Source organism: Quercus suber, unplaced genomic scaffold (genome assembly GCF_002906115.3).
Source record: "Quercus suber isolate HL8 unplaced genomic scaffold, Cork oak 2.0 scaffold_219, whole genome shotgun sequence".
NCBI lineage: Eukaryota > Viridiplantae > Streptophyta > Magnoliopsida > Fagales > Fagaceae > Quercus > Quercus suber.
The window spans coordinates 658,075-721,542 of NW_027069677.1; the positions used below are offsets into that span (position 1 = coordinate 658,075).

At 36.2% G+C, this 63,468-nt stretch overlaps 3 protein-coding genes and 2 pseudogenes across 4 annotated transcripts; 1 reads left to right on the forward strand and 4 right to left on the reverse strand.

The window, feature by feature from the left end:
- Positions 1 to 733: 733 nt before the first annotated feature.
- Positions 734 to 9,487, reverse strand: LOC111998391 (RHOMBOID-like protein 12, mitochondrial). Of its 2 annotated transcripts, XR_002881457.2 has the most exons (10): positions 8,932 to 9,487; positions 6,889 to 7,009; positions 6,475 to 6,594; positions 5,004 to 5,114; positions 4,464 to 4,508; positions 2,688 to 2,792; positions 2,560 to 2,601; positions 1,863 to 1,993; positions 1,172 to 1,237; positions 734 to 1,024 (listed from the first exon to the last, which is right to left on the reverse strand). XR_002881457.2 is itself a non-coding variant. In XM_024030487.2 (9 exons), exons 1-8 carry the CDS (start codon positions 9,327 to 9,329, stop codon positions 1,904 to 1,906), a joined length of 1,032 nt encoding a protein of 343 aa, XP_023886255.1. In that variant the 5' UTR covers positions 9,330 to 9,486; the 3' UTR covers positions 734 to 1,024; positions 1,863 to 1,903. The 2 variants fall into 2 exon arrangements, 1 of the variants encoding a protein (XP_023886255.1); XM_024030487.2 differs by lacking the exon at positions 1,172 to 1,237 and having other exon boundaries at positions 8,932 to 9,486.
- A 28,104-nt stretch (positions 9,488 to 37,591) lies between these two features.
- Positions 37,592 to 41,157, reverse strand: LOC111998388 (RHOMBOID-like protein 12, mitochondrial). The gene is made up of 6 exons (XM_065779843.1): positions 41,152 to 41,157; positions 40,945 to 41,055; positions 40,387 to 40,431; positions 38,627 to 38,731; positions 38,499 to 38,540; positions 37,592 to 37,991 (listed from the first exon to the last, which is right to left on the reverse strand). Exons 1-6 carry the CDS (start codon positions 41,155 to 41,157, stop codon positions 37,902 to 37,904), a joined length of 399 nt encoding a protein of 132 aa, XP_065635915.1. The 3' UTR covers positions 37,592 to 37,901.
- A 704-nt stretch (positions 41,158 to 41,861) lies between these two features.
- On the forward strand, positions 41,862 to 42,611 carry LOC136070218 (cytochrome P450 78A5-like; annotated as a pseudogene).
- Positions 42,612 to 45,247: 2,636 nt separating this feature from the next.
- On the reverse strand, positions 45,248 to 46,245 carry LOC111998393 (cytochrome P450 78A5-like; annotated as a pseudogene).
- Positions 46,246 to 49,728: 3,483 nt separating this feature from the next.
- LOC136070224 (uncharacterized) lies at positions 49,729 to 50,586 on the reverse strand. The gene is made up of 2 exons (XM_065779844.1): positions 50,322 to 50,586; positions 49,729 to 50,198 (listed from the first exon to the last, which is right to left on the reverse strand). The coding sequence occupies exons 1-2, from the start codon at positions 50,584 to 50,586 to the stop codon at positions 49,729 to 49,731; spliced, it is 735 nt and encodes a 244-aa protein (XP_065635916.1).
- Positions 50,587 to 63,468: the final 12,882 nt, after the last annotated feature.

A 63,468-nucleotide genomic window follows, 5' to 3' on the forward strand; every position in this document is an offset into this window, starting at 1 on the left:
AAGAATCTTATTGAAAGTTACTAGTGCTCAGTCCGGTCCTTATATGATCACTTGGATTAGGATAGAACCCAAGTTACTATCAATATATATCTTTATTCATTGCTAGTCAAAACTAAAAAAATTCAAGACAAGAATCTTGTAATTCAAGCCAACAGAAACATCCAAGTTCAATAATTTGTATCATATTTTTCAGTAATTTATCCTAAATATTAAGTAAAAAACAAAACCAAGTTATGGTGACTTGGATTACCATGAAACTTCCACAAAACTCGTATGTAAATTAGTTCTTTTCTTTTTTGAAAATTTTAAAGTGGCCGTTTGGATTAACTTTTAACTTTCAACTTACTTGTTTATATAACTTGTTAAAATCTCAAAATTTTCAGGTGCAACTGTACTTTTGCTTGCTTTCAACAAATTAGCAAAAAGTCAATCCAAATGTTCAGTAAATAATTTATTATGGTTTTAAAAACCAGACTGGTAAAAAATCGGATTTGCCTCAGGTTTCGAGTTTAACCAGATTTTGACCAGTTATTGGAGTTTTTAGGACTGGATTGGTGGCTGGTTCCTGGTTCAACTGGTCAGACCGGCTGGTCCGGTCCAGTTTTTAAAACCATGCTTTAAGACTAGAGACAGTCCAACTGAAATTAAGGGAAGGAAACAAATAGCTGCTGGACCAGGGGAAGAAGTCTCAGATAGTTTGCATGAATCTCAGGAATTATTTACCAAAAAAAAAAAAAAAAAGGAATCTCAGGAATTCAAACTATGAAGCTGCACTGTCATACAATGCATGCCTTGATTATAACTGGTCTGACTCATGGATTTCCCAAAGACCCTCTTGTTTTAGGTCCATTAGTTTAAACTGAATGAAGCATTTGTTCAGGTAGCAACAACCTTGATATCAAGATGATTTAAGCACACTAGATACCAGTAAACATATCCAAACCAGAATGTGATCTCTTTTTGGTGCAGCAAATCACAAGTGAACCAAGGATGAAAAACTTGTCATGTGATCCTCAAGTTTGACCTGCATAATTTGTGGGAAAAATCATATCACCATCTGATAAACAGTTTTGCAAAAATGACGGTCTCTCTGAACTTTGTGATAAGCATAACAAATAAGATGAATCCCTATTTTGATCTTGAGTAATTTTATTTTTGTGGACTAACATACCATAATTAGCAATCATAATTAGCCCTTGACTTATTGATGAAATCCTATATTTTGCCCTTGAGTAACCTGATTCACCCAAAAAAAAAAAAAAAAGATTAATTGGGTGATTTAAGGGCAATATAGAGAGTTCATCATGTCTGGAAGGACTATCATTTCTACAAAACTTTGGTGAAATTTTCTCAGTTAAAAACGATATCCTCTAATTGTGATGACCAAAAACAAAGGGTTAAGGTTCATTATTACCCATCAAAAAAGAATCCACTAACGTTCCACAACCTATGTACTCAATGTCTAACAGTGATACCCCCAAACAGTCCAACCAAGGAATCATACCACAAATAATTAAGTCCAATGAGCAAAACTCATTCACTTGTAATTAAAGCTGGGAGAAAAAAGAAGAAGAAGAAGAAGAAGAAGAAGAAAGAACTGAAAATCAGTGACGCTGCTTAAAATTTTATCCTTTGAACCATAAAAGGAAAAAATGAATAAAATTTCCTAATACCAATCCTGAACCTCACTAGCTTAAGAAGCAGTCCCATTTTCAGCAGTTCTAACCTACCACATTACAATTGAGTGTTGGGAGTTCAACCCAAAAGAAAGAAGACATGGATATAACTTTGGATCGGTCAATGAGTAGGAATTCAGCACAATAAAGAGGAAAACCAACTAGAACGGCAATTAATACACATACTGGAATCGGAGGTTTGTACTCTAGTAGAATCACTGAAAGATTTAGAACCGTCCTTTCCGAATTCGTGCCCAGGCTATGGCAGCAACTGCAGCACCCCCCAAATGTGCGGATCCTGAGATATGACTATCTCCCTGCAATAAAAAATAATAGAAATTAACCAATTGACAGAACTGTTGGTTTGATGTGCTGCAATAGGGGCTGTCATATATTTGATCAAGTGAGGTCTAAATCGCTTACATAGGTAAAAAAGGTGCTCAACCAGCTAATTTAGTCCAGGTCATGATGCGATTCCAGGCGGGGGTTGGGTATCTCATTTGGGGAAAGCAAAATTTATTAAGAAAAGGTTATAGGAAAGTAACAATAGAAAACATCAAGTGCTGTCAAAGAGATATCCATTGAGTGATGATTATAACATCCCTTGTATCTATTGAATGGCATATCCTGAGATTTTCTTAGAACCCCCCCTACCCCGTGAAAAATAAAAAATAAAAGCAGGTCACACAGTATATAAATCCTGAACTTAAGTCACTTTGTACGTCATTCAGAAAATGTGCTGATAATTTTACTGTCAGTACTCCCATACAATCATGACTATACACTTAACCTGCTTCCAATCAAAAGAATCTCCTAAAGATTTAGTCGTGTCAAGAACGGTAGATGAAAAGAAGTAACAGACCAAAGGAGAAATCCAACGTACCTCTAATATTCTCAACACATCTTTTCCAATTAGAAAGATCCCCTAAATGGAAATTAATCAAAAGCCTTTTGTAAGGATTTTCAGAATAAGCATCATACAATCATATTGAAAAACCTGAAAGAGCTTACCAGTAAGAAGGCAGGGACTGGTATGATGAAGTCGAAGTATAGGGTAGCTTTTGGAAAGAGGAATATATTAAGCAGCATGATAGCATTCACAGCCCCACTTGCCCCCTAAAAAACACAAGCAGACTCAATGATCATATGAATGTCATGTTTCAAGTTTCAACAAATGCACCAACATGAAATTAAGAAACTATCCTACATTCCTTCAGCATTTTCTAGAAAATCAGACCACTGAGACATTTTCTCACAAGGCTATACATGCAAACAATCAACATAATGAAGTCTAGCTATTGGTCCATGTAAAGAGATCCTTTTCACCGATACAGTTACGAATGAATTCCACACATTATTGACATTTCAATAAGAAAACAGTAGAACTTTTTCTTTGATTGGGAACGGTACAGACCCTATGGATCTTGAACCCATAGTTGTCAAAATGTGAATCATATCGTGAATCATTTTTTCATTTTTATGTATTGTGTATTGTAAGATACACAAACACTGTTCAACCTTTTATAGAGAATTTTTGGAAAAAATTATAAATATACATATGTAAATGTATTTAATATAAAATTGGAACATATGCAACTAATGACTACTTTACTTATCACTTATGCTATAAATGTTTTCATAACACTTCTATAGGAAATATAAAAAACTAAAAAAAAAAAAAACCTAGTTGCTTCTTTCCTTTACCATAAAAAGTTTCTAAAACTATTTCCTAAACAAATGCCCCCAGGGCATCCGGTAACACAATCCTACATAAATACACAAGTCAAAAAAAAAAAAAAAAAATCCTCATCATTGCGTAATCAAATTCATCTCCATGGCTCAAGTCACTGTTATTATTGACTTCATCATCTTCAAAAATCATCTCATCATTGATATTATCTCGGGGGAGTTGGAGGACCAAGGACAAGAAGGCCTTAAAGTGGGAAAATGTGTGTACTAAAATTTTTAGGGAAAAAGAGGGGGGAAAAAAAAAAACTCGAGTGAGGTTTTTGTATTGTGTTAAAGTAGTAGTAGCACAATAATTTTATTTAAAAACAAAGTAGAACAGCATTTGGGCCCAAGTCAAAGACCAAAATTTTAGTAAAAAAACCCAAGTTAAACCACATGTCCATATATTGTCCAATACATACAATCCAATTCATATGACCTATGTATCATATGATTCATGAACACTTCCGAAACGCCCTTTCAATACGGAAATTTTTGTATATGATATCATATGTATCGTGTACCGTATGATACTAACAACTATGCTTAAATCCACAAGAAAATAGTCAAACTAATGAAGCAAGTTGTTATCAAAGAAAGGTAAACTCCTATATTTGGGAGTAATAGAGAAGTGATTTTATTGTCCTGAATATAAATAAGGTATTAGACTTTTTTGCCTTAAAAAACCTATTGAAAGAGAACTATTGAGAGTTCAGCAAAAAAAAAAAAAAAAAAAAAACTATTGAGAGGGAAAACTAGACTACTACAAAATATTTAAGGAAAATGTATAAAAATAAAAGTAAGATCAATCCATTGTTTCATACACAAGAAGCAAAGGAAACACAAGTGTTATAGAAAATACTGCAAAAAGTTTAATATAGCTATGTAAAACATCATGGAACATTTGTAGGGATGAGATGTCAGCAGACGTCATTTCTCACCAAATGCATTCAGATATAGTTGGTTAATCATACCCAGTCATATGCATTCATTTAGTGGCCAATTTTGACTAGAAAAGTTAAAGATTGCAGTTGAAAAAAAAGGTTGCCAAAAGCATACCAATCCTGGTGTCTTTGATGGGTCCCTGTACCACAGTTGCTGGCCCTGCAGCAGCATTTACAATTTTTTCAAAGAATTGCCATATTCAAAGAAATTTTGTCTATGCTCAATATTTAATTTCCAATAAAAAATGACACACTTTCCATTGGTAGAGCAACCATGTATTATAATCAATCTAAACTGCTTAGAACAAATATGTTTTTTCTTTCCTTCTTCTTCTTCTTATTCCCCCAGCCCCCATCTTTTTCTCCTGATAAACAACTGAATTTATTTAAGCAGCACAATATAAAACAGCCCATAGTCCTAAAGAAACGCTGGAAAAGAATCCAGTGTGCAGATCATATGCATAATTTACTTTTCAGTTAAAATATATTTGCATAAGAGCAAAAGATTCATCAAATAAAAGCTTAGACATTAATTAAAAATATTTAATATAGGGGTGCTCAGTGAGAATTATTTTTATTTAGGTCATTTTATAGCACCTCCATCACTTCTTAAATCACTTTCTCCCATTAAAAATTCTGGACATTACCATTGTACCTTGGATGATGAGGCCAAAAACGCTTTGTGCATCAAGTAAAAAATTGAACCACCAAGTGCCCCAGCTATATACAACTTAAGCAAAAATTCAGGTCCGAAAGTTCTTCCAATCTGCCAATGCGAAAAATTAGCACAGCAGAATTGAAATATATGGCAAAATGAATTATTTGATGGAGTTATGCTATTGAAATTTTATAAGTGGAAAAAGGTCATTTCATTTTTATGATTAAAATAGTGTCTGATCTCCCAACCAACTCCAACTATCATGTTAAGAAAGAAAGCATTCTTGAAAGTGATTTTTTAAGGATATTTTCGTTCAATAATATTACTCTTGAAAGTGAGATAAAACCTATAAACTATCAACATATCATATAGTAGTAATCATCTGGTTAGGTTTCTACATTTCCTACTGGGAAACTTAAGACATTCCAAGAAAATCAAATCAGTTTAGTGGGTTTTACATGACAATTCAACCAAAAAGTTGGTAGCGCATATCATTCATTGAAATCTTAAAATCCCCTCCCTCAACAAGCACATAAATTTATTTCAATGCTAGTAGAAACACGAAGAACTCAATTTCCATTGAATGACCAATTGCCCTCAATTTCCTTTCTGGATTTAAAATTTGTGTTAAGTTTTTGAATTTTTGTATTCTTATATGAGGCTTCAAGGCTTTGTCTACCTCCTATGTTCTATGAGTTTTTTTATTGTCTTTGATAAAATTTGCTTTGATCATCAGAAACAAATGCTAAGCTAATTATATGCTGAATGAAATCTAACACTACTGTCAAAACCGTCAAACTCTTTGACAAAGGTTAGAATATTTTTTTATATTTTAAATCAATTTGATGACTAGATTCTTTCATAAACTACAAGTTTTTCCTTATAAAGAAAGGCAAAAACCATAAATTTTATAATACACTGTAGAATATATTCTGGATTGCGTCATATTTAATAAACATGAATGACATTGATAAGGTTAAAACCTACATTTGGTACTGAGGGCTTGACATATCATCCTGGATTATCTATTAAATATGTCTATCTTTTGTTAAGGAATGAATTTTTAGTAGATCACACACACACACACACACAACTAAATTTGGTAACAAGAAGCTTGTCACATCATCCTGGATTATCTACCAAAGAGCCACCAAAATGCATGGAGTACAGGAATCTGGCACACTTACCCAAAAAAGATAAGATGCGAATATAGGCAATCACATTTTATTAAAGCAAAAACTATTTCTAGCGTGTGAGATTCCCATGCATCCCCAAATACAAAGCTGCAATTAAATACGTTCAGAATCTTGCTGCCATATGCAAAAAGTGACTGGGTCTTTACCCTCCAACTAAATGGTATATTTTGTTTCTATTATATTAATAAATTAAAACCTGTTAGTAAAAAGAACACCAAATGAAATTAAGATAAAAGTAATGCTAATCAAAATACTAAGGCAAGTAACCTTACACTCATCCCGAAGAAGTATAGTCCGATCATGTTAGAACCAATATGCTCAAGATCTCTATGACTAAATGCAGAAGTTATCAATGTGTGCAATCGACCGCTTTTAAAATTGTCCAATGATATCTGCTCAGAGAAATCAATAAGTCATGAGCTTAGGATGTTATCGAATTAAATTGAACAATTGTTAGATTTAAAGATAGGTCATTTTCAAGGGTCCTCCAACAGCATGCCACCTGGATCCTTTGTTCCGAAGTCTTTATCAACAGTACTTAGCCAGTAGAACTATACTAGGAAATCCCTGATATTTGTTTCTAGCACCAACCAGTTCTGAGACAACATGCCGCACCAAGCAAGAGTATGGCAAACAAAATCTAAGTAGGCATCATCTAGTAGCATATAGTTTAAAATCTGACTCACCATAAAGTTATCCCTCATAAAGTTACTATCTGCAACCCGCCATAACATATAAACAGCAACATTGGCTATAATCAAGCCATAAACCATGCCATCAGCCGTTAGTCCTTGGAACCATGATCTCCTGCCAACAGGAGAAGATAAATTATAAACTTACAGATATACAAGACTTACAAAACAGTTAAGTTACTAGTTATATTAGAGCAGAGGTATGGTTCTCTCAGTCAGTCAGTCCCCATATCTTTGGTTAGAGGCCTAGTAATATAGCAAATCATTGTTCCATCTGTTGTATATGGCCAAAATAATTTGAATAGGCCAATTGTATGCGGGCGGGAGCTCGATAGGCCATCACTTGAGTTTGGACTGTAGGCCATCCATGCTCTCCTCTAAGCTCACACCCCACAATTGAGCTCCCCCCCTTGTCCATTCACCTTCCAAGCATGGACACTGTGCACTTAAAAGTAAAAGTGCATTATTCATAGCGTTTTCTTGTATCTTCTTTTGTTCACAGAAAAAAGAGTTCAGGTTTGGATGTTTCCCATTGTTAGGCCTTTTGGAAATCTTTGTTCACAGAGATCAGTTTTCTGGAAATAGGCTACCAAACATGTTTGAATGAAAAGAAGTATTTTATATTTAAAGCTAGAAAACCACTTAAAAAAAAAAATTCCCCAAACAGGGCCTAACGGGTCCATACTATATATCCCATTTTCATGTTCTGAACTCAATAGTTGATACTTTGATCAAAGCAAATCTTGTAATCTTCATGATGCAAAAAGGACTTCCTGAACATAAAAAATATTTTCTAAAAGAAAGAATAGATACACTCCCACAATAATTTCATGTTATGCATTACCATGATTAAAATAAGCAGTTGTTAAAGTATTTAGGCTTCCCAAGGAAGTTGCTGCTAATTGCTCAAGAAATGACCAATGTTAATGTTTTATGTAATTTATCACCCTACACAATGAAAAATACTTCTATAACAAAATATTTCAAACTTCCAGGAGAGCAAGATCAAGTTGAGGAGAAAGAGGGTTCTTTTCAAAATCAAGCAGTTTGTGATAAAATCCAGAAAACATGTCAACTAATCAACTTTCATCCATACTGAAACAAACAAGTCATTGCAGCGTTGAATCCCTAAAGACTGAGAGTAGTTTCAATGATCTACAGTCTTTTCATGTCAAATAGTGACAATACATCCACTGGAAGAACACATGAACATTATGTCAAGAACAAGAACATTAAAACAATCAAAAAATTATTTTGAGATAAAGACTGAAAGAGGAGTATTCTCCATAACAATATTGATTGAGTAGTTTTACTATGATTCTGTAATTGTTCTCTTAACACAATATTCCCTGTAGCTGCCCAGTGCTTCTTGTTTCATAGGATTTGTGTGTAAAACAATTTCATTCTCCTAACCCAAGACTTAGTAACTCTTTTAAGATATTTACCGTCATTTTTATTAATGTAGTTCTGGGGGTTGAAGGTAAGTGGGTTTCTTACAAAATTTTCCCTAACACACCAAAAATTAGTGACAAGATATCAACATAAATGGTGCTAGTTAATCTCAGGAACAAAAGGATAATGGCAAATGAAAATATATAGATACAACACAATAAACAACGTGCATTGTTAACACTTTTTGTATTGGGGGTTCACAAATTAGCAAATGAATAATATATTTACATTTGAAATTAATTCATCCAATACAAATATTACTTTGTAAATTCAAATTGGTAAAAATTACAGGTTCTTTTTTTCCGAATAGAAACAGCAATGGAGTGTATCACCCAATATAGAAATTCTGTACAGCCATTTACATCAATCAACATATGACACGTATACACAAGTACACAACTTTACTCTCACAAGTCAAATCAAGCATATAAGCAGAAGCAATTCCAAGACTCTTTAGGCCTTTTAGCACATGAAATTATTCTGAGAAGAAAATTCCAAGTCTTTTTCATTTTCGCATTTCTTCACAATGTTAAAAAGCAATAAAAAATAGACCCTATAGACTATAACACAAAGCAAGCACATTACCAGCCACGCCTATGGGAATCAAAACTTGGATTGAACCTAAAGTTCTGCCTTTGAAATTGAGCTCTGAGAAATGAGACCCTGCAATCTACAAGACTCTTGCTTGTTGAGACCCTCAAGAGGGTATTTGGGAAGAACTGCTTTGCAATCATAGGATTTGAGAAAAACCCATGAATTGTTTTCCCAGAAAAACTGTGCCAGGATGAATGAGAGTGGACCTGGTGGTGAAGTGGGTGAGAGAGAAAAGAGCCGAGAGACTGGTTTTGGGGTTTGGTGAGAGAAGAGAAGGGTTTGGAATTGTAAGAGTAATGAGAGTGAAGGAGTGAAGAGGAAGTTGAGGTGTTTGAGAGTTTCTTTGGAAGGTTTGAGGAGGCACGTTTGAGAGACAATAGCCTCTGCATTTTTCCTTTTTTGGGTTTAAAAAATTGCTAATGATATGGTGTTTTTGTTTTTGTTTTAACAGTTCTTTCCTTGTAGACTTGGCAAAGAAATAAAAGAACGGTGATTTTTTTTTTTTGGAACTTGGAAGGAAGGGGTAAAGCAGTGATTTTCATTTTCGTACTTGAAGTTTTTTTTTTAAGAAAGACTCAGAGTAACACACACACACACACAATGGAGTGGGAACCAAGGTTTAATATAAAAACATCAGTTGGAGAGAAGTGCACTGAACAATGATAGAACGCTCTCTCTCCCTCTCTAGAGAAGAACAAGAGGAGTTAGCACGTAGCAATAAAAAAATCAAAAAGGTTAGTCATGCAGGCTACCAAGAAGGCCTGGAGTCCACTCCATCAACGCCTAGTCAAGGTTACAGCCCTTGGAACCAAGCAGCTTCGTTCAAAGATAAACTGGTAGGCGAGATACCAGGAGCTTTCACGCAGGCTTTTAGTTTCGAAGACCTTACGGATGATGATTTGGAGTCGGATGATGAGGTTGAAGGTCTCCGTGAAGGACTATTAGCAGTGAGATTTTCCAAGGATCTCAAGCAACGGATGCGCACGCCGTGGGCTAAAGCTCTCATTGTGAAGGTGTATGGCCGGTCTGTTGGTTTCAATTTTCTCCATAATAGACTCTTGTCTTTGTGGAAACCAGCGGGTAGATTAGATTGCGTGGGCTTAGGGAATGGTTTCTTTCTCACACGGTTCTATCTGAGAGAAGATTTTGAAACTGTTTTGAAAAGGGGACCGTGGTTTGTTGGTGAGCATTTTCTGTCCATTAGGCCATGGATGCCGAATTTTCGTCCGGCGACGGCCAACGTCTCTTCCATTGCCGTTTGGATAAGACTAAACGAATTGCCGATTGAATATTATAACGCAGAAGCCTTGCTCCAAATCGGTAAGACGATAGGCAATGTTATAAGGGTGGATACTCATACGGCCTCTGAAACAAGAGGGAGATTTGCTCGGCTTTGCGTCCAAGTTGATGTGAACAAACCACTAGCCACTGCCATTTTGATCGGTAAGGTTGAACAACCTATCTGCTATGAAGGTATCCATAAGTTGTGCTTTGTTTGTGGTAGGATGGGGCATAAACAGGAGTACTGCCCACAAGTTATCCGGCAAGATTTGCCTCTAAAGAAGGCGGAGACGGTGGCAGAAGAGGAGCGTGATGTTGGTCCATGCAATGAACGTGTTGCAGATATGGACAAGGTTGTACAGGGACCCACTGAGAGCATGCTAGCAAATGAGCAGAGGGAAGGTACAGATGGGAGGTACGGGCCGTGGGTAGTGGTTACGCGCAAAAAGATTGGGACAAAGATTCAAAGGAGTGGTGGTACCTCTATGGTACAAAGTAGTGGCCAACCGCAGCAGCCTCAAAGAAGGAGTGAGCCAGTCTCGAAGATGAGTTTTGCTCCTCGCCAGCTTGATTCCAGGAGTGACACGGCAAAGGAGGCTAAACGCATGCTTAATGGGCCTGCTGTAGACAGCGTTATTCAACGCATTGTGAATGAGCCCAATCGGCGAGCCCAGGGAAGTTTTGAGAGCAGCAAATATTTCAAGGAGGTGGTCCATTCAAAAACTCAGTTTGGTTTGGGCTTAAGTAAGCCCAGCCCGAGTCATAAGGCCTCAGTGAAGGGTAAGAAAGCCCTTGCACGGCTAAGGGCTTCCCAGACTAAGGTAGAGAGCGCCGTTGCTTGTCCTCTGTCACAGCAACGAAGGGAAGTGGAGTGTCCTGTCATGGCAAGTGCTAGCTGCAGCAACCTTGGTGGTCAACGACGGGAGTGCTCTGCTCAGTTTCAATTTACTACCGGCCAACAATCTGAGGTGGGCCAATCTCTTCGAGGGCATGTCAGGTGTGACTCCGGTGATGGCAAGCCAGATCGGTGCATGGAGATGGATCAACGGAGAGCCCAAGAATCCATGGAAGTGGAGTGTGCCGCTGATGGAGGTGAGAGGGAAGATGGGCGAGGCAGTTTTGTTGGACCCAGCGTGGACTATGGTGGAAAACCCATGGAGGCGTTGGAGGAGCAAACCCACTGCACAGGTAGTTCAAGAACCTTAATTGATGGATGTGCTCAAGCTACAAGTGGGTTCACAGGAGATGGAGGTGGGACTACTTCAGCTCAAGATGATCATGTCACTGGGCGAGGGACAGATGAGGGATATGCTGAGGCAGAGCGGATGGAATTCGAGGGTGAAGGCGAAGCCACTGCCATTTGTTGATAAGTGGTTCTTCCTCAATCATCTTTTCCTTATGAATATAATAAGTTGGAATTGCAGGGGTGCTTCAAAGCCCTCTTTTCTGAAGCATGTTAGTACGTTGGTCCACAACCATAATCCAGCTATAATGGTTGTAATGGAAACTCGAATTGGGGGTGAAAGGGCAAAGCAGATCACTGATAGAATGCCTTTTGATGGAGCTTATCACACGGAGACTATTGGTTATGCTGGTGGTCTTTGGATGCTCTGGAATTCGGATAGAGTGGAAGTCACACCTCTGTCAAGTACTGAGCAGGAGATTCATGCAGTAGTTAAGGTACGTAATACAAATTCTAGCTGGATGTTTACTGCTGTGTATGCTAGTCCTAGGACTGCTGAAAGACATATTCTGTGGAATAATTTAGCAAATGTCTCTGATCTTCATAACATGGCCTGGGTAGTAGCGGGTGATTTTAATGAACCGCTTATAGGGGAGGATAAATTTGGGGGTAGAGCAGTAAGTGTCAATAGGTCTCTGCTATTTAAAGAATGCCTGGATAAGTGTAGTATGATAGACATTGGGTTCTCTGGTCCCAGATTCACTTGGACTAACAGAAGGGATCTCCGGGGCCTAATTCAAGAAAGGATAGATAGATTTTTTGTTAATCCTAGCTGGTGCTTGTTATATCCGGAAGCGAAAGTGGTGCACCTTACTAGGTGTCATTCTGACCACTGTCCAGTTTTATTGGAGATGCAGCCAGGAGTTGGTGGGGGGAGAAATAGACCTTTTAAGTTCCAATCTTGTTGGCTGTCTGACCCCTCTTTTCCTTCCATTGTGTCACGGTCTTGGAGTCAATCTGAAGTGCTAGTGGATGCCATTAGTAAGTTCACTGATGAAGCTACAAGGTGGAATAGGATGCAATTTGGAAACGTCTTTTATAGGAAGAAAAATATTATGGCTAGGATTAATGGTATCCAGCGAGCCCTAGCAAATAGGCCTTCAACTTTTCTCATCAATCTTGAAAATGAGCTGCTTAAAGAGTTGGAGGTTGTGCTTAGTCAGGAAGAGGAGATATGGGCCTTAAAGTCTCGGGTCAATTGGTTGGTTCAAGGGGATAGAAACACTAATTTTTATCATGTCTCTACATTGGTGAGGAGGAAAAGGAACCAAATTTTGGCGATTAAGGACTCAGTTGGTGAGTGGCTTCTGGAGGAAAGGGCTATTAAGGAGCACTTTAGGAATGGGTTTGAGGCTATTTACACCTCTTCTTTTTCCTATGATACCCGAGCTGCCCCTTCTTTTTCCCGGTGGCAGGTTAGTCTCTCTGAAGGGGAGAATCAAAGCATTGGGGGGGCTGTTTCGGAAGATGAAATTAAAGCGGCGTTGTGGTCTTTGAAAGCTTTTAAATCTCCGGGTCCGGATGGTTTGCATGCCGGATTCTTCCATAGGTTTTGGTTGATTGTGGGTAGCTCGGTGGTTAGTGTAGTGAAGAAGGTGTTTTTGGAGAGGAAAGTTCCGGAATATCTCAACAAAACTCACATTGCTCTCATCCCAAAAATCCAAGGGCCGGAAACAATTTCTAACTATAGGCCGATTAGCCTATGCAATACCGTGTACAAAATCATTACTAAGATCATTGTTGCTCGAATAAGGCCTCATTTGGACAAGCTTATTTCCCCCCTTCAGGCAGCTTTTGTTCCCGGAAGGAAAGGAGTTGATAATGCAATCATTGTTCAAGAAGTTATTCATTCTTTGAGTAAGAAAAAAGGGAAAGTGGGTTATATGGCCTTGAAAATCGATCTTGAGAAAGCTTATGATAAGCTTGAGTGGAGTTTCATTAGGCAAGTCCTCATTAGAGCAAATTTTCCGGCTGATTTGGTTGCCATAATTATGAGTTGCATCTCCACCGTTTCTACATCCATTTTGTTTAATGGTGAAGCCTTGGAGCCAATATACCCATCAAGAGGGATAAGACAAGGAGACCCTCTATCGCCGTATTTGTTTATTCTTTGTATGGAGTATTTGGGTCAACTTATTGTGGAAAAATGCGATGCTAAGCTTTGGCAGCCCGTTAAGGCGTCTGGTAGTGGGCCGGCGTTCTCACACTTATTTTTTGCGGATGATTTGGTATTGTTTGCAAGGGCTGATGGCAACAATTGCTCTACCATTAGAGATGTTTTGGATGAGTTTTGCAGCATATCTGGGCAAACAATTAGTGAGGCGAAGTCTAGAGTTTATTTCTCGCCTAATGTGGATAGGGATACTAGGGAATCTTTAAGTGATATCCTCGGCTTTGCTTCTACTCCTTCTCTTGGTAAGTACCTTGGGATTCCTATTAGGCATTCGAGATCCTCTTCCCATGAGTACAATTTTGTTTTGGATAGGGTGAAACAAAAACTTGCAGGATGGAAGGCAAATATGCTTTCTTTTGCTGGTCGTGCTATCCTTATTCAGGCCTCTTCTGCGGCTATACCATCCTATATTATGCAGTGTGCTAAGCTTCCGGGTAGAATCTTGGATGGGATTGATCGGGTTAATAGAAATTTCCTATGGGGAACCACGGAGACCGCCAAAAAGATTCATTGGGTGGGGTGGCAAAAGGTTACTAGAACAAAAGAGGAAGGAGGGATTGGGCTGCAGGCAGCAAAAGGTCGAAATACAGCTCTTCTTGCCAAGCTTAATTGGCGGTTGCACACGGAAAGAGAAGCTTTGTGGTCCCAAGTCCTTTGGCATAAGTACCATAACAATAGAAGGCTCAATGCTAGCAATCCGGATAGATTACCTTGCTCCCAGGTCTGGACAGCCATGAAAAGAGGTAGGGAGACTTTTAAAAAGGGTAGTTTGATGATGATCAGCAGGGATAGTAATATTAGTTTTTGGCGGGGCAATTGGCTGAGCAAAGGACCTCTTCGGAATTTGATTCAAGGGCCTCTAACTCAAGGTTCATCCCATTTGGAAGTTAAGGATGTTCTAACTGATACGGGGTGGAATTGGAGCAAAGTTCCTTTTGAGTTGCCTTTGGATGTAAAATCTTTGATCCAGGCCATACCTACACCTTTCACTAGTAGAGGAAGGGAGAGAATCTCTTGGATGGGCAATCCGAGAGGCACCTTTGATCTAAGGAGTGCATACTCTATTGCCATGGGAACAGAAGCTGATCTGGTTTTGCGTGATGTTGGGTGGATTTGGAAGTTGAACACTTTGCCCCGCATAAAGACATTCTTGTGGATGTGTGCTCATGGAAGTATAGGGGTTAAGGCTTGCCTTATGAGAAGAAGAGTGGTTGAGGAGGATTCTTGCCCAAGCTGCCAAAGGGCCTCGGAAACCATATTACATGCTCTTAGGGATTGCCATCAGGTTATAGAAGTTTGGAGACAGCTGGGAATTAAAAGGACTGATCGAGTTTTTTGGACTAGCAACTTACAAGAGTGGATCAAGATCAATAGTAAAGATAGGGCTAGATGTTTTCAAGGTAATCCTCCTTGGAATATTTTATTTCCAATAGCAGTTTGGAACTTATGGAAGAGTCGTAACATGTTTATTTTCAAGAGGAAGAGCCAAAACCCGAATCTTCCTAAGGATATTGTGAACCAAGCTGTGGAGTTTATGTGCTATGTAGCTTCTCCTAGGAACCCAACCCGTGTTGTGATTAGGAGCATCAGATGGGAGAAGCCAGCAAGGGGATGGAAGAAATTGAACACTGATGGTTCGGTATTGGGTAGTCTTGGTCCAGCAGGCTGTGGTGGTGTTGTTAGAGATGATCATGGAAATTGGATAGCGGGTTTCACAAGACATATAGGAACTACTAATTGTTTTGCAGCTGAACTTTGGGGATTAAGGGATGGTCTTAGATTGTGCCTCTCTCTTAATACTCCTTGCCTTGTTGTAGAGTTGGACGCTAAAGCAGTGGTTGATGTCCTAAGGAATTATAACTATGATAACACTATTATATCTCCTATAATGGATGATTGTAGGCAGTTGGTATCTTGTTTCCAGCAAATTCAGATCAAGCATTGTTACCGGCAAGCTAACCGATGTGCAGACTTGTTGGCCAAAATGGGAGTGGAGCAGGAGATAGATTTACTTAATTTTTTGAGTCCGCCTGTGGATGTTGTGCAAATTCTCCAAGAGGATAGGGACGGGTTGCTTGTTAATAGGACCTGTCATGAGTCTGTAGCTTCTCTTTGAGTTTTAATGTATCGTCTATTTACCAAAAAAAAAAAAAAAAAAGGTTTAATATCATTCAACTCACCAACATACAAACGTCAATAACTCTTGTGTGATGGCTTTAAACCATATAGGAACACGCACACGCACATGAGCGATGATTTTTGTACTCGAAGTAAGGACTAAGTAGTGATTTTATTTTAATTAAAAAAAAGGGTTAAGTACTCAGTATTGATTTTTGTTATTTTGTACATCTACCAAAAGATCCAAAACAAAACAAAAGTAAATTGTATTTGTCCCCAAAGTGGCACACACCAACACAAGTTTTGTGATAGATGGAGTAGTTTGAAAAGGAGGAAATGATTTTTTTTGGGATTGGAAAAATGATATATTTCTCACATGTCACTTTTAAGTTAGTTGTATTTTCTTTTAAACAAAAGTTATCTGTATTTTATTTATTTGTAATCTAGAAAATATCATTTTATCAATCCAATGTTACTTTTAGTATCTTTAACTCAGATTAAATTAATTCTTAAAAAAATCACATTAAACTCGTGAAATAAATTTATTTATTTTTGTATAGTCCATAAAATAAATGATTTATTTTAAACACATCACACATCACACACCTCGCATATTAACTATTTAGCTTGTTTCAATATTTCAAAAGAAAACTTGTCTTTGGTAGTACTTTCATATATATATATATATATATAAAAAGAGAGTGTGGGGGGACGAGAATTCGAAATAGGTAAAATAGGTAAGCAAGGTTTTTTCCGAGGAGCTAAAATCCATAAAATGATTTGGGGCGAGACTCCCACAACTTGAAAAGAGATTGGGGTAAATTGCTTGGTGAAGATTCTGAGGACATACTTCGAACATCGGGAGGACGAGCACTAGCTGTATGAGGGGGCACAAAACCGAGCCACCAAAAGGAATGAAAAAGAAAAGAGAGAGAGAGAGAGTGATCACTTATCTTTGTAATATCTTCCTCGGAACAGACCTGAGGACCAACACTTGTAATTTTCCTGCATTTGTTTTCAAAGGAACAGCAATGAGAAAAACATCATATCTTTCTTAATCTTACGACATAAGCCTTCTTGATTCTTGTATTAGGTATTCAAACATAGACTAGACTTCCCATTTCTAAATAAATTAATTGTGTTCGCAAGTAGTAAAACAAGTTTCCAACCCCATAAGTTTGTTCTTTCGTTCTCTGCCCTCCACAGAGAGAATCCCAAATTTCTATTATTATATGTTTTCTATTTGTTTAATCATGTAAATGGGCACATAGGCTCCTTGTTATTAAAATTATTTCATTTAAATGTCTTTTGATTGTCGTGCCACATTTTACTTTATTAACATAAATATAAAAGTATAAAGAATAAAACAAAACATTTTAAAGAATAGTGAAATAGACCATTTTGAAATATGAAGTAAATATTGAGGATTAAAAGTATAGTTTAGCTAAGGAAAAAAAATTCTTACCCCTATACTACATATTATAGTTAGTAAAAATTTTACCTTGTATTATTTCTAAATCTTAAAGTGCTTTTCAGTCTAGTAAAGCAATTACTGATAATATTCTAGTTGTCTTTGAGACATTGCACCATATGAAAAACCAAAAATCCAAGAAGAGGGGCTTTATGGCTATGAAGTTAGACATGAGTAAGGTGTATGACCGGGTGGAGTGGATTTATTTGGTAAAAATTATGGAGAAGTTGGGTTTTTGTGAGAAATGGGTGTCTCTTGTTCTGGAGTGTATTAGCACTATGTCTTATTCAATATTGGTGAATAGAGAGCCAAGGGGAGATATTAGACCTTCAAGGGGTCTAAGGCAGGGGGACCCTTTGTCTCCATATCTTTTTCTGTTATGCTCAGAAGGATTGAATAGGATGCTTCAAAAGGCAGCATCTGATGATGGTATAAGGCGCTTCTCTTTATGTAAGAGGGGGTAAAAAATCTCACATTTATTTTTTGCAGATGATAGCCTGTTGTTTTGCAGTGCCTCTTTGTCAGATTTACAGGTCATTCAAAATATTCTATCTTTCTATGAGAAAGCATCAGGCCAAAAGTTGAATCGGGAGAAGACAACCATTTTCTTCAGTAAAGCAGTAAGTGAAGACACCAAGACCCAAATTTCCAATTATTTGGAGGTACCTGAGGTAGAAGAATATGAAAAGTACCTTGGCTTACCGGCCGTGTGGGGGGGGAAGAAGAAAAAAAGCCTCAACTATATAAAAGAGAGAGTATGGAGCAAATTCCAAGGGTGGAAAGAGAGGCTTTTGTCCCAAGCGGGTAGAGAAATTTTGCTCAAAGCGGTGGTGCAAGCAATTCCCACTTTTGCGATGAGTTGTTTCAAACTACCTAGGGGTCTTTGTGATGAAATTGAAGCTTTAATCCGGAAATTCTTTTGGGGACAAAAGGGAGTGCAAAGAAAAATTCATTGGAAAAAATGGGAAGTTTTATGTAAGCCTAAATACGAAGGTGGGATGGGATTCAAAGACTTGGGAAAATTTAACGATGCAATGTTGGCAAAACAGGTTTGGAGACTACTAAAAGACCAAAACTCCCTATTTTTTCGGGTTTTCAAAGCAAAATGCTTTCCAAAGGGGTCGATCTTTGAAGCTCAAGTGGCAGGAGGGTCATATGCCTGGTAGAGTATTCTTAAAGCCAGGAAGGTGATTTCGAGGGTATGAGATGGAGGATAGGGGATGGAAAAATCATAAATATTTATAATGACAACTAGTTGCCTGGGAAGGGCTTGGCCAAAATGGTATCTCCACATGTGCCTACATTGGAAGGTACACAAGTTGTTGCTCTCATCAACCTGGACACAAGGACCTGGAATCAGAACATGTTACAACAACATTTTTTAAGTTTTGAGGCTGACTATAAAAACCATACCACTGTGTTGGACAGTACAAAACGATTGTCTAATATGGCCGGCTTGTGGTAGTGGGGAGTATTCAGTTAAAACGAGTTATAAGCTCCTGTGTGAAGAAGAATACTCTAGTGCTGCATCGAGTTCAGACAGGTCGGAGCAGGATCTTTTCTGGAAACGCATTTGGAGATTACGTGTCCCAAATAAAATAAAATTGTTTCTTTGGCGAGTATGTTCAAATGCTTTGCCAACAAAGGAAATTTTGAAGAGGAGGAAGATTCTAGACGATGTCAAATGCAATGCTTGCCTCTCGGCCTAGGAGACCACATTTCACGTTATCTAGAGTTGCGAGCTGATACATCAAATTTGGACCCCCTGTTTCGGCTGGGTCCAAACAGAGCACCCTAGAATTCAAGATGTGCAGGAGCTTATTCATTTGGTTGGGCAGCAGACTGAAAGTCTTGGGCTGTTTGTAGTTATGGCATGGTTTATTTGGAACCACAGAAATCGGCTGAGACTAAATGAGAAGGGCTTGGCGACTAATAGAATTTTACAGCAGCTAAGGAGTACCTCTTGGACTTTCAGCTGAAACTTCCAAGGACCGCACCTAAACCATCCAAGGCGAGTATAAGATGGAGACCTCCGTTGGGTGAGCTATATAAAACAAATTATGACAGGGCTGTGTTCAGTGAGTTAGGCGAGGTAGGTATCAGAGTGGTAGTTCGAGATGCAAAAGGGGAGGTTATTGCGGCCCTTGCTTAAAAAATCACCTATCTGGGGTCAGTGGTGATGTTAGAAGCCTTAGCTGCAAGAAGGGCTGTAAAATTTATTGTGGAGTTGGGCATCTCTTTGTCTGAATTTGAGGGGGACTTGGAGGTGCTGTACAAGGCATTGCGAACAGTGGATTGGAGCCACCCGTCCATTGGCTAGATTATTAAAGACACTTTGTCTATCGTGGGTTTGCTTAGAACCTTTTCTTTCTCTCATACTAGGCAACAGGGAAACTGTGTTGCCCATGGTGTGGCTAAGAGAGTAATTGTTTCTTTTCCTTTACTAGTGTGAATAAAGCATGTTCCATCTGACATAGAACAACTTTTTATTTTAGATTATGCAACTACTTAATAAAAGCAATCGGTGTTGATTCTCAAAAAAAAAAAAAAATAGTTAGTAAAATATGACATCACAAAACAGTTAGTAAAATATGAATGCTATACTGTACATTATATGTATGTATGTATCTTTTTTAAGAAAATGCATCATCTATCTTATAAAATAAAAAAATAATAAAAAAACTTTTGAAAATTCATAGCTTTTATAATTAAACATATAAAACACATATTAAACTTTTCTGTATTTTGCTTCTAAAAAAATATTTCAACTTGATTTATTTTCAATACATTTACTAATAGTATTTATTATAATTAAGAGAATTGAAAAGGTTAGTTACGTTTTCTCAAAAAAAAAAAAGAATACGTTAGTTACATATTTTATGAACTCTTTAAAAACTCCTACTATTTGTGTAATATAATTCAAACCCAAAATTTAACAAGGATATAAAAGTAATTCAACAAGAATTCCAATATTAACTCTTCCTTTCTCTTTTAATTTTTTTCACTCACACTTGTTAAATAATTTTTATATCCTAATTTTCCTCATTATTTGGAATAACATTAGATAAATATTAACTCTGTTTTAGAGAGTGTAAATTAATTTTTTTCTATTCTCTTAATAAAAGGGGGAGTAAAATTTTCATTTTATTCTCTTAATAAATTTTGTATTTTTGCATTTCTTTTTATTTTACATTTTTTTAAATAATTTCGAAATGTATAAATAAATGATTAGAATTTAGCTCCAAATTGGTTTAGAGCAATATTCTCCAACCTACTATGTAGCGATTGAAGATGTCATCTATGTGTAATTTTTGTCACTTGACATTTTAAATAAATTGTGTGACTTGATTAAATAATACACATGAATAATCTTATAAACCATTGATCGAGAATGGGTTTTGATGAAAAAAATGACCTACCCTCGCATGACTTACCCCTGCGCCCCTTGATTGAGAATGGGTTTTGCTCACCCCACCCATCTTGTCTTATCCTGTCTCGTTTAGAATGTTTATATATATATATATATATACATATATTTTCAAGTATTATCTTCAAAACACTTGTGTCTACTTCTCTCTTAGTGCTCTCTTTGTCGTCATTTTTATTTTCATATTTAGACAAGATTTCTCTCCAAATTAGTTTGGAGAAAAATCCTTCAAACTTCTCATATATCTTTTATTTGATGTAAATTTTGAAAATCTAACAATTGGATTGCATATTCTCTATGTTCTTAACGTAAATGTTAAATTTCATTCAAATCGAATGTTATTTACTATTTGATCAATAAACTCATTTTTTATGCATATTTTTAGATCACAAAACATAAATGTACACAATTGATTGATAACATAACTATTGATATTTGTTTTTTTTTTTTTTTGGTTAAAATTTTGCAAGCATGGAGGATATAATAAGAACATGCAATCTAACGGTTAGATTTTCAAAATTCACATCTAATAAAAACATAAAAAAAGAGTTTGAATGGTTTCTCTCTAAAATAGTCTGAAGAGAAACATTTTCCTTCATCTTTATCTCATTAATATCAAAGCAATCTCATTAGTATTAGTAAAACATCTCCAACCAGTCCCAAATCCAACATGACCCGCTACTAAGACACATGAGTTTTCCCCACCCCAAAGAAGAAACTGGGTAAAGGTAGGGCATACATGATTTGACCTCACCCCACCCATTACCATCCCTAGTTGGAAGAAGATAAGTTTGAACTAGTTTTGACTTTGAGTCAAACTTTTTCCTTAAAAAGAAGGGAGAGCTTGTTATTCCAGCACAAATAGCCTAGACAATGTCGTTAACTTTAAGCAGTTGTGAATTGCATTCTCCAGCCTCATCGGTCATCACCTTGGGCCTCAACGCCTTTACTTGACTACTTGGCACCAATGGCCCTGAAGGGTCAAGTTCAAGTTCTAACTAGAGCCACCCTTTATCACCTTACTTCAACTCCAAAACCACCACCAACTTTCCCAACACTAAAATCTCATTCATTTTCATCAACCACCTCAATTGCTTCTTAGTGACACCTTGTTTGATAAAAAAGGAGGTTAGAAAATCCAAAAAAAATGTGACGGAAAAATAGGCCAATGAAAACCCATACAAATTCAATTTTGGCACACTTTGCACACAAGTTTTGACAGAAAAATAGGCTAAACTTATAGTGAGCATATCAAAACAGTTCAAGGCAACCATCCAAAATAGCATATTAGCCACAATATATATATATATATATATAGAGAGAGAGAGAGAGAGAGAGAGAGAGTCACCTTGGGTTGCTGGCTGCAAAACATTCAGTGAGTGTGAGAGGTCTAGGTGATTTTCTTCAAACTCTGGTAAAGAAAACAAATGTCACAAAAAAGAAATGCAACATAGTTCAGAGATGATTTTTTTTTTTTAATGGGAGTGAAAGTTTGTGTGTTTGTGTGAGAGAGAGATGAACAGACCTTTGGAACTTGAAACAAGCAAAAGCTTGTTACTTTGGTTGCTTTGGCCAATAATCTAAATGCGGACGCCCTAAAAAAGGGGAAAAAAGCTTGTTTAGGGGTTTTTTTCCTTGTTTCTTTTGGTTTATTGCACATGGGGTCCTTGGCGATGTGACTCTTATGTGCTTGTGTCTCTAAGGTGGGGTGTGTGTATGTGAGTCCCTTTTCTTATTTTTATTTTAGGAGTCGTCACCAACCATTGGTCTTGTATTATGTATGATTGGTCACCTTGAGGTCTAATTCATTTTAGGTTACCTAATTAACTAAACTAAATTTTAAGGGTTTATTAATTAAGTCAAACAAAAAGTCTCGAACCAAAGATCATGGATTCGTAAGTTTGGTTACGTGTGGGGAAGGTGTTAGGTACCTCACAATGCCTATCAAAAAATAGTACCTCATTTTAATTTATTTCAAATGTTGCCTTTTTGTGAAGAAATAGAATACTTGGCATTTTGAATTTTTTTTTTTTAAATTTTTGCAAACAATATACATATATGTGTACATGTCAGTAAATATTTACCATATAGCTAACTTGTGAATATCAACTCCAATGAATATTTACAAACAAAGCATGTGAGGTATATACATAGATAGCATGTGAATACTAGCTATTATAAATAAACAAACTGCAAAAAAGAAAAAAAAAAAAGAGGGAGTTGGAAGAGTAGCACCTTGTTGTCATTCACAATTTTCTCATTTTTATCGTGCAAAAAAGATGACAAATAAAACACATTAGTGCCAAAGAAAATGACAGGGTTAATGTAAGCTTGATTGGTGCCTATGGGTTCAAGGGAATTGAACCATTGGCACAAATCCTTAACAACACTATTATAAGGAAAAAGTTTAAAAATATAACGTTAATCCTATTTTTATTTTTGAAATGAAAGTTTGGAAAAAAAAAAACATATTTTTTGAAGAAAGATTTTGTTTTGAAAAGAGGAAGTTTAGAAAAAGGAACTTTTATCATTTTTTGAAAGAAAGAAGAAAAGAAATTAAAAAAAGAAAAAGAAAACCTCATTTTCGGATTTTTTTTTTTAAAAAAAGGAGAAGATATTTATTTTTTAGAAAGAACATTTTTAACAGAAAGAAAAAATTTTAGGGTCAAAATATAAATGACCAGAGTAATGGCGACATGTGGCACAATATTTAACTACTAAAGTAATGACATATGTCAAAAGTCAACAGTAAATACTACAATACTCTAGACGATACTTGGACAAGGGGGCAACTGATGATGAACTAAAAATCGAACCATCTCCAATTCATCTATAAGAGTTGTCCAGAGCCAGAAAGGGGAGCCCAACATAAAGAAGGTCGTCCATCGTCAGGAAGTCATCCATGGGCATGAGGGTCGTCCATCAGGGAAGCACCTGGACGACCCCTCAACACTTAGAAAATTTTCAGAATGGATTTATGTACAAAAGCTTGTAATTCGAACCATGTTCTACTATTTTGAAGTGTGAGCAAAATCTTTGCTCATCGCTATAACTTCCCACTAAGTACTTAACTTCCAATGGCAGTTGTAGAAGATAGATTGAACATTCTAACTTCTATAGCGATTGTGAAAATTAAGTTTGAACCTTCTAACTTCCACACACGTTGAGGAAGTTACTAAACAAATAATCACTCCAAAACTCACTATATAAGGACTCATCCACATCAAATGAAGGTAAGTTTCCATTACTCCTAAAGTTGGAATTCTTGAGTTCTAGAAAGAAAAACCAACTTAAGCATCAAAAGGTTTTTGGCCGGTTCACCTCGGTCACCTTTGATCTTGTGTCTTTTCTTTTTAGGCCTTTAAGATAACTCCAAGTCCATTGAAGTTCGGAGGATTCAGCTTACTAATTTTTTGTGCATCATCAGTTTTGGAAAAATTTTTGGGTCAAAATATAAATTTGGAAAAGTTTTGGGGGTCAAAATACAATTTCAAAAAAATTTTGTGGTCAAAACATAATTTTGGAATATTTTTGGGTAAAAATATAATTTTAGAAAATTTTTGGGATTAAAATATAAATTTGGAAATTTTTAGGGACAAAACATAATTTTAGAAAATTTTTGGGGTTAAAATGAAATTTTGGAAATGTTTTTGAATCAAAATGCAATTTTGGAAAAGTGAATAAAACTTTTTTTATTTTGAGAAATCATTTCCTTAGAAAAGCATATTAAAGGAATTTGTTTACCAAGCATATTTATCTATGGCAACATTATTGATGAGAAAAGTAAAGAGCAACAATAACAAAAGTGCTATAAATTTAAAGACAAGTAAAATAAAGTGATGGAAATTGACAAATAAAGTGCTGAAATTTAAATGATATTAAAAATAAAGTGATGAAATTTAAATGACGTTAAAGTAAAGAGCTTGAAAAATAAAGTGTTGAAATATAAAGCCTTGTTTGGATGCCCACTACCTCCTCACTCCTCACTCCTCACTCATCACTCATCACTCATCACTCAACACTTATCACTTAAAATACCTAAACTTCCTTAAGGTGGCATGTTTGTCACTCATCACTCAACTTCTAATAACTCAAAAAAGTACACTTTCTATGGGACCCAGTACCTAAGCACCACATCAGGCTCACGGTTAGCCTACCCGCCTCACACACATTTTACACCTAATTTCATTTTGATTTTCCCCTTCAGCCCTGTTACTCTCCCAAAACCAGAGACGAACCTAGTGAAGGAAACCAAAAAGCTCGGACCTGTGGCGCCAATCATTGTCACCTAGCACTGCCTACCTTGTGCACATCGTCACCCAGCGCCGCTTGATCTCCTCTGACGTGTAGCGGTGGTGCCAATCTCCTCCATTGTGACCTAGCAGCGCCGATCATAATCATGGAAACGTGACCCATCGTGACCCAGTTAAGGTAACGGTGCTACTTTCAAAGCTTAATTTGTCACGCATTTCCTTTTTCTTTCTATCTGTAATGCATTGTATGGATCTTGGATTTTGGATTTCGGATTTCCTTAAGGGGCTTATGAAATTTCCAGTTGATGTTGATTGAATTCAAGTGAGTTTTGTTAGAAATATGTTTAATAGATTTCTAAGTCTAATTTTATTGGGTTTTGTTAGTTTGTGTTTGGTTATCAATCTGGGTTCCCAATTACATGAAACATGAAAAAATCTTTAATTAGAGGTTACCATTGAATTATTTGAAGAAGAAAAAAAATTTGATTTAATAACATGATTATTCGAAGAAGAAAAAAAACATGATTATTTGATTTATTACACATTACAGCAACATTAAGGGTGTTTATTTATTTATTTATTTAATTTTATTTTTTATTTAATATGTTGTGCAAAGCTATCTATCTACCCACACCGACAAATGGATCGTATATCATATATGTCCAAATTGGAATGATTATTTTGCTTAAAGATTTTACTAGATTAAGTTTTACTTATTGAATTGTTAAGGCTAGAACTTGTAATTTAGTGTCATTGTCTCCTTGTTATAATTATTGAATTGAGAGAGAGAGAATCTTCCCCCTTTGTTTCATTCACAATTTGTCGCTAAGATAAGTTGTGAAAGAAATTATGGTCCTAAAGACACAGAAGAATTAAGTCTGTGTACTGGTCTAATGCTTTTTTTTTTTTCCCTAAACTTTCATCATGCAATGCAATAGATCTTTTTCAGTATCACACATCAAGCACATAGGATATCAGCATCTGGATGAAGTAGATATAATATTTACGTTTTCCAAATCAAACTAAAAAATAGTTTAATGGAAATTGGATTTATTACAAGGAATGTAATAATGGGATTGACATCTAATAGTGCGAGCTTTCTCTCTATATTAAACTGTAAAGTTGTTATTTACAACTATGTGTTTTGTTAGCTTTTTTTTCCGTACCAAATTTGATTGTAATTTTGTTCAATCTTTTGTACCCTGTATTTATTGTGGGATTTGATTGTAAGGGTTGTGTGATAGAGAGAGAGAGTGTGAAGACTTAAGTAATTGAAGACTGAAGAGTTTTCGCGCGTAGCTTGCGACTAAGCATCCCGCAAAGTGACTCATATGCCTTGCACATGCTGGAATGTGAAGAGTCATGCCAAGATGGAGACAGCTATGTCTTGCAAGTATCTCGCGAGTAAGGTCTTCCCGCAAGACATTCTGTTCTGCCAGCTTGTCCATTATAATACACACTTTCTGTGCCTACACTATATATACCCACATTACCCACAAATGTTGAGGAGTGCTTCTGAGAGAAAACCCTAGCTAAACACCTTGAGTGTTAAAGATTGTTATACCCACAATCCTCTACACATTTGCTTGTGGAATTTCTTCAACTCCTACCTCTCCATTTCTATACCATTGAGAGGTTGATAGCCCAAATATTTACCACACCCTTTCAGAGTGTCAAGTGAAGTTTTGGTGTTGCTGAAAAGTATTGGAAGAAGCCAAGGATGGTAGATGCAACATGGAGCTTGTTGTGGGATTCGGAGAACTAGGCAAGACATGGTTCCAAGAAGCCTTGTTGGAGTAGGAGCTTGAAGGGCTTAGGTACATCGGGTAGATTAGGCTTGGAGGGTCTCTTGCTAACCCATGTATCCTAACTGATTGTCTAGAGGATCGATTTCTGCTTGGAGGGTGGCGAAGAGGTTTTTTGCTGAGTTCTTTGGTTTTTTCTTCAATAACACATTAACGTGTTATCTTGTGTTTGCATCTTTCTTCCCTACTATTTTACTTTCCATTTTACTGCTGTGATGCTTTGATTATGGATTAGAGTAGCTTATTTGTTTATCCGCTCGCTTTTACACTATTTCGCACTTAGTATTAAGTTAGTGTAAAATTAATCGAGTCGTAACTTTAATTTGAGGGTCTAAACAGCTCTTGTGTTTTCATTACATTTTCGAGCTTTCATAAACTATTTAGATTCATCTGATAGTACGTCATGATTATATATATATATATATTTAATTATCTTTCCTATAAGGTTACTTGCATATTGAATTCTTGGTAGCTAAAACTTAAGTGTAGCAGTAAATCAAAAATAATTTGGGAAGTGCTCAACTTGGAGAAGTATTTATATAAGGGGCATGGTAGCTATTAATATCCATTACGTGGGGTTTGTCATTCTAGGTTCTAAATTGGCTTTCCATTAACTGTTGGGGTGATGCAAACAATGTCTTTTGCCACCAGTTATGAATCCACTTCTAATGGGCATATGTGCGATATGGATCGGTGTGTACTAAGGAACTCCCTATCTCTCCATAATTTTGGTAGGAGGTTTTATGGATGTCAACATTGGTTGCCGGTTAGTATTATATCAATTTAGTGTTGTAACAGATTTCCCTTGTCATCTTCTTACTATCTTTGCTGACCATCATATATATGCCTTGAATTTTGAATGTAGGACTCCGATTAGGCATGTAAGTTCTTTAAATGGTTGGACAAGAACACATGCCCACGTGGCTTGTGTGGGAAAGGTTTACTAGGCTAGCAAATGAGGTAGCGGCTGTAAAAAACGAGAGGGACGTGGCTCATGCAACGGAAGCGAAAGCACGGGAGTGGGAAAGGATACCAAAGCGCAAGGCTGAAAAATCTAAGCTTGCACTCCAGATTGCTGAAGACAATGTCTACAAGTATAGGTTGGCTATAATTCTGTCCTGGACTATAGTTAGGGTTTATTTTGTATTCTCTACCGTTTTTGGGGGCCATGGCCATACGCAATCGTGTCTGCCATGATTTATTTTTAGTCACGTGTGTTATGCTTTAAACTGATTACATGCCCTGGTTTGTGTTGCTATATATTTTACTGGGTGTTGGACAGTGTACTACTTTATGCATTTCATAGCATGCAGTTAAGTAAACACCCAAATTTCCTTATAGTAGTGGCAATAGTTTGTGATGTCTGATGGTCCAAATATATTTGTTATAGTAATGACAATATCTGCGAACACATATTGTGGAAACTAGTAGACCATGTATTCATCGCTTTTGGGTCAATGAAATGCAATTATGTTAACCTGCTCCAAAATATGCTAATAATTATAACAACTAATATATTTGAATTACGTTACATAATTATGCCGAGAATATATTACAACCTGTGTATCTGCACGTTGTCATGTCATTCTGAAATAGCACAGTAATGTTACAAGTTTAACTAAGTTCTACATCCGCTTACATAAACGGTAATTGCTTGACATAAGGTACCAAAACAATTACGTTGCAAAATTATAGCATCTACATTGTACAAAGTAAATGGTCAATTGCCATAGGCAACATAATCTTCCCATATTGCGTCAATGATATCATCCCTGATAGGGATGAATCCCAAGGCAGACAGATCCAATTTACAAAGTTAATAATAAGCAACTGTGTTACCAAGAGAGACGGTTTGGATAGCCTAACAACCAAAGAATTGGTAGACGGAATCATGTCTTGAATGGAAGGCAAAGAAATAGACTGGCTCTTTAAAGTGGATGGACTTGACGCATGATGATGCTGGAAATCGTCAGTAAATCGCATAGTCCTCACGTGCTCGAGACAACACCTGCGAAAACAAGAAACAAAGAAGACCTTGTAGAGAGTACCAGTGTGGTATCGGCCAAATACCCTCTGAAGGTCGAGTTAGAGAACTTTTCACAATTTTAGAGTGCCAGAGTTTGGAGAAATTATGCTTACCTTGGTTTATGAAGGATTGGGGGTTTTTATAGTAGTGTAGAGTTAACATTCGTTCCTTGGCGGAAATGGTCTTTCCTTGTAGGGAAGATCCTCCTTAATGCGCGCATTTTGCGGGATCATTTCCTTATAGGAATCATCTCAATTAGGATTAACTATGGAGCGCAAGATGTTTCTTTACATACTCATGCATGGAGGCCAAGCAGGCCCTATTAGACCCGTCAGAGGTTTCTTTATCCCCATTAGCTTCCTCTCGTCAGCTTCCCATGTCATTTAGACGCTCTAGTCGTCCCATACAGGTGTCATGATCTTAAGGTGGAGTCGTCGGTCTTGAGGTGGCGTTGTCTACGCCTTCGAGTGCCTAGGAAAGGCTGACGAGTTGATTGAGGCCGTCGGCCCCATCTTATGTAGACGAGTTTATCATCCTTTTAGAATTATCCTCATCAATGCAGACGGGTGGCAAAGCCACATGGCACCTACGCGGCCTAAGTAGTCTCCAAGGAACCTAATATGGAAATGTCTTGCATTCTACGTTCAACCATAATCGGAGGAATCTTTACAAGGAAAGAATCCCACAATATATGAACACTGAAAATGATATTCTTTATAAGAAAATACCATCTCCATCAAGAAACTAAGGTCAGCTCTACACTACTATAAAAACCCAAATCCCTCATAAATCAAGGTACAAATAATGATACCCTAGCTCTAGCACTCTAGAGTGATAGAAAATTCTCTTTTCTAACTTAACATTTGGAGGGTCTTTGGCCTGTACCACACTGGTACTCTCTACAAGATTTTTCTCTTTATTTGTGTTGTGCAGGTTATCAAGGGCATTGAGGACTATTCAGCTTACTGACGATTTTCAGCATCATTAGTTGGTGCCGTTTGTGGGAACGAGGTAGAAGCCATATTGCCCCTTCCCAGACAAAGAGTTGTATGGTACTCACACGCTCAATGGCAACCACCAACAACCAAGAAAGTGAACCGCGGGCCGCTGTCCTTGAAAGACAAGTGCAGACCTTAACTGTGGCTGTGGAACGCCTTACTAAGCAAAACCACGACCTAGAAGAACAGCTGCGCCAAAGGGACGCTTGGCCCCATAATCAGGAAGAGGAACAGGAGGGTGACAGTCTCCAGCACACCATTGATAGGAGGAATAGAGAAGGACCAGAAGGAAACAACGCCTTGAGCGAACCATCTGTCACAGATTCCACATATCATCGCAGAGATGTAGATGATGAAGGAGAGGATGACCTTCATGATGAATGCCCTCAAGGGACGGGTGTCGAATGACCTCGATGAACTAGTCCACAGGACGAATTCACCCTTCACAGCACCCGTCACTTCTTTCCCCTTGTGAAGTTCCAGATGCCACAGATAGAACCCTACGACGGGTCTAAGGATCCCTTCGATCACTTGGAGTCATTCAAAACCTTCAAGCACTTACAAGGGGTCTCAAACGAGATCATATGTTGAGCATTCCCAACTACGTTGAAAGGACCCGCAAGGGTATGGTTTAGCAGATTGACGCCTAACTCCATCAGCACCTTCAAGAAGTTGGGCGCACTTCATCGGGGGTCGCAGGTACAAAAGATCCACTACATGCCTGATGAGCATCAAGTAGTGCGAGGACGAGACGCTAAGGTCCTACATAACACGATTCAACAAAGAAGCCCTTTTAATAGATGAAGCAGATGACAAAATACTAGTTGCTGTGTTTACCAATGGCTTGCGGAAAGGAAAGTTTATGTTCTCCTTATACAAAAAGGGCCCAAAAACCATGTCAGACGTGCTTTACCGAGCAACCAAGTACATGAATGTGGAAGATGCATTGCTGGCTCGAGAGGAAAAGCCAAAAAAGAGGGACATACAAGAAGATGCGCGGCAAGAGAGAGGACAAAAGATGACTAGAACAGGAGACTGACGGGAAGATAGGCGCTCCAAGCCACCCTCTAGGAGGTTTTCAAATTTCAGCCTGCTGATTGCCCCGATCAATCAGGTTCTGATGCAGATCAAGGATGATACAATCTTGACATTGCCGGGCAAGTTAAAGGGAGATCCAACTAAAAGGTCTAGAGACAAGTATTGCCATTTTCATTTAAGTATACAAGACAATTGAAACTTCACTTTTTGGGGTATAATTATCCATTAACCAATTTACAGTAAATAAGTTTTCAACAAAAAAAATTATAAAGGAGTCCTAAACTTCAACCCATAAATGACAATTACAATTTTTCTTTTTTGTAAAGTGGGTAAATACTAATGCACGCTACTTAGTGAACTTGTGGGCCCATAAATTTAGAAAAAACACATCCTTCTGGAAGTTTGCTTGGATTTCTGAGGACATACTGCTCTTTCAAAAATTTAGTCAACTGTTTACTTTTTATTTTTGCTAAATTCATTTTTTAGGTTTTTATTAGATATAATAAAGTTATCTTAGTTCTTGCTAATAGTTTTAAAGAGAATCAGGAGGTTATTGTTTTTTTTTTTTCTAATTATTTTTTTATCTTTATAAACGGTCAATCTTTATTTAAGAAGAGGAAAATGAGGAGTAGTCTACCTTATAGATAGCTACAAGAGCTTTAGGGAGACTAAAATTATTAAAGTAAAAGGACTCTAAAGAAATGAGAGACAATTTAGCTACAACGTATGTGTTGAATTACAATAGCTTTCGACCCAACTAGAACTACAGCTAAGTAAACTATCCTTAAAACATAAAATGTTACTAATGACTTGGAAATTTGCTTGGATTCCTAAGGACATGTTGCTCTTTTAATAATTTAGTCAAGTTTTTTATTTTTTATTTTTGTTAAAATCTTTTTTTTAGGTTTTTTATCAAACGTAATGGAGTTGTCTTAGCTTTTGCTAGTACTTGAGAATGAGAAGTCTATTGTTTTTATTTATTTATAGACGGTCAGTCTTTATTTAAGAAGAGAAAAAGAAGGAGCAATCTACATTACAAATAGCTACAAGAGCTTCAAGGAGACTGAGATTATTAAAGCAAAAGGACTCTAGAGAAGCAAGAGACAATTTAGCAACAACGTGTGCTACTAAATTACAATATCTTTTGACCCAACTAGAACTCCACCTATGTAAACTATCCTTAAAACAAAAAATGTTACTAATTACAAAGTTAATAGACCAATTAGATGGTAAACTTGGATTGGTGAGTGAATCAGAGCAGCTTTTTGCATCTTCCTTTATTATCACATGGTCCCATCTCTCTAAAAAATCGCAAGTTGCATGGCCCAAAAGATGACTGTAGCTTCCACTTGTATTGGTGAGCAAAGGAGGTTATTGTTTGGCTTGAAGAATGACCCTCCTTTCTCTTTTTCATTGTAAATCGAGATATTGAATAAATATATACAATATCATCTTTCACTCAAAAAAAAAAAAAATCACTTTATTTTTTTCAAGTGCAACCTTAATTTAACTAATTTAAAAAAAAAAAAAACGTACTTTAACAAAGTTTTAGTAGACAAGTTCTCAACAAAAACTAATTCCAAACTTTTTACTATAATATGGAAGAGTCTTAAATTTCAAAAATTAGAAGCCAGGTTTGGGGAGACATGAAAAAACTATGAGAGTGTTCTCTTTCTTTCCCAATTCTGGCCTTATATGAGTAATTTATATTCAGACTAAATTATTTGAAACAACAGAAAAAGTAAATGATCATCTTCATCTCCAAGTTCATACCATTTTGATATATACTTGTCTAAGACTATAATTGAATACTTGACTTCACCATGAGATTGGATAAATTAGAAGTTAATCTTGTAATCAAATACTTGGCTGCTGAGATAAAATAAACCAATATTGAGGACCTTTGTTCTTTTCCTCTTACAATTAAAGCTACTTGAACTTAAGACTAATTTAACAAAAATCTTACTCAACATCACCAAAATATTTTGATCGAGTTTGAACTCATCTCATTGACGACCCTACACTCTTCAACAGGAATTTTATTGAAAGTTACTATTACTCAGCCTGGTACTTCTATGATCACTTGGATTAGGATAGAACCCAAGTTACCATCAATTTATATCTTTATTCATTGCCAGTCAAAACTAAAAAATTCAAGCCAAGAATCTTGTAATTCAAGCCAACAGAAACATCCTGAGTTCAATAATTTGTATCATATTTTTCAGTAATTTATCCTAAATATTAAGTAAAAAACAAAACCAAGTTATGGTGACTTGGATTACCATGAAACTTCCACAAAATTTGAATGTAATTAGTTCTTTTCTTTTTTGAAAATTTTAAAGTGGCCGTTTGGATTAACTTTTTAACTTTCAACTTACTTGTTTATATAACTTGTTAAAATCTCAAAATTTTCGGGTGCAATTGTGCTTTTGCTTACTTTCAACAAATTAGCAAAAATTTAATCCAAATGTTCATTAAATGCATTATTATGGTTTTAAAAACTAGAACGGGGCAAAACCGGATTTGCCTCCAATTCTCAGTTCAACACGGTTTTGATCGGTTATTGGAGTTTTTTCAAACCAGACTGGTGGCCAGTTCTCGGTTTAACTAGTCGGACCGACTGGTCCAATCTAGTTTTTAAAACCATGTGTTAGGACTAGAGACAATCCAATTGAAATTATGGGAGGGAAACAAATGGCAGCTGGGCTAGGTGAAGAAGTCTCAGATAGTTTGCATGAATCTTAGGAATTATTTACCAAAAAAAAAAAAAGTCTCAGGAATTCAAACTATGAAGCTGCACTGTCAAATGCATGCCTTGATTATAACCATGGTTTTAAAAACCAGACCGACCGGTCGGTTCGAGCAGTTCAACTGGGAACCAGCCTTCAATCCAAAAATTGGCCGGTTCAACCGGAGAACTGGGAACTAGCATGGTTGAATTGGTTACTGACCAGTTTGGGATTTTTTGAACTTTCCAAAGCTAAAACTACGTCGTTTTGGCTAGGAATCTAAAAGCTAACCCTAAAGACTAAAGTCCTAACTCCTAAACACTTTCACACTCTCATCTCATGCCTCATCTCAAGCTCTCTGCCTCTCTTCCTCACTCTCACTCTCACTCAACTCAAGCTTACTCTCTCTGAATATCCCTCATGCTCTCTGCCTCTGTTACCTTGTTCGGCAGCCTTCAATCCTTAGGTTTCCAGTCAATAACACTAGAGTCCTCTCTCTTTCTTAGGTTTGTCCCATTGGAGAAGACAATAATAGTTTGTCAGTTCCATAAAGATTGGATCTTTGGAGTTGCTTTGCTCAGGTACAAAAAGCCAAACCCAATTCTTGGTTTCTTGAAGTCTTGAGCTTTTACTGGGGAAACATAGTTTTGATGGATTTTTTTGGGTATAACTAGGATAATGTTGGAATCTTTATAATGGGGTTTTGATGAGGGAATTTGCAGAGTAGACTGATGAGGGGGTTCTATGTAGTAAATTAGGCAACGTTCCAAAGTTTTAAGAAAAATAGCATCTCGAGTTTTAGAAACTCGAGATCCATATTAAAACTCGAGTCCCAAAGACTTGCTTTGCGAGTGTTTGGTTGGATGACTTGGATTGAAAATGCCACATAGATCTCGAGTCTTCAAGACTTGAGATCCATGCAAAAAAATTTTCCCCATACAAGGTTCGAGGAGCCTTATAGTGGCGTTTTTAAGTCTTATAGTGACGTTTTGAAGCCCTATAGCGGTGTTTTCCTGCAAATTTTTTTTATCCCATATCAGGTTCAGGAAGCCCTACAGTGGCTTTTTTAAGCCCTATAGTGACATTTTAAAGCCCTATAACAGCGTTTTCCTGCACATTTTTTTTTATAAGTGTGATCACTCCATACCAGATTCAGGGAGCCCTATAGTGGCGTTTTTAAGCACTATAGTGACGTTTTAAAGCCCTATAGCAGCGTTTTCCTGCAATTTATGGAACTCGAGTCTTTAAAACTCGAGTTCCACATGGATTGTTTTCCACATTAGACCTATCCGCTTACAAATCGAGACTTAAAAACTCGAGTTTTATCTTGTAACTTGAGTTTTAAACACTCGAGATGCTAGTTTTCAGCATTATTTTGAAACGTGACAACTAACTAAATTTTTTGATATTTATTGTTATTTGGAAAGGGTGTTCGGGTTTTGATACTTTGTTCCTTTTCTCTTTGCTTTATCATTTTTTTCGGAGATAGAAAATCAGTGATTAGATAATGGACTAATCGAATTACACTTCTCTCTTTTATTGAAATAGGGTCACCAGCATTGCCTCCCCTCTAGAGCACAACAACTGGCTTTAGATTCAATTTGGTTTTCAGGTGATATCCTAGATGTTTTTTTTTAAATTTTTTTTTCCTTCTTGGTCTCGCCCTCGCCCTCTGATCTCTGCTTCACGACTTCATCAGGTAATATTCTTTTCTTTTGATTTTGAATACTTGATTTTGATTTTGATCTTGATCATTTTTTTTTCCAGCTTCATCTTAGATTCTTCGTTCATGTTCTTGGCTTCATCTCAGGTTCTCTGTTCCGTGACTTCACTGATAAGTGGTAACTTCTATCATTAATTCTCCTTTCAATTATTAGTTTATAGGGTATGTTGTGGATTTTGTGTATGTTGTGAATTTAATTTACAGAGCATTATTGTTTGTGAAATATAGTTTACAGAGTATTCATAGAGTATGTTGTGGATTTGATTTACAGAGCATTATTGTTTATGAAATGTAGTTTACAGAGTATTATACTATTGTTTGTGTATGTTGTGTTGATGAATTTGGATGTAAATGTAATGACTAATGAACTTATTTATTTGGTTTTGTTGAAAGTTTATTATGTTAAAGATGATTGTTTTGTAATGTTATTATGTTAAATTCTTTAAAAAGATGTTATATACTTATATACTTGTATTATTTTTAAAGGAAACATATTTTATTACTATTGGTTTGTTAGTTTTAGTATATTAAAAAAATTATTAATTATTTATGGTGTTACCGATTCGACCATCGGTCGGACCCTGGTCCAAACATAAAATCGATAACTAGCTAATTTTTCGGTTCTTTCACCGTACCGGTTTATAAAAACATGATTATAACTGGTTTGACTCATGAATTTCCCAAAGACCCTCTTGTTTTAGGTCCAGTAGTTTAAACTGAATGAAGCATTTGTTCAGGTAGCAACAACCTTGATATCAAGATGATTTAAGCACACTAGTTACCAGTAAACATATCAAAACCAGAATGTGATCTCTTTTTGGTGCAGCAAATAACAAGTGAACCAAGGATGAAAAACTTGTCATGTGATCCAAAAGTTTGACCTGCATAATTTGTGGGAAAAATCATATCAACATCTGATGACCAGTTTTGCAAAAATGACAGTCTCTTTGAACTTTTTTTTTTGATAGGTAAGAAAAAATATATTGAAAAACTACTAGATGCAAAATAGCACCAGCATATCAAAAGTACAAAAAAGATAGAAAAGTGAAAAACATAAAAAGACTTAAATTACAAAGAAAGAGAGCTAAGGAAAAGAGGAAGAGAGTCACTAGATGTGAGTCTCCAAGCCCTAGCCCAATCAAACAGGGAACCAGAAAAGATAGCAAGCATTTGGTCCTCAGATCTATCCAAATCCTCAAATGTCCGCCGATTGCGTTCTTTCCAAATACACCACATCAAACACAACGGAACTAAGTTCCAAATGTAAGATACATGCTTTCCCAACCAATTCCACCAACTAAATAGAAAATCCAACACCGTACAAGAGGGGACCTATGAAATCCCAAAAATCCTAAAGACAAAACACCATAGCCGATAAGCCTTTCTACAATGTAACAACAAATGATCCACTGTTTCACCGCAACAACAACACATGATGCATCACTCAACAAAATCAAAGTCTCTAAGCTGCAAGTTATGACCCATGAGGATCTTATCCCTTGCGGCTGTCCAAACAAAGAAAGAAACATGCCGGATATCTTAACCTTCCAAATACCTTTTCATGAAAAAATAACGGACGAAGAATCCCTATTTTGTGGATGGAATCCTAATAAAGGTGGACTGAGGACTACTAAATTGGTCACAATGAGTCAGAGGGAGCACGTGGTGGGTCTCTCTAGTGGGTCAGGGGTTCATATAAACCCTGTGGTGGGCTCAGACCATTTTAGGCAAGGTGCAAGGATTCCTAATAAAGGTGGACAGAGATGCTCTGTTTGGGTACCAAGGAAACAGAGGGTGCATGTGGGGGCTCTTTCTAGCGGGTCACGAGGTCAAATGAGTCCCTCGTTGACCCAAAATGTTGTGGGCTCTTTTACTTGCTTCTCGGGCCCAAGAATTTATGAAATGAGTGAGTCCTCTCTGAACTTTGTGATGCATAACAAATAAGATGAGTCCCTATTTTGATCTTGAGTAATTTTATCTTTGTGGACTAACATACCATTGTTTAAGTGATATCAATCATAATTAGCCCTTGACTTATTGATGAAATCCTATATTTTGCCCTTGAGTAACCTGATTCACCCAAAAAAAAAAAAAGATTAATTGGTGAAATTTGGTGAAATTTTCTCAAATAAAAACGATATCCTCCAATTGTGATGACCAAAAACAAAGGGTTAAGGTTCATTATTACCCATAAAAAAAGAATCCACTAACCTTCCACAACCTATGCACTCAATGTCTAACAGTGATATCCCCAAACAGTCCAACCAAGGAATCATACCACAAATAATTAATTCCAATGAGAAAAACTCAATCACTTGTAATTAAAGCTGGGAGAAGAAGAAGAAGAAGAAAAAAAAAAAAAAAGAAAAACTGAAAATTAGTAAAGCCGCTTAAAATTATATTCTTTGAACCATAAAAGGAAAAACTGAGTAAAATTTCCCAATACCAATCCTGAACCTCACTAGCTTAAGAAGCAGTCCCATTTTCAGCAGTTCTAACCTACCACATTACATTTGAGTGTTGGGAGTTCAACCCAAAAGAAATAAGACATGGATATAACTTTGGGCCGGTCGGTGAGTAGGAATTCAGCGCAAGAAAGAGGAAACCCAACTAGAATGGCAATTAATACACATACTGGAATCAGAAGTTTGTAGTATGGTAGAATCACCGAAAGATTTAGAACCGTCTTTTTCGAATTCGTGCCCAGGCTATGGCAGCAACTGCAGCACCCCCCAAATGTGCGGATCCTGAGATATGACTATCTCCCTGCAATAACAAATAAATAGAAATTAAACAATTGACAGAACTGTTGGTTTGATGTGCTGCAACAGGGGCTGTCAGATATTTGATCAAGTGAGGTATGAATTGCTTACATAGGTGAAAAAGGTGCTGAACCAGCTAATTTGGTCCAGGTCATAATGTGATTCCGGACAGGGATTGGGTATCTCAGTTGGGGAAAGCAAAATTTATTAAGAAAAGGGTATGGGAAAGTAACAATAGAAGACATCAAGTGCTGTGAAAGAGATATCCATTGAGTGATGATTATTACATCCCTTATGTCTATTTAATGGCATATCCTGATATTTTCTTAGAACACCTGATATTATATATGTCATTCAGAAAATGTGCTGATTATTTTATTGTCAGTACTCCCATACAATCATGACTATACACTTAACCTGCTTCCAATCAAAAGAATCTCCTAAAGATTTAGTAGTGTCAAGAATGGTAGATGAAAAGAAGTAACAGACCAAAGGAAGAAATCCAACGTACCATGAATATTCTCAACACATCTTTTCCAATTAGAAAGATCCCCTAAATGGAAATTAATCAAAAGCCTTTTGTAAGGATTTTTAGAATAAGCCTCACACAATCATATTGAAAAACCTGAAAGAGCTTACCAGTATGAAGGCAGGGACTGGTATGATGAAATCGAAGTATAGGGTAGCTGTTGGAAAGAGGAATATATCAAGCAGCATGATAGCATTCACAGCCCCACTTGCCCCCTAAACAACACAAGCAGATTCAACGGTCATATGAATGTCATGTTTCAAGTTTCGACAAATGCTCCACCACGAAATTTAGAAACTATCCTACATTCCTTCAGCATTTTCTAGAAAATCAGACCACTGAGACATTTTCTCACAAAGCAATACATGTAAACAATCAACATAATGAAGTGTAGCTATTGGTCCATGTAAAGAGATCCTTTCCACCGATACAATTACAAATGAATTCCACACATTATTGACATTTCAATAAGAAAACAGTAGAACTTTTTCTTTGATTGGGAATGGTACACAACCTATGGGTCTTGAATTTATAGTTGTCAAAACGTGAATCATATTGGAAATTATTTTTTCATTTTTATGTATTGTGTATCATGTGATACACAAACACTGTTTAACCTTTTATAGAGAATTTTTGAAAAAATTTTAAATATACATATATAAATGTATTTAATATAAAATTGGAACATATGCAACTAATGACTACTTTACTTATCACTTATGCTATAAATGTTTTGATAACACTTTTACAGGAAATATAAAAAACTATAAAAAATAACCTAGTTGCTTTTTTCCTTTTCCATAAAAAGTTTCTAAAAGTATTTCCTAAACGAATGCCCACTAGGCATCCAGTAACAAAATCCTACATAAATACATAAGTCAAAAAAATACTCATCATATTCATCATTGCATAATCAAATTCATCTCCAGGGTTCAAGTCATTGTTATTATTGTCTTCATCATCTTCAAAAATCATCTCATCATTGATATCATCTCGGGGAGTTGGGCCAAGGAAAAGAAAACCTTAAAGTGGGCAAATATGTGGGCTAAAATTTTTAGGGAAAAGGAGGGGGAAAAAAAACTCAAGTGAGGTTTTTGTATTGGGTTAAAGTAGTAGTTGCACTATAATTTTATTTAAAAACAAGTAGAACGGCATTTGGGCCCAAGTCAAAGACCAAAATTTTAGTTAAAAAGCCAATTTAAATTGTATGTCCATATATTGTCCAATACATACGATCCGATTCATATGACCTATGTATCATATGATTCATGAACGCTTCTAAAATGCCCTTTCAATATAGAAAATTTTGTACATGATATGATATGTATCGTGTACCGTATGATACTGACAACTATGCTTAAACCCACAAGAAAATAGTCAAACTAATGAAACAAGTTGTTCTCAAAGAGAGGTAAACTCCTATATTTGGGAGTAATACAGAAATGATTTTTTTGTCCTAAATATAAATAAGGTATTAGACTTTTTTGCCCTAAAAAACCTATTGAGAGAGAAATATTGAGAGTTCAGCAAAAAAAAAAAAAAAAAACTATTGAGAGGGAAAACTGGACTACTACAAAATATTTAAGGAAAATGTATAAATTAAATGGAACTAAGATCAATCCATTGTTTCATACACAAAAGCAAAGGAAACTCTAGTGTTATAGAAAATACTGCAAAAAGTTTAATATAGCTATGTAAAACAACATGGAACATTTGTAGGGATGAGGCGTCAGCAGACGTCATTTCTCACAAAATGCATTCAGATATAGTTGGCTAATCATACCCAGTCATATGCATTCATTTAGTGGCCTATTTTGACTAGAAAAGTAAAAGATCGCAGTTGAAAAAAAAAAGGTTGCCAAAAGCATACCAATCCTGGTGTCTTTGATGGGTCCCTGTACCACGGCTGCTGGCCCTGCAGCAGAGCACCACAAGACATGGTGAAAATGGTACCATTTACAATTTTTTCAAAGAATTGCCATATGCCACAATAAGAAAATTTTTTTTATGCTCAATATTTAATTTCCAATAAAAAAATGACACATTTTCCATTGGTAGAGCAACCATGCATCCTTAGAACAAATATGTTTTTTCTTTCCTTCTTCTTCTTATCCCCCACCCCCCCTCTTTTTCTCCTGATAAACAATTGAATTTATTTAAGTAAGCAGCACAATATAAAACAGCCCATAGTCCTAAAGAAACGCCGGAAAAGAATCCAGTGTGCAGATCATATGCATAATTTCCTTTTAAGTTAAAATATATTTGCATAAGAGCAAAAGATTCATCAAATAAAAGCTTAGACATTAAATAATAATATTTAATATAGTGGCACTCAGTGAGAATTATTTTTGTTTAGGTCATTTTATAGCACCTCATCATTTCTTAAATCACTTTCTCCCATTAAAAATTCTGGACATTACCATTGTACCTTGGAAAATGAGGCCAAAAATGCTTTGTGCATCAAGTAAAAAATTGAACCACCAAGTGCGCCAGCTATATACAACTTCAGCAAAAATTCAGGTCCGAAAGTTCTTCCAATCTGCCAATGTGAAAAATTAGCACAGCAGAATTGAAATGTATGGAAAAATGAATTATTTGATGGAGTTATGCTATTGAAATTTTATAAGCGGAAAACGGTCATTTCATTTTTATGATTAATATAGTCCTGTCTCTCAACCAACTCCAACTATCATGTTAAGAAAGAAAGCATTCTAGAAAGTGATTTTTTAAAGGATATTTTCGTTGAATAATAAAACTCTTGAAAGTGAGATAAAACTTATAAACTATCAACAAATCATATAGTAGTAATCATCTGGTTAGGTTTCTACATTGCCTACAGGAAACTTAGACATTCCAAGAAAATCAAATCAGTTTAGTGGGTTTTACATGACAATTCAACCAAAAAGTTGGTAGTGCATATAATTCATTAAAATCTTAAAATCCCCTCCCTCAACAAGCACATAAATTTATTTCAATGCTAGTAGAAACACAAAGAACTCAATTTCCATTGAATGACCAATCGCCCTCAATTTCCTTTCTGGATTTAAAATTTGTGTCTTGTTTTTGAATTTTTGTACTCTTATATGAGGCTTCAAGGCTTTGTCTACCTCCTATGTTCTACGAGTTTTTTTATTGTCTTTGATAAAATTTGCTTTGATCATCAGAAAACAAATGCTAAGCTAATTATATGCTGAATGATGAAATCTAACACTACTGTCAAAACCGTCAAACTCTTTGACAAAGGTTAGAATATATATATATATATATTTTTTCCTTTGTGTTTCAGTGCGTTCCTATTCTTATTCTCCAAAACCGGTTTCTGTTTTTTGTGTTTGTTATTTTCTCTCATTTTCTTGGCAACCAAACGTAAAACAAAGAAAAAAAAAATCCAACCAACATGTCATTTGAACACTACTGTTACTATCTCTTCTTTCTGCAACCTGGAGTTTCAACAATCCTTAGCTTCAAGGTTTTCCTATGTGTCTTAATGTTTACATCTGTGTTTGCTTTCTGGCTCTCGCCGGGTGGTCTTGCTTGGGCTTTATCAAAAACCCGAGTCCATGTGGTTCTAACTCGAACCGCTATTGCTGGCCCTTCTGGTTTGCCACTTCTTGGCTTGGTTTTCGTTTTCACTGGCTCTTTGACTCATAGAGTTCTCAGTAACCTTGCTGAGGTTTTTAAGGCCAAGTCATTGATGGCATTCTCAGTGAGGTTCACTCGGTTCATTATCTCTAGCCACCCAGACACAGCTAAAGAGATCTTGAACAGCTCGGATTTTGCTGATAGACCTGTTAAGGAGTCAGCTTATGAGCTTCTCTTCCATAAGGCAATGGGATTTGCTCCGTTCGGGGAGTACTGGAGGAACCTGAGGAGAATCTCAGCCGCCTATTTGTTCAGTCCCAAGAGAATTGCTCATCTTGGTGAGTTTCGGAGAAGAAACATGGTGGATGAGATAAAAGTCTTGATGAAAGGGAATGGTGAAGGAAAGGAAAGTGTTGCATTTTGGGTCATTGAACAATGTTATGATGAGCGTGTTTGGAAGGAGTTATGAGTTTGGTGATAAAGTGGGTGGATAATCAAAGGTTAGATAATCAAAAAAAGAAACAGTAATTTCCTCCTTTCCAACTACTCCATCCATCACAAAACTTGTGTTGGTGTGTGCACATGAAAGAAAAGAATAAATGCCACTTTGGGGACAAAAACAAGTTACTTTTGTTTTGGGCCTCTTGGTAGACGTACAAAATAACAAAAATCACTACTTATTAGTACTCACCTTTTTTAAAAAAAAAATTTAAAAATCACCCTCTAGGCCTTACCACAAGTACAAAAATGAAAAACCACTGCTTTACCCATTTACTTCCAAGTTCCCAAAAAAAAAAAAAAATCACCATTCTTTTATTTCTTTGCCAAGTCTACAAGGAAAGAACTGTTAAAACAAAAACATCAAATCAAAAGCAATTTTTCAAACCCCAAAAAAAAAAAAAAAAATGCAGAGGCTATGGTCTCTCAAACATGCCTCCTCAAACCTTCCAAAGAAACTCTCAAACACCTCCACTTCCTCTTCACTCCTTCACTCTCACCACTCTTACAATTCCAAACCCTTCTCTTCTCTCACCAAACCCCAAAACCAGTCTCTCAGCTCTTTTCTCTCTCACCCACTTCACCACCAGGTCCACTCTCATTCAGCATGGCACAGTTTTTCTGGGAAAACAATTCATGAGTTTTTCTCAAATCCTGTGATTGCAAAGCAGTTCTTGTTGAATTCCCCAAATACCCTCTTGAGGGTCTCAACAAGCAAGAGTCTTGTAGATTGCAGAGTCTCATTTCTCAGAGCTAAATTTCAAAGGCAGAGCTTTAGGTTCAACCCAAGTTTTGATTCCCATTGGCGTAGCTGGTAATGTGCTTGTTTTGTGTTATAGTCTAAAGGGTCTGTTTTTTATTGCTTTTAACATTGTGAAGAAATACGAAAATGAAAAAGACCTGGAATTTCTTCTCAGAATAATTTCATGTGCTAAAAGGCCTAAAAAGAGTCTTGGAACTGCTTCTGCTTATATGGTTGATTTGACTTGTGAGGGTAAAGTTGTGTACTTGTGTATACGTGTCATATGTTGATTGATGTGAATGGCTGTACAGAATTTCCATATTGGGTGATACACTCCATTGCTGTTTCTATTCGTAAAAAAAGAACCTGTATTTTTTACCAATTTGAATTTACAAAGTAATATTTGTATTGGTTGAATTACTTTCAAATGTAAATACAGTATTAATTTGCTAAATTGTGGACAACAATACAAAAAGTGTAACAATGTACATTGTTTATTGTGTTGTATCTATATTTTCATTTGCCATTATCCTTTGGTTCCTGAGATTAACTAGCACCAGTTATGTTGATATCTTGTCACTAATTTTTGGTGTGTTAGGGAAAATGTAGTAAGAAACCCACTCGCCCTCAACCCCAGAACTAAATTAATAAATTACTGTAAATATCCTAAAAGAGTTGTTAAGAGAACAATGACAGAATATTTTACACACAAATCCTATGAAACAAGAAGCACTGGGCAGCTACATGGAATATTGTGTTAAGAGCACAATTACAGAATCATAGTAAAACTACTCAATCAATATTGTTATGGAGAATACTCCTCTTTCAGTCTTTATCTCAAAATAATTTTTTGATTGTTTTAATGTTCTTGTTCTTGACATAATGTTCATGCGTTCTTCCAGTGGATGTATTGTTACTATTTGACATGAAAAGACTGTAGATCATTGAAACTACTCTCAGTCTTTAGGGATTCAATGCTGCAATGTCTTGTTTGTTTCAGTAGCGATGAAATTGTAAGTTGATTAGTTGACATGTTTTTTGGATTTGATCACAAACTGCTTGATTTTGAAAAGAACCCTCTTTCTCCTCAACTTGATCTTGCTCTCCAGAAGTTTGAAACATTTTGTTATAGAGGTACTTTTCATTGTGTAGGGTGATATTGATACATTACTTAAAAGAGTAACATTGTTCATTTCTTGAACAATTAGCAGTAACTTCCTTGGGAAGCCTAAATACTTTAATGACTAGCACTGTGCTTATTTTTATCATGGTAATGCATAACATGAAATTATTGTGGGGTGTAACTATTCTTTTTCTTTTTTTTAGAAAATATTTTTTACGTTCAGGAAGTCCTATTTGCATCATGAAGATAACAAGATTTGCTTTGATCAAAGTATCAACTGTTGAGTTCAGAACATGAAAATGGGATATATAGTATGGACCCGTTAGGCCCTGTTTGGGAATTGTTTTTAAAAGTAGTTTTCTAGCTTTAAATTTAAAATACTTCTTTTCATTCAAACATGTTTGGTAGCCTATTTTCAGAAAACTGATCTCTGAGAACAAAGATTTCCAAAAGGCCTAACAATGGGAAACATCCAAACCTGAACTCGTTTTTCTGTGAACAAAAGAAGATACAAGAAAACACTTTATGAATAATGCACTTTTAACTGCACAGTGTCCATGCTTGGAAGGTGAATGGACAGGGGGGAGGGGGTGTGGGGGAGCTTGATTGTGGTGGGTGAGCTTGGAGGAGAGCATGGATGNTAAATGGGTAAAGCAGTGGTTTTTCATTTTTGTACTTGTGGTAAGGCCTAGAGGGTGATTTTTAAATTTTTTTTTTTAAAAAAGGTGAGTACTAATAAGTAGTGATTTTTGTTATTTTGTACGTCTACCAAGAGGCCCAAAACAAAAGTAACTTGTTTTTGTCCCCAAAGTGGCATTTATTCTTTTCTTTCATGTGCACACACCAACACAAGTTTTGTGATGGATGGAGTAGTTGGGAAAGGAGGAAATTACTGTTTCTTTTTTTGATTATCTAACCTTTGATTATCCACCCACTTTATCACCAAACTCATAACTCCTTCCAAACACGCTCATCATAACATTGTTCAATGACCCAAAATGCAACACTTTCCTTTCCTTCACCATTCCCTTTCATCAAGACTTTTATCTCATCCACCATGTTTCTTCTCCGAAACTCACCAAGATGAGCAATTCTCTTGGGACTGAACAAATAGGCGGCTGAGATTCTCCTCAGGTTCCTCCAGTACTCCCCGAACGGAGCAAATCCCATTGCCTTATGGAAGAGAAGCTCATAAGCTGACTCCTTAACAGGTCTATCAGCAAAATCCGAGCTGTTCAAGATCTCTTTAGCTGTGTCTGGGTGGCTAGAGATAATGAACCGAGTGAACCTCACTGAGAATGCCATCAATGACTTGGCCTTAAAAACCTCAGCAAGGTTACTGAGAACTCTATGAGTCAAAGAGCCAGTGAAAACGAAAACCAAGCCAAGAAGTGGCAAACCAGAAGGGCCAGCAATAGCGGTTCGAGTTTGAACCACATGGACTCGGGTTTTTGATAAAGCCCAAGCAAGACCACCCGGCGAGAGCCAGAAAGCAAACACAGATGTAAACATTAAGACACATAGGAAAACCTTGAAGCTAAGGATTGTTGAAACTCCAGGTTGCAGAAAGAAGAGATAGTAACAGTAGTGTTCAAATGACATGTTGGTTGGATTTTTTTTTCTTTGTTTTACGTTTGGTTGCCAAGAAAATGAGAGAAAATAACAAACACAAAAAACAGAAACCGGTTTTGGAGAATAAGAATAGGAACGCACTGAAACACAAAGGAGAGAGAGAGAGAGAGAGAGAGAGAGAGAGAGAGAGAGAGAGAGAGAGAGAGAGAGCTGAGAAGTTGTGAAATGAGAGAGTGTGGGAGAATGGTGTATATATATATATATAGAGCAGGGATGGTGGTGAGGTTTAGAAATATTAGAATATGAAAATGTTCAACCTGTCATAAATTTTAGCATAAAAGAATAGTGATTGGTCAATTTCATTCATATAATTTCAATCATATAATAAATAAATAAATGTTAATTTTTTTTTTTCTATAAAAAAAACTTTTTTTATTCAAGAGTTAATAGAGTACGTACATCATGTGCACATGCATGCACAATTTGGCTTGGACATTCCTCAAGCCATGCAATAAAGTCCTCAACAGTAGCAGCGTGCTGAGCTAGTAAATGGGCCGCTTAGCTTGTCGAAGAAATCTTAGCTTGTCGAAGCACTGAGCTTGTCGAAGAATTCCAGCAACTATGCTCTGAACCGAGGATGGTGGCTCACTTAGACCCTGGACCGAGTTGCAGATTTTCAAAGAATCACTCTCAAAGATCACGTCTCTGACTCCAACTTCTCTTGCGAACTGAACTCCTTCCTCCAGTGCCTTAGCTTTCTATCTCGAGTGCGCCAAGCGGCAAGACCATTTTCTTGCTTAGAGCAGCAACCGCCTCTCCCAAACTGTCACGGATCACCACACCAACTCCTACCTGTTTTCTTTTGGAGAACACGGCACCATCTACATTCACTTTGTACCAACCCGATCTTGGAGGGAGCCACTTGATCACCTCAGGAGCACTGACTCTAGTACCTTGTGGGACCTCGTTTGCAATTTGGAATTCCTCCAAAATTAATAGGGAGCTTCCAGTGATCGCCTTTCCTGCCTTACCCTTGCCTCCATGAACCACCTCGTTTCTGTTTTTCCAAATCCCCCAGCAGATGGCTATTATACGTTCCAACAATCCTGGGCTTTGATTTTTCCTTTTCTGTAGATGCCATACAGCATCTATGAAGTCCCACGAGGGCCTGATCTCAAAGGGTAATGCTACCTTGCTTGATTCCCACACTTCCTTGGCTTTGTCACAAAACCAGAAAATATGACATATGGACTCCGAGTGTTTCTCACAGGCTTCACACACACTGTCATAGGTAATATTCCTCCTTTTTAAATTCTCCTAGGTGCCCAATATGTTCTTGCAAGCCTTCCATGCAAAGTGTTTAAGCTTGTTTGGTGTGTTCATTCCCCGTATATGCAGTGGTGACTTTAGGAATTTTGTTCAGGGTGATTCTGGACAAACCGGAACAATAACCTACCCTATTATATTTTGAAAAAATTTTGGGTCATTTCGGTCTATTTCGAATGTTTCGAGATATTTCGATAAATACCGGCCGAAATTCAAGATATGGTCGGCATGAAGTTTGTGCTTAAAAAAAAAAAAATTGCTTTTAAAACTAAAACAAACTTGCATTATGTACACCAAAAAACCTCAAAAGGAAAAAAAAAAAAAAAAAAAGACAAAAAAGAAAAGAAAAGAAATGAACGGAGGCGCCGTCACCGCGTCGCGCCTATGTGCTTGATGATGAGGTTTCAGGTGGAGGTGTAAGGCGTTGTCGTTGATGATCTTTTTTTCTTTAGGTGGTTTTGATTTTAGGTTAGGTAAGTTTCTGATTTTAGGTTTCTGATTTTAATCGGGGGATGTGTATTTGTATAATCAATGTTATGAATACCGTTTCAGACCCTATTTCGATTTGCCTATTGGAACGGAATATTTCAGTATCGGCCTATTTCTGCGTACCATTTCAGGGTGCTTCAGAGTTATGTTATTTTATAATGAATATATATATATATATATATTATCAATAAAAAAACCTATATAAATTATTAAAGGTTTTAAAGAAGTTATAAGTACACATTTCAACTAATATGTAATCTTTAAGCCAAATAATAATAATAATAATAATAATAAGTTCAATCATTTATAAAATATAATAAGAGTAATAATATGAAAAAAAAAATTGATGTTAATATTAGTTTTTTTATTTTTATTTTTATTTTTGACTGAAAAGGTAGAATACTTTTATTAAAAGAATAACCAAATACATGTAAAGGAGGGTCTGGGGCTCTCATAGACTTAACAACTAGCCTAGCCCATGGACAAAATATTTGTCATTAAAAAATTCCACCAAAACCACTAGTGGGCTGGCAAAAGCAGAACAAATAAAAAATGTAAAACATAAGACATAGAAACCCACAGATAAAATTTAAGACAAATAGTCACATACATTACCTGTACAACGCACAGATAAAAAGGGAAAGGCAGACTGGCAGCAGGACCGAAACCCACCAGAAGAAAAAATAAAAAAGAGAAGAAGAAGGGTCCCAAACCCACTAGAAGAAGAAGATGGGTCTCAAACCCAGAAGAAGAAGAAAAAAAAAAAAAAAACCAAGAAGAAGAAGAATGGTTTGTAACCAAGCAGATGAAGAAGAAGGTTGGAATTTTTTTTTTTTTTTTTTTGAGAATAAGTTTAGGTTGGGCCTGTTGGGTATTTAGTTAATAATGTATTTTGATTTAAAAATCTGGTTGAGGTTGGTTTTGTTTAGGATTGATGTTGGGCTTTTATTTTTTGGGCTTGCTTTGTAATAATTTTTTTTTTTTTTAAGATTTTAGTTCAAATTTTTTTTTGGCATAAAATTTTTGAGAGTGTTCTTGATTTTGCTTGAGGGTGTTCCTATTTTTTATTTTTTTATTTTTTTTTATGGGTAAACAAATAAAAAAAATTAAATTATTATATATAATTTTTTTTTGGGTCAGGCTGTTCCTGGGAACACCCTGAACCCAACGTGGTGTCGCCATTGCATATATGTCTCTAGATCCCTTTCAATATTGTCGGATCAGAGGGCTCTGCTCCTCGTTTACCCCACATTCCTTCTTGGGCCATTTTATAGGCGCTCCACACTGAGAATTTGCCGTTTTTGGTTCCTGCCCATATTAGTCTATTCCGAGCCCTATTCGCGCTAAGGGGAATGCTTAGTATTGCATCCACATCTTGGGCCATGAAATTTTGGCAAATCAAGTCAGCCCTCCATTCCATTCTGTCTTCTTCAATTAGGTCACGTACCCAAGTTATCTCAGAGTCCAAGTTTTGTGGAGTCACCACCTTGTATGTACTTGGGTTTGGAAGCCATTTGTCTTTCCAGACTCGGATTCGCTCCCCATCCCTCACTTGCCATCTCATTCCTCGTCTGACCAGGTCTTAAGCTGCCATAAGGCTTCTCCATGCATAAGAGGGTTGACAACCAATAGCTGCTTCTATAAAATCACACATTGGGAAGTACTTAGCTTTATAGACTTAGTAAAATAGAGATGAGGTGTTTGTTTAGAGTCTCCATCCCTGTTTGGCCAACAATGCCAAGTTAAAAGTCTTCAAATCCCTAAAACCCATTCCTCCTTTCTCCTTTGATAAACACATCTTATCCCAACTCATCCATGCCACTTTCTTTTCTTCTTTCATTTGACCCTACCAAAACTGCCTTACCATCCTAGTTAGCTCCTCACATTGTGTAGGAAGGAACAGCTTGAGCAACGGCCTTTATTAACACCTCCTTCCTCGCATTGGAGAGTAATTTCCCTTTCCAACCTGCTAGCTTATTTGCAATTCGCTGTTTCAAGTGTGCAAAAGTGTTATGCTTCAACTTTCCTATTAAGGATGGCAGACCAAGGTAGGATTCATGGGGTCGAATTACTTGTGTACCAAACATTGCTTTTATTGTCTCCTTTGTACCCATGTACATGTTGTGACTGAAGAAAATGGAGGTTTTATTTCTGTTCAGTTGTTGACCGGAAGACCGCTCATATACCTGTAACACTCTTTGTATTTCGGCACCTTCTCTAACTATGGCTCTTCCAAAAATCAAGCTATCATTAGCGAAAAATAGATGTGAGATCCTTGGACCCCTAGCTGAAGCAGCAACTCCCCTTAGGGCTTTATTTTGGATTGCCTTGTGCAGCAATGTCGAAAGACCTTCCACATAAATCAGAAACAAATATGGAGATAATGGATCCCCTTGACGTAGCCCACGTGTTGGAACAATCTAACCCTACGGATGCCCATTTATACGTACTGCATATGTCACTGAGGAAATACATCTCATGATCAGCCTAATCCAATCTGCATGGAATCCAAGTTTAGCCATAATTAGATTCAAGCACTCCCACTCCACCCGGTCATACGCCTTACTTATGTCTAGCTTCAGAGCCATCTCTCCATTTTTTCCTTTCTTCTTTCGGTTAATGTGATTCATTAATTCATGTGCCACTAACACATTATCTGTGATGAGCCTCTCCGATACAAATGCACTCTTATTCTCGCATATTATTTCCTGCAAGACCACCTTCAACCGGTTTGCCATAGTTAAGATGCAAGCTTGTAAGCCATGTTACACAAACTGATCGGTCTATAATCTGTCACACGTTCTAGATTCTTTGTTTTGGGAATAAGTTCAATGTGGGTCTCATGAAATTTTGGAGGAACAATATCATGATTAAGAAAATCCAAGATAGTTTTTATGATAATGGGATTCACAATAGGCCAAAAATGTTGATAGAATAAAGGGGGCATACCATCGAGTCCTAATGCTTTCATCGGGTGCAAAAATTCTCCACTTCATGAGCTTGAAATTCCTCATTTAACCCCCTGATCTTGTTGATTGAGTTGCGTTGATGTCTATTAAAGGCTTTTGTATGAAAGAAAGAAGTGTTATGGTCACCTGCCTTCAACCAACAGTTCCGTAATCTTTGATGCCACATGTCCTTTTCCACTAGTAGCATTCTGTTCATCTCTGATTTGACCTCATTCATTTCATCCATGTTTACATCTCCACTGTTCCTCTCTTCCATCCATTGAAGTTTGGTATGGAGTGCTGCTATTCTCCTGCCAACATGCCCAAATGTGCTCTTATTCCATGAGGATAGAGACGTCCTGCATTCCTCCGAGCATTGAGTAAACGGGTGCTCAAAGTTAATAACTTGGCCTCTCTCCCACGCCTCCTTCACTACATCCTTGCATCTTTCATCTCTCAACCACATGGATTCAAACCTGAATAGTTTTTTCCTTTGGAAAGATCTTTGTCGAGTACACGCATTCTTCAGGACCAGCACATAATGGTCCAACGTGGAAGCAGCCACATGGTACAACCTGACTTTTGGAAATAGGGACACCTAGTTAGAGGACACAAATGCCCTATCCAGTCTTTCATGGACCCATCCCCGTGAACCCAGCCTTCTACTCCACGTAAACTCAGCCCCAATGAAGCCCAAGTCCCTCAAACAGCATTTGTTAATTGTCTCTCCAAAACTACGCATTTGCCCTTCAGGCCGAAGGTTTCCACCATCCTTTTCTCTAAGGTGCATTATTTCATTAAAGTCTCCCATAAGAACCCACAGGAGATCACTACTTTTGCTCAATTGTTCAATCAGTTTCCAAGAGTCCGTACACTTGCTCGTTTCTGGATGGCCATAGAAGCCAGTAAACCTCCACCTCCTATGTCCGTTATCTTCAGTAATTATTGCATCAATGTGGCGAGGGGAATACGTTTGAATGTCCACTGTCAGAGTGTTCTTCCACAGTAAAGCTAGACCACCCCCCCCCCCCCCTAATTAATACTAGGCACAACTAGACATCAGAGTGTTCTTCCACAGTAAAGCTAGACCCCCCCCCCCCCCCCCTAATTAATACTAGGCACAACTAGACCATGTTGCCGATCTAGTTTGGTTTTATTCGCGCCATCTTAGACATGACAAACTTGGTCTTAATGAGAAAGACCAAGGTGGGATCTTCCTCCAAAACAATCTTTTGGAAAGCTTTAACTGTGTAGGGGTTCCCAAGCCCCCGACAGTTCTAGCTTATAGCACTCATTGCTCTCGGCAAGGCTGTCCCACAGCCTTCACCGTTTCCCGTTGTTGCGCTATTATCTTGCTAAAACCCTCCACTGCTTCCACCTTTCTCTACTTTTTTCCATAGTCCCCTATATCCACCTCTTTCAATGGAGACCGATCCTTTCTCTTCAATCTAATCCCGTCTACATCAACCTCTATTACCGTTTCAAGGCTTTGTGCACCTTCATTTTTTTATTGAAGAGATTGTAACATGTTACAATTTATATGATAAAATTTATAGTATTTTTAGCATCACTCATTAAAAAAACGTTAAATTATTATAAAAAGGTTCCAATTAATTTAAATAATAAATTTAATTGATAACATTTCAACATGATTGGTTACACTTAAACACATGATAAATAAATGTCTTCAAAAAAAATAATATTTGTGCTATTTCAAGCATTACTTTTATCTTACTTAATATTTTATAATTGACTTGTAAAATATGTTGTGATTGATATATTAGTTTATAAAATTTATGGAGTAAAATTTGTACATCTAAGATGGCTAAATAAATTAAGAATTTGTCTCCCATAAAATATTAAAATAAATTAGAATTAATCGTGGTTAAAAATGGGGTTTAGTTTTTTCACTATTGATTTTTAATTACCAGGTTAAGTTTGGAAGATACAGTTCTTTCTTGGATTCAAATCTTTTAGATTTCCTAGGATACTTTACCAAATAGATTTCCTTAAATCTTAACTATTCTTTAATGAGTTAATGGTCTAGATTCTGCCATGTCAACATTCTACTAACAATAATCTTAATTGTTTTGTTTGCAACATTATTTTATTATTTTAAGAATATTGTTAGTGGAATGCTGATATGACAGAATTTTAATCATTAAATCATTAAAGAGTGGTTAGGATTTAAAGAAATCTATTGGTAGAGTACCCTAGAAAATCTAGAGGATCTGAATCCGTTCTATCTTAAGGGTGAAGAATCAACTTTGGTAATTGGGATGTCTCTTTCTGCTAAAACTACAATTCTGCCCATTATTCAACTTCATATCTTTCTGCTTTCTTCTTTCTTCAAAAGGACTTAGCCATAAGCTTCTTTTCAGGCCCTAATGGCTAATAGTGTTCAACCACATTTCACCATTACATTGGACTTAAAACTGTTTTGTGGTCACCACGTGAATCTTACACTAAAAATTGTACTTTTTTTTTTAATTCTTGAAAAATATATATATATATATATAAAGATATTAATAATAATATAACAATTTTTTTTTTTTTTTTTTTTTTTTTTTTTTTTTTTTGTAGGGAAAAACGTTCCTTTTCTTGTGGGCTGGTGATGCATATTTATATCAAGCTCTAGGGGATGCTTGTGACCAGTTTTTAGGTGGGAGGAAGGCCTTGGACCTTTCAGATGCTATTTCTATGACTTGGTGTATTATGTTTTATGCTTAGGGAAATGTTTGGTTGTTTTTTGCATGATTTTGGAAACAAAGTTGTTTCCTCTTTATAGTTGCTGTCTCTGGTCTTTGTAGGCATTGGAAGACTACATTTGGGTGGCTGAGTGGGCTAGGCTGCTCAGTCTTTTTCTTAAAGTCAGCTGCCTTGGTGTGGGAAAATGGAGCTGGGTTGAAAATTAGGGGCACGGTCACACAAAGCATGGAGTCAAATCTGGCGTGAAAATTTCTGACATTGGACCTCTTTCATGGGCCTTAGATGCCCCCAGCATCCTTAGCCCACTTCATGGCACATGCAGGCTAGGCTTATGTAAAAGGTACAATAGGAACTAACCCACACCCACCAAAACCATTCCTACTGAATTCCCCAACCATTTGCATGGGCTTGAGTCATGCTTAAAAGAATAAAATAAAATATAATACATGAATTGAGCCCACAATGAAGTCAGGCTTGGTTGAATCGGGCTTGTAGAAAATGTGTCGCGAAAATAAGTATCAACAATTGGTTACACTTAAACACATGATAAATAAATGTCTTCAAAAAAAATAATATTTGTGCTATTTCAAGCATTACTTTTATCTTACTTAATATTTTATAATTGACTTGAAAAATATGTTGTGATTGATATATTAGTTTATAAAATTTATGGAGTAAAATTTGTACATCTAAGATGGCTAAATAAATTAAGAATTTATCTCCCATAAAAATATTAAAATAAATTAGAATTAACCGTGGTTAAAAATGGGGTTTAGTTTTTTCACTATTGATTTTTAATTACCAGGTTAAGTTTGGAAGATACAGTTCTTTCTTGGATTAAGATCTTTTAGATTTCCTAGGATACTCTACCAAATAGATTTCCTTAAATCTTAACTATTCTTTAATGATTTAATGGTCTAGATTCTGCCATGTCAACATTCTACTAACAATAATCTTAATTGTTTTGTTTGCAACATTATTTTATTATTTTAAGAATATTGTTAGTGGAATGCTGATATGACAGAATTTTAATCATTAAATCATTAAAGAGTGGTTAGGATTTAAAGAAATCTATTGGTAGAGTACCCTAGAAAATCTAGAGGATCTGAATCCGTTCTATCTTAAGGATGAAGAATCAACTTTGGTAATTGGGATGTCTCTTTCTGCTAAAACTACAATTCTGCCCATTATTCAACTTCATATCTTTCTGCTTTCTTCTTTCTTCAAAAGGACTTAGCCATAAGCTTCTTTTCAGGCCCTAATGGCTAATAGTGTTCAACCACATTTCACCATTACATTGGACTTAAAACTGTTTTGTGGTCACCACGTGAATCTTACACTAAAAATTGTACTTTTTTTTTTTAATTCTTGAAATATATATATATATATATATAAAGATATTAATAATAATATAACATGAACTTGAAGATACATACATATATATATATATATACCACATAGTACTTTTTTTTTTTAATTCTTGAAATATATATATATATATATATAAAGATATTAATAATAATATAACATGAACTTGAAGATACATACATATATATATATATATACCACATCCTATAATTTCAAAGCCACTGTAATCTAAACCTTCATTGAAATTAAGTTTATGCTCAATAAACTTAGAAAAATTTTTATTTAAAAAAAAAGTTTATGCTCAATAAACCTTTAGTATCATTTAACATGAGTAAGTTATTTGCAAACATTTTAAGTGCCACACAATTCCTTGGCTAAACTATTCGTTTAATTTTAAGAGCAAACATTTGAAGTATTATCTTCAAAACACTTGTGTCTACTTCTCTCTTAGTGCTCTCATGGTTGTCATTTTTATTTTCATATTTGGACAAGATTTCTCTCCAAATTAATTTGGAGAAAAATTCTTAAAACTTCTCATATATCTTTTTATTTGATATAAATTTTGAAAATAAAACAATTGGATTGTATATTTTCTATGTTCTTAACATATATATCAAATTTCATTCAAATCGAATGTTATTTACTATTTAATCAATAAAGTCATTTTTATGCATATTTTTATATCACAAAACATGAAATGTAATCAATTGATTGATAACATAACTATTGATATTTTTTTTTGTTGTTGAAATTTTGCAAGTATGGAGGATATAATAAGAACATACAATTCAACAGTTAAATTTTCAAAATTCACATATATATAATAAAAGTATATAAAAAGAGTTTGAAAGGTTTCTCTCTAAAATAGTTTGAAGAGAAACCTTTTCCTTCATCTTTATCTCAATAATGTCAAAGCAATCTCATTAGTATTAGTAAAACATCTCCAACCAGTCCCGAATCCAACATGACCCACTACTAGGACACATGAGTTTTTTCCACCCCAAAGAGGAGACTAAGTGAGGGTAGGGCACACATGATCTGATCTTGCCCACCCATTACCATCCCTAGTTGGAAGAAGATAAGTCTGAACTAGTATTGACTTTTGAGTTAAAATTTTTCCTTTTAAAAAAAGGAGAACTTGTTCCAACACAAATAGCCTAGGCAACGTCGTTAACTTTTAGTAGTTTTGAACTGCATTCTTTAGCCTCATCGGTCATCCCCTTGGGCCTCAACCCCTCTACTTGACTGCTTGGCACCAATGGCCCTGAAGGGTCAAGTTCGAGTTCTAACTAGAGCCACCCTTTATCAAATTACTTCAACTCCAAAACCACCAACAACTTTCCCAACACTAAAATCTCACTCCTTTTCATCAACCACCTTAATTGCTTCTCAGTGACACCTTGTTTGATAAAAAAAGAGGTTAGAAAATCCAAAAAAATGTGACGGAAAAATAGGCCAATGAAAACCCATGCAAATTCAGTTTTGGCACTCACTTTGTACACAAGTTTTGACAGAAAAATAAGCTAAACATATAGTGAGCAAATCAAAACAGTTCATGGAGCATGGAATGGAGGTGGGAATGAGGGGGTCAGTTTGGCCAAAATAAAAGACAAAATTAAAGCATGTGGGGCAGAACAAAAACCATGGAGAGTTGGAAAATCCAACTGGGATACTGAGGCCATAAAACAACTTCAAAAAAGAATTAACAGCATGATCTCTGAGGAAGTTACAGCTGACTCTAGAGCAGAGTACCTAGAGGTTTCGAAAAAATTGGATGACTTACTCTTCAAACAAGAAATTTTTTGGGCACAAAGATCTAGAATTTCATGGCTCAAGCATGGAGATAAAAACACAAAGTTTTTTCATACCAAAGCCTCACAACGAAGAAGAAGGAACCATATTCAGAGAATTAAAAACTTTGACAATAGTTGGGTGGAGGAAGTAGATGACATTGCAAAGGTGGCAAATGATTATTTTGCTGACTTGTTTACTGCAGGTACATGTAGCCAGATTGACGAATGCCTAAGCGCGGTACACCACAAAGTCACTCCCAATATCCAACAGATTCTGACTAGTGATTTTACTGTGGATGAAATTAAGGTGGCATTGTTCCAGATGGGACCAATAAAGGCTCCTGGACCGGATGGTATGAATGCACTTTTTTACCAAAATTTGTGGCATGTAGTTGGTGACAATGTTATTATTGCTATGTTGGATCACCTGAATTCTGGATGCATGACATACCAATATTGTGCTAATTCCAAAAGTGAAGAATCTTGATAAAATGCCTAATTTTAGACCAATCAGTTTATGTAATGTTATCTATAAGATTATATCCAAAGTGTTGGCTAACCGGTTGAAACAGATTTTTCCTCACGTGATATCCCCCACACAGAGTGCTTTTGTCCTAAACAGGCTTATAACAGATAATGTGCTACTTGCGTATGAAACTCTCCAGGCTACACATCTCAGAAAAAGGGAAAGAAAGGCTCTTTCACTCTAAAATTAACTTGATATCAGTAAAGCATACGATAGGGTGGAATGACAGTTTCTCGATGGTATTGTGGTAAAATTGGGCTTCCCACAAAGATGGATTAGTTGGATGATGGGATGTGTAACTTCACCTTCCTATTCCATCCTCATTAATGGAAAAGCCCTATGGTCACATACAACTTCAAGGGGACTTCGCCAAGGCGACCTTCTTTCACCAAGTTTGTTTCTTTTGTGTGTAAAAGGATTCACATCTCTATTGGAGAAAGCAAAATTGGAGAATCAAATTAGTGGAGTCTCGATTTGCAAAAATGCCCCAAAAATCACCAACTTATTATTTGTAGATGATTCCTTGTTATTTTGCCAAGCCACTCAATCGGAAGTTGTGGCGATTAGTGAGATTCTCCAAAAATATGCTGTTGCGTTTGGCCAAATCAATTAATTTACAAAGATCATCGGTGTATTTTAGCAAAAACACACCAAGCGGTCAAAGACAAGCAATTGTTTCGGCCTTGGGGGTGAATGAAGTGGAACGATTCGATGCTTACTTAGGCCTACCAACATTGATTGGTCAAGCAAAGTACCAAACTTTTTCCTTTCGCGAGGATAGAGTGTGGAAAAAACTATAGGGTTGGAAGGGAATGATGCTATCAAGGGTAGGTAAAGAAGTGCTTATTAAGGTGGTAGCTCAATCTATACCCTCCTACACTACGGGGGTGTTTCAATTACCGCTAAAACTATGTGATAAACTCAATTCCATGTGTGCGAAATTCTGGTGGGGTCAAGTCGGCTATGAGCGAAAGATTCATTGGAAGAGCTAGAGTTGTTTGTCAAAGCCTAAGAAAGAGGGAAACATGGGCTTTAGAGACTTGAGAAGTTTTAACCTTGCCATGCTCGCAAAGCAAGGCTGGACATTATTACAAGACCAAGACTCAATCTTATTTAAATGCCTTAAAGCCAGATACTTCCCAAGAAGTCATTTCTTAGAAGCAATGGAATCACTACATTACTCATACACATGGAAGAGCATAATGGTAGCAATGCCAATTCTCAAAGCAGGTTGTTGTTGGAGAGTCGGCAATGGATCATCCATTAGAGTTTTAAAAGACAAATGGATACCAAACCATCCAACCAACAAAGTTATACGCTCAATTGGGGTGGAGGAGGAGGACATGGACTGGCTGGTGGCATAATTGATCGACTCAGATCTTAGTTGGAGGAACCGTGACTTTATTTCTTCAAAATTTCACAAGGATGATGTAGACTCCATCCTTCATATTCCCTTGAGTTGCAGGTGGGTCTCAGACTCAATCTTTTGGCTGCACAATAAAGAAGGTGTTTACTCATGCAAATCTGGGTACAAGGTGGCTATACAATTGGCAAAGGAGGAAAACTAAAGTGAGAGTTCCACGGGTTCTACAGATAATCAAGTGTGGTCCCTGATTTGGAAGCTTAATGTACCAAATAAAATTAAGGTCTTTGGATGGCGAGCAATCCAGGACATATTGTTGTCTCGGGTGAACTTGGAGAAGAGTAAAATCAATCAAGATAATCTATGCCAGTGCTGTGAGAGGGAACCTGAAACCGGGGTGCACGCTTTGTGGGAATGTGGTGTTGCCCAAGATGTGTGGGCAGGAAGCATAACACGTCTCCAGAAACTTCAAACTAGCCAATGTGACATGATAGAATTGTTTGTGTAACTCTTTCATAGATTAAGTAAGTTAGAAATTGAAGTGTTCATCGTGCAAGCATGGTTCATATGGAACTAGAGGAACATGGTCCTGCATGGGGGAAAATTTAAAGAACCGGGTTGGCTGAACAAACGAGCTATGGACTACCTTGAGGAGTTTTAGAATCAGTGGCAACAACTTTCGACCTCCACTCCAACACCTGTAAAGAAGAAATTGGAGCCACCACCACATTCAGTTGTAAAATTGAACTTCGACGTAGCCATTTTTGCAGACCAGAATTGCACTGGATTCGGGGCGATTATTCGAAACGAAAAAGGAGAGGTTATGGCCGCCATGTTAGCTAAGGGTCCACTGGTATCAAACAGTGATGAGGCAGAGGTGTTAGCATGTAGAAAATCTCTTGAGTTCTCCATTGATGTAGGCTTCAAGGAGCTTATCATTGAAGGGGATAACGCATACATCATGAAAGCGGTGTGGTCAGCCTTACCGAATCGCTCCTTACTGGGTAATATTTTTGATGATGTTAAATGCCTTAATCCTTATGAATGGCTTGCGGTATGTTGCAGTCAAATGTATTGGTAGGGAGGGAAATAGGGAAGCGCATGATCTTGCTAGATTTGCTAAGAATACTTAGGGTGAATTGTATTGGTTGGAAGACTCCCCACCGCTAGCGATTAGTGTTCTGTATCAGGACATGATGAATTTGGTTGAATGAAAGTTGGTTTGGTCTTCAAAAAAAAAAAAAAAAAGCACCCATCCAAAATAGCATATCAGCCACAATATATATATATATATAATATGAAGAGAGAGAGAGAGAGAGTCAACTTGGGTTGCTGGCTGCAAAACATTTAGTGAGTGTGAGAGGTTTGGGTGATTTTCTTCAAACTCTGCCACGAGAAAACAAATGTCACAAAGAAGAAATGCAACATCGTTTAGAGATGAATTTTTTTTAGTGGGAAGAAATTTTGTGTCTTTGTGAGAGAGAGAGAGAGAGAGAGACGAACAAACCTTTGGAACTTGGAAGAGGCAAGAGCTTGTTACTTTGGTCGCTTTAGCCAATAATCTAAATGTCCCAAAAAGGGAAAAAAGCTTGTTTAGGGTTTTTTTTTTTTTTTTGGTTTATTGCACATTGGGTCCTTGACAATGTGACTTTTATGTGCTTGTGTCTCTAGGGTGGGGTGTGTGTGTATGTGAGTCAATTTTTCTTATTTTTATTTTAAGAGCCGTCATTAATCATTGGTTTTGTATTATGTGTGATTGGTCACCTAGAGGTCTAATTCATTTTAGGTTACCTAATTAACTAAACCGAATTTGAAGGGTTTATTAATTAAGTCAAACCAAAAAGTCTCGAACCAAAGATCATGGACTCGTAAGTTTGGTTATGTGTGAGGAAAGTGTTAGGCATCCCACAACGCCTATCCGAATAGAGTACCTCATTTTAATTTATTTCAAATGTTGCATTTTTGTAAAGAAATAGAATACTTGGCATTTTGATTTTTTTTTTTTTTTGAAAAAAGTTTTACAAACAATATACATATATGTGTACATGTGAGTAAGTATTTACCATATAGCTAACATGTGAATAACAAATCCAATGAATATTTACAAACAAAGCATGTGAGGTATATACATAGATTGCATGTTAGAGAACATTTAAATATAATTACAAGGACATGTGAGTAGAATATTTAATATATAGATAGCATGTGAATACTAGCTATTATGAATAAACAAACTACAAAAAAAGAAGGGAGTTGGAAGAGTAACACGTTGTTGTCATCCACAATTTTCTCATTTTTATCATGCAAAAAAGATGACAAATAAAATATATTAGTGCCAAAGAAAATGACAGGTTCAATGTAAGCTTGATTGGTGCCTATGAGTTCAAGGGAATTGAACCATAGGCACAAATTCTTAACAACACTGTTCTACGGAAAAGTTTTTAAAATATAACATTAACCTATTTTTATTTTTGAAGTGAAAGTTTGGAAAAAACATATTTTCGAAGAAAGATTTTGTTTTGAAAAGAGGAAGTTTAGAAAAAGTTACTTTTATCATTTTTTTGAAAGAAAGAAGAAAAGATTAAAAAAAAAAAGAACCTCATTTCTGGATTTTTTAAAAAGGAAAAGATATTTATTTTTTTTGAAAGAACATTTTTAAAGGAAAGAAAAGATTTTAGGGTCAAAATGTAATTTTGGAAATATTTTTGGGTCAAAATATATATTTGGAAAAGTTTTGGGGTCAAAATAAAATTTTGGAAAATTGTTGGGGTCAAAACATAATTTTGAAAATTTTGGGATTAAAATATAATTGTTGAAAATTTTGGGGGTCAATATATAATTTTGGAAAACTTTAGGGTCAAAATAAAATTTTGGAAAAGTTTTCGGGTTAAAATATAATTTTGGAAATATTTTGTGGACAACATAAATTTGGAAAAATTTTGGGGTTTAAATGCAATTTTGGAAAAGGGATAAACCTTTTTTTTATTTTTTATTGTGAGAAATCATTTTCTTGGAAAAGCATATTAAAGGAATTTGTTTACCAAGCATATTGATCTATGGCAACAGTATTAATGAGAAAAGTAAAGAGCAAAAATAATAAAAGTGCTATAAATTTAGGGAGAGATTCACCTTCAGTGTAAATATCTCCAATTTCCTCCTATTTTTAAGTAGATGAGTGACATGTGGAAAAATAAAAATCCAACGGTTAGAAAAAAAACCCCCACTTTCTCATTTTTCTGTTGCCTCTCTCCTACGCAACAAATCACACAATCACCAACAACACAAATCCATCACTGTGACCCATGAAGTTGCCAAGTCTTTGCCGCTGCCTTGCCACCATTAAAAGTGACAGCCATTGCAAGTACAAAACCATAAGCAATTCGAGCCTTCCTTCATATCTATAAGTTTTCATAAATCCCTACATAAAACCAACACCATAGATCCCTTAATCAACCTTTGATATGCAAAACCCAGGAATCCAGTCCCCATGTTCCACTTCATGTGCCGCCGCGTGCCATTTGAATTTTTTGACCACCGATCCACTTATCGTCGCCCTTAGCCGCCGCTTTAGTGCACCGTTCACCAGCAATGGGCACGATGAATCTCCACCATTAAGGCGCCTAGATCTATTGGTTTTGTGCTTATGACTTTTCATCTCTGGCAAATTCCTATGCTTTTTCGGTGGTGATGTTGGGGATAGAGAGAGAGTATAACGTGATGTTGGAAACTGGAAAGAGAAAAAAAAAAAAAAAAAAAAAAACTATGGTTGGCATGTCTTTTTTAAGGCCTTTAGATGTTTTATTTTTCCACATGTCAAAAAAAAAAAAAAAAAAAAAACTATGGTTGGCATGTCTTTTTTAAGGCCTTTAGATGTTTTATTTTTCCACATGTCACTAATCTACTTACAAATGGGAGAAAACTGGGGATATTCAAACAGGAGGTAAGCCTCTCCCACGAATTTTAAGACAAGTAAAATAAAATGATGGAAATTAAATGACAAATAAAGTGCTGAAATTTAAATGAAATTAAATATAAAGTGATGAAATTTAAATGACGTTAAAGTAAAGAGCTTGAAAAATAAAGTGCTAAAATATAAATAACTTTAAAATAAAGTGCTGGAATTTAAAGACAAGGAAAATAAAGAGCTGAAATTTAAATGACATAAAGTAAATGACATAAAAGAAAAGTGCAGAAATTTAAATGATATAGAAGTAAAGAGTTGAAATATAAATGACATAAAAGTAAAGAGCTGAAAAATTGTAAATGTTGATTTGTCTCTCACTTTAATCTCTTTCAAGTCTTATGGGTGCTTCATCATAAAGAAATGAGAGTTCTAAGTCATCAACCATTTTTATGAGACATACCCATATTGTACTTTATTTGAGGTTTAAAAATCATTTAAGAAAGAGAGGATATAAATCTTTTATATATATATATAATTTATTTAGGTCTCTCTCTCTCTATAAATATATATAGCTGCAATAAATTAAAGGGGGAGAGGGATTGTGCAAGAAATTAAAGGGATGACATATATTAAAAGGGGATGAGGATTTCTTCCCCCTAAGGGTATTTCCCATACAAAGCCTAGGAGATGGTCCAATACCCATCTAGGGAAACAAACACAATAACACAAGCAAACAATAATATGAACATAAAGATAAAGAGGGAGATATATACACAAAAGCATAGGAATTTAGAGCAACTACAAGCAATGGACAAGATGAAGAAAATGATTTTTATATATGGAAATGATGTTACAAGATAGTAAATGAGAAAGGGATGGGTGTAGTTATTAAGGAACTAACCCAACCCTACAAGCTTACCCACAAAAAATTACAGGCAAAAATGGAAAAGGTTTTTTTGTTGTTGTTGTTGTGAGTTTCTGAGAGAGAGAGAGAGAGAGAGAGAGAGAG

Coding starts and splice junctions, on each gene's coding strand:
- LOC111998391 (XM_024030487.2), bottom strand. CDS start 9,329: ATGCAGAGGCTATTGTCTCTCAAACGTGCCTCCTCAAACCTTCCAAAG. Junction 6,595..6,888: donor TTATGAGGGATAACTTTATG/GTGAGTCAGATT, acceptor TTCTCTGAGCAG/ATATCATTGGACAATTTTAA. Junction 4,509..5,003: donor TTTTGGCCTCATCATCCAAG/GTACAATGGTAA, acceptor ATGCTGCTGCAG/GGCCAGCAACTGTGGTACAG.
- LOC111998388 (XM_065779843.1), bottom strand. Junction 40,432..40,944: donor TTTTGGCCTCATTTTCCAAG/GTACAATGGTAA, acceptor GCTCTGCTGCAG/GGCCAGCAGCCGTGGTACAG. Junction 37,992..38,498: donor ATGTGTTGAGAATATTCATG/GTACGTTGGATT, acceptor TTGTTATTGCAG/GGAGATAGTCATATCTCAGG.
- LOC136070224 (XM_065779844.1), bottom strand. CDS start 50,586: ATGGCAAACCGGTTGAAGGTGGTCTTGCAGGAAATAATATGCGAGAAT. Junction 50,199..50,321: donor GATTAGGCTGATCATGAGAT/GTATTTCCTCAG, acceptor TTTATGTGGAAG/GTCTTTCGACATTGCTGCAC.